Raw genomic sequence first — 72,089 nt, forward strand, 5'->3', positions numbered from 1 at the left:
GATTTTTTTTTTTTTTTTTTTTTTTTTTATCGATGTCTGATTTTATTTCAGAGTCTAAATTCCACATTTACCAACAGGTTTTTATTTTATTTATTTTTTGAACAATTTCATAAATTATCTGTCAGTAAATGTGTGATTAAGACCCTTAAACACAAAATCGATAAAAAATTTACCACACATCAACCATATATTATATTAAATATACCCCAATGTATGCATTAATGGTCAATATAAAACATTTATAGCTCGTTATCATTTGGAGCCTGCCCCCATTAATAATGATTTCATAGTTGCGCATATATATATATATATATATATATATATATATATATATATATATATATATCCAAAAAAGATACAGGCACTCACCACTTCCTTGATGATGATAACTTTATTGGTGTGTCTCACATAGAGACAGTTAACAGCATGTCAGCAAAAGGTGTCGACGTTTCGGCTCCATCTGAGCCTTTTCAAGACTAACAAGATTACAGCAGGTTCTCACCCAGCAGCCCATGGAGCCGAAACGTCGACACCTTTTGCTGACATGCTGTTAACTGTCTCTATGTGAGACACACCAATAAAGTTTTCATCATCAAGGAAGTGGTGAGTGCCTGTATCTTTTTTGGATATATTTTTGGATTTCTTGTGAATCTCTTATGGAGCACCGCCCAGGTTGCAAATTGGAGCAGTGAGTGTGGACTTTCTGGATATATATATATATATATATATATATATATATATATATATATATATCTCATTGGTAAGTTGCTGGGAGGAGCTTGCCATGGCGATCACATTGCGGAGGAAGTGATGTGATCGCAATGCAATCCTATTACTTCCTTCTTTGTCCCCTTAGCTGTGTTATTGCACTTGTGCCGACAGATGCCGATGGAGAAGGGGAAGGCACCACTGTCAATTTTGCCTCCTGGTGCCTGGTATGAACGTTTGCCCCTGGTTTAATGTAACAGCGTTATCCATTTGTCTCTGTTCTGAAAGAAGAATGTTGGACAAATAGGTTTTGTTGAATGTTCTTTCACATTCATTTGGGCTCTATACCCTGTATGCTGCACTCTTACATTGGAGATGCATGCCATGGCCTCCTGAACACCTACAGTACATATATTTTTATTTCTCAAAGTGTCTCAATTTAAATTTACTGTGCCATATATCTCTCTTCCGTTGCATGTGGATAGAAACAAGTTGTGAGAGAATTTGTAGCCTTTATGTAGAAAATTGTGGACTGGCTATTTTTTCTATATTGTAATATTCTCACTTTTTGTATATATATATATATATATATATATATATATATATATATATATATATATATATATATATATTAGTAGCTATAACATTCTATATAGGAGGATGCTCTGCTCTGGATTATATTCGTTTTAGAGAGCCAATGACATCCCTGGGCTCCGATCATGTGAGCGATCTATCCAATCAAGATTCTCATTATCTTATGGAGCTTACTGCCCCATGTGATGTCTGCTGCTGTCTTTAGTGAGTTATCAGGGTTAGTAATGTCCATCTACATAACCTTCACTAATCACTGTAGTGGATGTGTAACCTTCACTAATCACTGTAGTGGATGTGTATCCTCCTGACCAATAGATCAACTACAGTGGATGCATGTAAACAAACTTATAAGTTAAACACTTTATTGATAATCCTATATCAGGGCAGACTAAATAGATGCCGATATGTTTGATGTTTTTAATACTGTCTCAGTAGTTTACATTTTTATTTACATTCGTATTGTAAAAAGCTAAATGCTATTCTTATTAAAAAACAAAGTCTTCTCGCTATACTAAAGGGTAGTACACGCGTACAGATTTCTCCCCGAGATGTGTGCTAAGCGATCTAGCACAGATCGCTCAGCACACAGCGCGATTTGTGCTGAGCAAGGGCAAAAAAAAACTGCTCACTTCACCCAGCGGTGAAGGGAGCGATCTGAATAGATTTGGCATGCATGCATGCCAATCTAGAGTCAGCGATACAATTTAAGCACACATCTCTGTGTGTACCCCCCATAAGAGCCATATATAATTAAGATAATAACTATTAATATCCCTCCTGCATATACCAAAGTTGCCTAATTATTTTTTGCCTAATTTAGGGTGACTAAGCTTACGTATATAATCTACGGTAAATGTGATCTTGAATTTGAGCCTACTATAGATACAGTACCATAATGAATCGTGATCTGAATGTGAGGCATATGCAGTGATAAATACTTTCTCTACCTTACCAAGCTCTACTGTATGCAAAATAAACACAACAATGAACATCCTGTATACATTAAATATTATCATTTCTAAGGCTCAATACAGTCTGATGTACATACAGTGTTGGACTGGGGCATGGAGGGCCTACCAGAAGGAATTTAGTGGTAGGGGCCCACGTGTAGGGGTGTGGCCAGTCCAGTCTCCACAGCAGGTATGACCAGCCACCACAGAGGCTTGGCTAGCCACTCGAGCAGACATTCCCAACCGCGGTCCTCAAGGCACACCAACAGTGCAGGTTTTAGTGATATCCAGGCTTCAGCACAGATGGTTAAATAAAGAAAAACTGAGGTACTAATTAAGTCACCTGTTTTCAAGCCTGGAGATCACTAAAACCAAGACTGTTAGTCTGCCTTGAGGACCGAGGTTGGGAAACACTGCATTAGAGAGTGCATGGTCTGAGAACCTTGAGAGAGATATATATTATATATATATATATATATATATATATATATATATATATATATATATATATATATATATATAATAATACTGCTATTGCATGCATGATAATGTAGCAGATTAAAAGCAGCAATACACTGTAGAACACAGGTTCTCAAACTAGGTCCTCAGGACCCCACACAGTGCATGTTTTGCAGGTCTCCTCACAGAATCACAAGTGACATAATTAACTCCACCTGTGGACCTTTTAAAATGTCTGTGAGTAATTAATACACCTGTGCACCTGCTGGGTTACCTGCAAAACATGCACTGTGTGGGGTCCTGAGGACCGAGTTTGAGAACCAGAAAAAAAACAAATGAGGGAGCGCTGTTCACATCCAATGTGGATTTTATTTTTCCTTATTAATCAATATCTCCTAAAAGCACATTATTTTTATAGTGCCGGCTGGCAATACACAAATGTACTAAAATATCACAATAAAAATCAATACTTATGCTCTAAATGATTCATTTCATATATATATTTGGATTATAACCACAGCAATTCTGGCTTATAATATCTCTCTAATGAAACAGATACTTATATGCAAACCATGTAACAAACTAAATATCTCATATTCAAAAGCATTGTAACTGTTTTTTCCATATTCACAGTGGACCATGTACCTTTGTGGAAATATTATATAGTACTTATGTCCATATGTCCATTATCATAATTAGTAGAACACGTGTTAGTAGCAGCAACGAAATGGGCAGTCTTGCTATCAGCTTGTTAGTAGTATTAAGCGCAGTTCATGCAAAAGCCGATTATAAAAGAGAGTCACTGTGCCGCAGTGATATATAATGAATTTGTATACTGTAAAACCGCCTCTGTTCAGTCACAATGCATGCGACTATCCTCCTGGCTGATCTTTCACAGGTAGCCTTTTATCGGAGTAGAGCATGTGTCTGCTTTTTCCACGGTGTGTTCACTTTTTCCTCCCTTGAGTTTGAGAACCACTGCTGTAGAAAATACACCATAGCCCTGTGCAGTATAAGGCAACATATGTATAACATAATTTACAATTTATGGTTTGGTACCTGATCCCTAGTGGAGGAAGTGGGACCTACCAGGGATTTCCCCTATACGTCTGTGGGCCAGTACAACCCTGAGTATACATATGGCTATCCCTAACATGGTGCAATTTAAAGAGTAGGGATCTGTGTACAAATAATAGAACTTATTGTCTAATGAACAGATAAACCAATACTTCTAAAAGGCTGAATACAGACAGTAGGATAAACTTTTTATCTATTTTCCTTAAATTTCTCTTAGAATTGTTTTAATAATTGCAATACTTCAAACATTGATAATGAATTCACACAAATACAGCACCTATAAGGCTATAATGGATAATAATACGAAGTAGTGCCGCCTCTTTTTTGCTATACAGGGTATATACAATAAGCTACAAAGCAGAAAACAAACAAAATAAAATCATGCTTAATACGTATGATGCTTAACCTGGGAGACCTGCACAGACAGGTTTGTCTTGTGTTTTTCTGGACGATATTAATGTGTTCGCCTCCTCCCTTTCTTGCTCAACATTACACTGTCTTTTTTTAAAAGCTCACAAACTCACTAAAGTGACTGTGGACGGTACCAGTGCTGCACAGAGATTTCACAAATATCGTCAGAAATAGAGGTGAGTTCTACACAACTTAAATGAATAGGAAGAGTTCATTCTAGATATTAGATTTAGAGCTTCAATGGGTTCCAAATTTCCAAGCGTGGTCCTATGATTCCTACTGGAACACTTTGCCTGGCAGGTTCCAGTCCTCTTCCCCTAAACAAGCTGCATTATGGATCTTCCATGTCTAGGTCCCCTGCATTGCTTTTATGTGTTTTGCCCCAGTGTTGAGAATTGGGAGCAGTCCTAATCCCTATAGTCTGCAAATTTGCGTGCGGGTCCCTCTTACCCATTTGTCTGTCTGTTAAATCCGGGGCAAATACAGGATTTACTGTGGGGGTTTCCATATATTCTATCTATCTATCTATACACACATATATATCGTTTCCCTACTTGATTTGACTCACGCTGCATTGCTGTATTGGATGTTTTGTCGCTACATACCTTGAAAAAGGTCCCGGTGTGGACCGAAACGTTGGACATATCTGGAAAACTGTGAGATAAGACTTTATAATAAATATTCACCTTTGATTTTTTTGAAAATTAACCTGGAGAGTGCTGTCCAGGGCTTAAAGTGGTCCTGGTGAGGTGGTGGAACTCATGGAGGAGGACCATGGAGGCACCAGGACCTGAGGAAGGAGTAGGTGGCTGCAGCTCATCAGTAACACTAGTGCCGCCTGTATCATCGATTGACGCAGATGATGGGGTGGGCTTTTCTGTTGGAATTACTGTGCAGGGCAATGGAGATGGTGGAACTAGTTCCCCATACCATTACAGGTGGTGGAACTCAGTTCCACCTCGTTCCCACCCACTTTAACCCCTGGTGCTGTCTCTTTCCACATAGTGGAGATACTGCATGTTGTACTATGGGTCCTGTCTTCTAGGAGATTGGACTCTGATTGGCACCCCAGTAGTTGTCTGTATTATGTGAGAGTGCAGGGATTTCTATTATATATATATATTTATATATATATATATATATATAGAAAATACAATAAAGAAGGCACTCAGAGACTGTTCAAATGAAGAAAACTTTTTCAATGTATTGGAAAACAAGCATTGAAAAAGTTTTCTTCATTTGAACAGTCTCTGAGTGCCTTCTTTATTGTATTTTCTATTGGACATCTTTTGGAGTGGCACCGGAGCAGCTGATCAGTATAATTGAGTGCCGGCAGATTGGGGATTATATATATACCGTATATACTCGAGTATAAGCCGACTTTTTCAGCACATTTTTCTGTGCTGAAAAAGCCCCCCTCGGCTTATACTCGAGTCAATGGCTGCAGCAGACGCCGTGGGCTGTGTGGGCGTCCGCTGCAGCCGGCTCCAGGACAGACACTAGAGGTCATTATTGACCTCTAGTGTCTGTGCGCGTTGCTATGGGAGAGACGTCATGACGTCTCTCCCATAGAGATGATCGGGTGCCGGGGAGCGTGCGGCCGGACGGAGCGTGCGGCCGGACGGAGCGTGCGGCCGGATGGAGCGAGCGGACGGACGGAGCGGAGCAGCGCAGCAGCAGAAGAAGCGGTCGGGAAGCAGGAGCGGGGCAGTGGTAAGTATTGTTTTTGTGTGTGTTTGTGTGTTTGTAAGCGGCGACGGGGGCACTGCAACAGGGGGCAAAGAAAGAAGGGGGCACTGCAACAGGGGGCAAAGAAAGAAGGGGGCACTGCAACAGGGGGCAAAGAAAGAAGGAGGCACAACTACTGGGGGCAATGAAAGGGGGCACAACTACTGGGGGCAAAGAAAGAGAGTGCATAACTACTGGGGGCAATGAAAGAGGGGCACAACTACTGGGGGCAAAGAAGGGGCATAACTACTGGGGGCAAAGCAACGGCAGCATGTTTTTATCTGGCACTGTGGGGGGATATCTGTTACTGGGGGTATATGTGGCACTGGGGGCACAACCCTAGCAACAAGCATTACCCCCTGGCAACAAGCATAACACCTACCGCATGAAACCCCTGGCAACGAGCATGACACCCTGAGCATGAAAACCCCTGGCACCGTACATTTCCCACCCTAGGCTTATACTCGAGTCAGTCATTTTTCCCAGTTTTTTGTGGTAAAATTAGGTATCTCGGCTTATATTCGGGTCGACTTATACTCGAGTATATACGGTATATATATATATATATATATATATATATATATATATATATCTGGGGCAGACTGGCCGCACTGTGGGATGGTGGAGGCAACCGCTCCTCCCGGACATTCTGTTGCAGAGAGCTCTGCTGATCAGAGCTCTCTATAGTGGAAGCTCCACGATTGCGATTACGGAGTGTCACACTGAGATGGAGACACAGATGTCTCTGTCTCTAAAATTAAAAAAAATGGACGATCAGGGGTAGTTTCTAGGTACTCCTCTCTGCATGTGCCACTGAATACCCAGTCTTGCTTTATCACTGCTATGTTCCCAATGGTAAAACACAATGGCATATGTTGGTGCTGTGTAAGTAACTGTTAATAAACAATCTGTGTTAGTTAGAAGCCAAAACAAGTGTTTTATCACCTGGGTATAACCTGTTGCAGCACTGGCTGATGTAAGTTTGGGCAAACTGTGGAGGTTATTACCCTTGAACACCCAGCTTATTGCTAATTTGCTGAGTGGAATGTTGGACAAATATTACATTTTGGATAGTGTTAGCCTATAGTAAGGTAAGTAGGAATAAGTTGCAATGTTGTCATACATCATTTGTCAAAAAGCAAGGACTAAGTTGGCTTTTTATGGCCTAACCATACTTCCAGTATTTTGGGTGACATTGTTGTTCGTTCATTTATTTATTATTTTTTTATTTATTATCAGTTTCTTATATAGCGCAGCATATTCCGTTGCGCTTTACAATTAGAACAACAGTTACAGAACAAAACAGGGTAAAAACACAGACATAGAGGTAGGAAGGCCCTGCTCACAAGCAATAGGGAAAAGTTTGTAGTATACAGTAGGCAATATGATGGATAATTTTAAATTTTTTTGTAAAAAAAAGTTATATTTATATATAATTGTATACATCCTTTGCACCAATGTGTCTGGATTGTTTCCCTTCCTCTGTCCCCCTCCTTCTTTCCTTTTTGTCATCCCTTGTTGTATCAAATCAATGTTGATATTGGTATGATGATATATCTGATTTGTGGGGTTTTAGCTATTCTTTTTTTCTATACACTTGTAATGTTATGTTTGTTGTATTATAGCCAATTTTAACTACATTTTCAAATCTTCTAATAAAAATTTACCAGTTAAAAAGGCAAGTTAGAGTTTGGTGTCGCCCCCATTGAAAAAAAAAAAAGGGAACATATTATACATACTGTATATAAAAATTTGGTATGAGAACACACAAATGGTTAATGGACAGTCAAAAGCAGTGGTGCATGGTCCAGAAGCAATGGCTAATAGCATTTGCCTCCTCCAGTCCGACAAAGTTGAAGACCAGCACTCACATACAGCGTGTGAACAAGCCTGTGTGAAACGTATGTCATCGGTTAACCAGACGTACACTGTTTTCGGGGGCGTGGAGTTTCAACCCAACCCGGCGTCTGGACATGTGAGTGGCTCCCTGCTCAATGCTGTGGATTATTGAATGGCACAACATACATGCATCTCTTAGGTATCAGAGTGGCTCTCTCATCCACGGGACACTTCCTACCTCTTTTGCACTGTGTTAAACACAACAGAGGAGGGGGTGAGTTTCTTCAAGGACAACAGAGGCTGCTCGGACTACTTTCTTCCGTCCCGGCGCTGGCGTGACCCTGCTCTCATCGATCCCACTCACTGCCTACATGGGACGACAGTAGAAGGGGGAAGTGTCTGGACACACTTTCTCTATCAGATCATTATATACACGGTTGCTGTAACCAAATATCGGTTATGTAACAATGGTGATATTTACTATCCATCTTCCCTGTTGTTTTCCAATTCATTGAACTTGTATGAATTGACTATGCCACATCGTTTTAGAGTCTTTCGCTGGTGAGAGTTAAGGGTGTACTTACATATTGCTATACCTGGTGTCTGTGGAAGTATATCATATTAAGTTTGAAGTGTTTGCACCACAAAGCGATATCCATTAATTGGAATTGTGTTATTTAGTTGTAGCATCTTACTCATACAGTCATAATTTACTATTGTGGCATATAATCTGTGGGACTAATTATTTTTTCATAACAGGGGATCATGTGCATATGAGTATATATTTAATCAGACAAATCTTTTTTATACCTATTAATACTTGAGGCATTATACTAGTTGGAACCGCCTTATACTGCATGGCGGTTCTGTTACCACATAAATCCCTTTTAGGATCGAGTAAATATAAGATCCAACCAGGCAGGTAATCAATACTGCAGTGATTTTCAACCTTTTTTTTTACTCGCGGCACACCGAACAATATTTTAAAATTGCCTAGGTACACCATCAATTCCCCACAGAAAAAAAACAAAAAATACACATTGGCCGTCACAGTAAAAAAAAATCCACACATACATTGGCCTACACAGAAAAAACAATCACATTGCTCCCCACATAAATCATGTTGCTCCCCACATGAATTATTCACATTGTTCCCCCCATAAACCATAAATCCTTATTCTCCCCACATAAATCCTATTGTTCCCCACAGGAGAAATAAAATAACAAATATTAGCCCCTACCGATCAGCTGTCCTCCTACCTGTCCCTCAGTGGCGGGGGTTGTTCATAGTGGATTGCTGCGAATACTGAGCAGCGGGCGGTCGGGCAGGTGTGGATGTGGGTTGGCAAGGAAAGCCGTGTATACATGCGGGAATTGGAAGATGTGTATGCAGGCGGGTGGTCCAAGGCATAGGTCACGGCCGGAGCACGACTGATCCTTTAAGAAGCGCCTGGGCCAACAGTTCACTCTGAAGGTGCAGGAGTTGCTCTGGCTCAGCGGCACACCTTGCAACTGGTCGCGGCACACTAGTGTGCCACGGCACACTGGTTGAAAAAGCCTGCAATACTGCCTCTACATCAGAGGATTATTCCAACTGGTGGGATATTTAAAAGGTAAACCAATAAAGGAATAGCAGTCATACTGCATTAGACAAATTTCAAACTGTTTATATCACTGATACAGCAACAGGTTGCTGTGTAACATTGTAGCTAAAATCTTCTGTGTTGTATTGTAACAATGTATGGTAACCTTTAGGGATGCATTGAAAGAGAAGTGTTACAACAGAGCACATAGAAATGAACATAAATGTATTGGGGTCATCCCACAAATGATACTAAATCACAGTTCCATAGATTCTGATGTGCTCAGTGTCTGCCATTAACCACCTATGCCCCTTTGTTATTCAATTACTCAATATATTAAGGGTAAATTAACAGATTTTGCAGGGAGAGGCTATAATCTGGGTGTTTATCATGAGATCGAAACATGACTAAGGAAAGATCTTATTGATTGTATTATAACCCATGATTAATTTCCTATTGATTGTTTATATTTTCACCCTTGTCTGATTTTCGCAACAGTTTGTCAGAAATTCCTATTGATAGGTAGTTTGCATTTTAGTAATTATTTTTTGAGGTGTTGATACACATCTACTGTGACTATTTACAGACCTATTGCAGATCACTTTTTGTCTTGTATGTCTTATTGTCAAAACTATTTTAGAATTTCTAACAATAAATGTTTAGTTTTTCTCCAATTCTTTAATCAGTTAGCGTACATATTTATTCATATAAGAGACAGATGCATGTCATGGCTTCTGTCAGTTTTGCCTAGGGGTATGAAATTCTATATATGTATGTGTGTATATAATGTAGATGCTTAACTGCAGTGATCCACTCAGCAATCGTGCAAGGTGCTCTGTATGAAATTTTCTCTGTATATGCACTCCCTGGATTGTCAAGTGCCTCCCAACACACCTGATCCTGATTCTCCATTGGTAGAATTCCTGTGATAAAAAAGTGGCAAAAGGTGCCTCCCTAGTGCATGAAATATGATTTTTCAAGGTGACATATAAAATCCACACGTAGCCAAATTAAAGCCCATGGTATACCATTTGGGCTGAAAGCGCTTGTATGAATAATAAATCCCAGATTACACAATAAGTTTACACAATCCTTCTCAGGTTACACAATCTTGTCAATATTAATTTTGCAGTGACTAATATACAGTTGGAAAATAAAAAAATATAGTGCAATATGTTTTTTAAAAAAAATGTATTACAAAAAAAAAATAAGTTAAGTGTACAAAATAAAATATGCACAGTATTTTGGTCAGTGCAGTAAAAGCTTATCTGAGCTGGTGAAGTCCTGGTAATGAGAAGGACGAAACGCGTTGAGGCTGTGTGGTGCTCCTGCTCTGGGATCCATATGCTGTTGTCTCTCCTTGAGCTCAGATAAGCTTTTATTGTACTACCCAAAAATCTGTGCACATTTTATCTTGTACACTTCACTTTTTTTTTGTGTGTATGTATGTAATACTGTACATTTAAAAAAATAAAACAAATTGCACAAGTTTGGAATATTTGGAAAGTTTTTTTCTTCTGACTGTATATTATTCACTGCAAAATGAATCCTGAGAGGACTGTGTAAACCATAGATGAGCGGGTTCGGTTCTCAGCGAACTGAACCCTACCGGACTTCACGTCACGAGCCCGGATCCGAGTCAGGCTCGGGTTTTCCTGCTGACCTAGAAACCAGAACGAGGCAAAACTTCATCATCCCGCTGTCGGATTCTCGCTGGGTTTGGATACCATATAAACAGCCGCACGTCGCCGCCATATTCACTCCGGCATTGTAGAGTGAGGACGTGTCTCCATCCTCAGTGTCCGTGTCTTGTGCTGCACCTGTCCAGTCACAGTGGTTGTGTCCTCTGCTGCCATATGTCCAGTGCTGCTGTATAAGTACAGTCCAGTGGTGCTGTGTTGTGCTGCATCAGTCATGTGGTGCTGTGTTATGCTGCATCAGTCCAGTCACAGTGGTGGTGTCCTCTGCTGCCATATGTCCAGTGCTGCTGTATAAGTCCAGTCCAGTGGTGCTGTGTTGTGCTGCATCAGTCCAGTGGTGCTGTGTTGTGCTGCATCAGTCCAGTCAGTGTGGGGGTGTCCTCTGCTGTATATGTCCAGTCCATTGCAGTGGCACTGTGTTGTCCTACATCAGTCCAGTGGTGGTGTCCATGTGCTGCCAGCCTGCCGTATATGTCCAGTTCTACTGCTGTATATGTACAGTGATCCTGCCATATGTGTCCATTGATACTGCCGTATATGTCCAGCGGTACTGCCGTATAAATCCAGTCATCCTGCCGAATAAGTCCAGTGATCATGCTGTATAATTACAGTGGTACTGGCATTTAAGTCCAGTCCAGTGGTACAGCCATATAATTCCTGTGGTACTGGTATATAAGTCCAGTGATTCTGCCGTATAATTCCATATTAGTCCATATAATTCTGTATTAGTCCAGTGGTGCTGCCATATAAGTTCAGTGGTGCTGCCTGTGCTGTATATTATTTACTCCAAATAAAGGGGTTATTAATATTTAATCCAAATAAGTTCCACATGTGGTGTAGAGGTACGCTCTCCTGTACCGTATATTGTTATATAACTCCAGAAAAATAATGGAGAACAAAAATTTGGAGGATAAAATAGGGAAAGATCACCTATGTTCATAACTAGTGGTTCAGCTTCAAATGACGATGGAAGCGGTCATCCTCCCTGAAAAATGATAAGAGATAAGCTGGCAAAAGCACAGCAAAGAACTGTGCGTTCTAAGATGATATCACAAATCCCCAAGGAGAGACCAAGTTTGTCAGCGGTTGCGATGCCTGACCTTCCCAACACTGGACGGGAAGAGGTGTCTCCCTCCACCATTTGCACACCCTCTGCAAGTGCTGGAAGGAGCACCCACAGTCCAGTTTCTGATATTCAAATTGTAGATGTCACTGTTGAAGTACACCAGGATGAGGATATGGGTGTTGCTGACGCTGAGGAGGAAGTTGATAAGGATTCTGATGGTGATGTTGTTTGTTTAAATCAGGCACCCGGGGAGATACCTGTTGTCCATGGGATGAATAAGCCCATTGTGATGCCTGGGCAAAATACCAAAAAAGCCACATCTTCGGTGTGGAATTATTTCTCCACAAATGTAGACAACAGGTGTCAAGCCGTGTGTTGCCTCTGTCAAACTGTAATAAGTAGGGGTAAGGACATTAACCACCTAGGAACATCCTCCCTTATACGTCACCTGCAGTGCATTCAGCAGAAGTCGGTGTCAAACTGTGGGTAAGAGCGTAAGCCATCCACTGACCCCTAAATCTCTTCTTCCTCTTGTACCCAAGCTCCTGCAAGCCACACCACCAACTCCCTCAACGTCAACTTCCTCCTCAGTCAGGAACGTCATTAGTCCTGAAGCCATGTCACTGGCAAGACTGAGGAGTCCTCTCCTAACCGGGATTCCTCCGGCGGATCCTTGAGTGGTATGCCTGCTGTTGTTGCTGCTGGGAGTCGATCGTCATCCCAGAGGGGAAGTCAGAATACCGCTTGTACCACATCAACTAAGCAATTGACTGTCCAACAGTCCTTTGTGAGGAAGATGAAATATGACAGCAGTCATCCTTTTGCAAAGCGGATAACTGAGGTCGTGACAGCTATGTTGGTGTTAGATGTGCATCCGGTATCCGCCATTAGTTCAGTGGGACTTAGAGAATTGTTTGAGGTACTGTGTCCCCGGTATCAAATCCCATCTAGGTTCCACTTCACTAGGCAGGCGATACCGAGAATGTACAGAGACGTCAGAAAAAGTGTTAACCACGGACATGTGGTCAAGTGGAACAGGGCAGACTAAAGACTATATGACTGTGACAGCCCACTGGGTAGATGTATGACCTCCTGCAGCAACAACAGCAGTGGCACCAGTAACCGCATCTCGCAAATGCCAACTCGTTCCTATACAGGATACGCTATGTATCGCCGCTTTCTGTAAGAGGCACACCACTGACAACCTCTTACGGAAACTGAGGGACATCATTGCACAATGGCTTACCCCAATTTAGACTCTCCTGGGAATTTGTGATATCGGACAACGCCACCAATATTGCGCGTGCATTACATCTGGGCAAATTATAGCACATCCTATATTTTGAACATACAATTAATTTAGTGGTGCAGAATTTGTTTGAAAATGAAAGGAGCATGCAGGAGATGCTGTCGGTGGCCCGAAAAATTGCGGGCCACTTTTGGCATTCAGCCACTGTGTGCCGAAGACTAGAACCCCATAAAACACTCCTGAACCTGCCCCGCCATCACTTGAAGCAAGAGGTGGTAACGAGGTGGAATTCAGAGGATGGAGGAGCAGCAAAAGGCCATTCAATCCTATACATCCACCTACGATATAGGCAAAGGATGGGTAATCCACCTGACTCCAGCGCAGTGGAGAATTATTTCCGTCTTGTGCAAGGTTCTCCAACCCTTCGAACTTGCCACACGTGAAGTCAGTTCAGACACTGCCAGCTTGAGTCAGGTCATTGCCCTCATCAGGATTTTGCAGAAGCAGCTGGAGAAATTGAAGGAGGAGCTAAGACAGAGCAATTCTGCTAAGTATGTGGGACTTGTGGATGGAGCCCTTCATTCTCTTTGCCAGAATTCAAGGGTGGTCAATCTGTTGAAATCAGAGCACTAAATTTGGCCAACGTGCTCGATCCTAGGTTTAAAGCCTATGTTGTATCTCTCTTTCCAGCAGACACAAGTCTGCAGAGGTTCAAAGACCTGCTGGTGAGAAAATTGTCAACTCAAGTGGAACGTGACCCGTCAACAGCTCCTCCTTCACTTTCTCCCGTAACTGGGGTTGCAAGGAAAAGGATAAGACTTTCTAGCCCACCCGCTGGTGGTGATGCAGGGCAGTCAGGAGCGAGTGCTGACATCTGGTCCGGACTGAAGGACCTGACAACGATTACTGACATATCTACTGTCACTGTATATGATTCTGTCACCTTTGAAAGAATGGTGGACGACTATATGAGTGACAGCAACCAAGTAGGCATGTTGGACAGTCCGTATGTATGTATACTGGCAGGAAAAGAGGCAATTTGGAGGCCCTTGCACAAACTGGCTTTATTTTACCTAAGTTGTCCCCCCTCCAGTGTGTACTCCGAAAGAGTGTTTAGTGCAGCCGATAACCTTGTCAGGATCGGCGTAGGAGGTTACTTCCAAAAAATGTGGAGAAGATGATGTTCATCAAAATGAATTATAAATTACTTTGGGAAGACCTTGACCAGCAATTGCCTCCAGAAAGTACACACGGACCTGTGATGGTGGATTCAAGTGGGGACGAATTAATACTCTGTGAGGAGGAGGATGTACACCGTGAAAGGGGTTAGGAATCGAAGGATGAGGTCGACATCTTGCCTCTGTAGAGCCAGTTTGTGCAAGGAGAGGTTAATTGCTTCTTTTTTGGTGGGGGCCCAAAACAAACCAGTCATTTCAGCCACAGTCGTGTCACAGACCCTGTCGCTGAAATGATTGGTTTGTTAAAGTGTGCATGTCTTGTTTATACAAAATAAGGGTGGGTGGGAGGGAGGGCTCAAGGATAATTCCATCTTGCACCTCTTTTTCTTCTTTGCATCATATGCTGTTTGGGGCCTAGTTTTTTTAAGTGCCATCCTGTCTGCAACTGCAGGGCCATTCCTAGATGGGCCAGGTGTTTTGTGCCGCACACTTGTGTCGCTTAGCTTAGTCAAACAGCCACCTCGGTGCAACTTTTTGGCCTAAAAACAATATTATGAGGTGTTCAGAATAGACTGGAAATGAGTGGAAATTAATGTTATTGAGGTTAATAATACCGTAGGAGCAAAATTACCCCCAAATTCTGTGATTTTAGCTGGTTTTATGTTTTTTTTCAAAAATCATCCAGATCCAAAACCAAAACCCAAAAAGGTGGTTTTGGCAAAAAAAACAATCCCAAACCAAAACACGAGCGGGTATTAGAACCAAAACACGAAAAGTGCCCGCCGCACATCTCTAGTGTAAACTGAGAACCAGTTCCGGGATTTAGTATTCATACTGTACAAGTGCTTTCGGCCCAAATGGGCTTTAATTTGGGTACGTGTGGATGAATACCTTTTTATATATCACCTTGAAAAATCACATTTAATGCACTAGGAGGTGCCTTTGCCTTTTTTTATCTATATATATATATATATATGTGCAAAAAAGGTGTATAACGAGCGCTTAATACCTAAACGTTTACAATAAATAAATCAAACAAAATTCGTGCATAACCATTCACGACAATTCCAAACCGCACTCCCAAGTGTAGGGGCTGCAGTATAGACTTTCTTATTGACTCATATTTCGCTGAGTCATAAATACAAATGTTCAATAGGGATAAAGTCTCTGCGCCTTCAGTGCTTTGGTGTGGAAACTTCCATCTGTGTATAACAAATAATATATGCGTACCAGAAATATGATCAAGTTGTGCCTGTGGTGGAGTCTTTAATTGGTCGTCTTCCCTTGTCCTCTTACTCCATGTATGAACACCCTCAGCGAGGTGTTAAGACACAATTTACATAGGCAGAGAGGGAAGATTTGTGTCAGCAAAATGCTCTTAATATTCTAAAGTGACTTGTGACTTATTTGTGCCAATATATAAAATATTTTTTATATAAAGTGCTCTGTGCCTATAGTGTTTCAATAAACCACTATATTATATGTGATTTCTAATTAGAGATGTGCACCGGAAATTTTTCGGGTTTTGTGTTTTGGTTTTGGATTCGGTTCCGTGGCCGTGTTTTGGGTTCAAACGCGTTTTGGCAAAACCTCACCGAATTTTTTTTGTCGGATTCGGGTGTGTTTTGGATTCGGGTGTTTTTTTCAAAAAACCCTAAAAAACAGCTTAAGTCATAGAATTTGGGGGTCATTTTGATCCCAAAGTATTATTAACCTCAATAACCATAATTTCCACTTATTTTCAGTCTATTCTGAACACCTCACACCTCACAATATTATTTTTAGTCCTAAAATTTGCACCGAGGTCGCTGGATTACTAAGCTCAGCGACCCAAGTGGCCGACACAAACACCTGGCCCATCTAGCAGTGGCACTGCAGTGTCACGCAGGATGGCCCTTCCAAAAAACACTCCCCAAACAGCACATGACGCAAAGAAAAAAAGAGGCGCAATGAGGTAGCTGTGCGACTAAGCTCAGCGACCCTAGTGGCCGACACAAACACCTGGCCCATCTAGGAGTGGCACTGCAGTGTCAGGCCGGATGGCCCTTCCAAAAAATACTCCCCAAACAGCACATGACGCAAAGAAGAAAAAAAAAGAGGCGCAATGAGGTAGCTGTGTGACTAAGATAAGTGACCCTAGTGGCCGGCACAAACACCTGGCCCATCTAGGAGTGGCACTGCAGTGTCACGCAGGATGGCCCTTCCAAAAAACACTCCCCAAACAGCACATGACGCAAAGAAAAATGAAATAAAAAAGAGGTGCAAGATGGAATTGTCCTTGGGCCCTCCCACCCACCCTTATGTTGTATAAACAGGACATGCACACTTTAACCAACCCATCATTTCAGTGACAGGGTCTGCCACACGACTGTGACTGAAATGACGGGTTGGTTTGGACCCCCACCAAAAAAGAAGCAATTAATCTCTCCTTGCACAAACTGGCTCTACAGAGGCAAGATGTCCACCTCATCATCATCCTCCGATTCATCACCGTGTACATCCCCCTCCTCACAGATTATCAATTCGTCCCCACTGGAATCCACCATCACAGCTCCCTGTGTACTTTGTGGAGGCAATTGCTGCTGGTGAATGTCTCCATGGAGGAATTGATTATAATTCATTTTAATGAACATCATCTTCTCCACATTTTATGGAAGTAACCTCGTACGCCGATTGCTGACAAGGTGAGCGGCGGCACTAAACACTCTTTCGGAGTACACACTTGTGGGAGGGCAACTTAGGTAGAATAAAGCCAGTTTGTGCAAGGGCCTCCAAATTGCCTCTTTTTCCTGCCAGTATACGTACGAACTGTCTGACGTGCCTACTTGGATGCGGTCACTCATATAATCCTCCACCATTCTTTCAATGGTGAGAGAATCATATGCAGTGACAGTAGACGACATGTCCGTAATCGTTGTCAGGTCCTTCAGTCCGGACCAGATGTCCGCATCAGCAGTCGCTCCAGACTGCCCTGCATCACCGCCAGCGGGTGGGCTCGGAATTCTGAGCCTTTTCCTCGCACCCCCAGTTGCGGGAGAATGTGAAGGAGGAGATGTTGACAGGTCGCTTTCCGCTTGACTTGACAATTTTCTCACCAGCAGTTCTTTGAACCCCTGCAGACTTGTGTCTGCCGGAAAGAGAGATACAACGTAGGTTTTAAATCTAGGATCGAGCACGGTGGCCAAAATGTAGTGCTCTGATTTCAACAGATTGACCACCCGTGAATCCTTGTTAAGCGAATTAAGGGCTCCATCCACAAGTCCCACATGCCTAGCGGAATCGCTCAGTGTTAGCTCCTCCTTCAATGTCTCCAGCTTCTTCTGCAAAAGCCTGATGAGGGGAATGACCTGACTCAGGCTGGCAGTGTCTGAACTGACTTCACGTGTGGCAAGTTCAAAAGGTTGCAGAACCTTGCACAACGTTGAAATCATTCTCCACTGCGCTTGAGACAGGTGCATTCCACCTCCTATATCGTGGTCAGTTGTATAGGCTTGAATGGCCTTTTGCTGCTCCTCCAACCTCTGAAGCATATAGAGGGTTGAATTCCACCTCGTTACCACTTCTTGCTTCAGATGATGGCAGGGCAGGTTCAGGCGTTTTTGGTGTTGCTCCAGTCTTCTGTACGTGGTGCCTGTACGCCGAAAGTGTCCCGCAATTCTTCTGGCCACCGACAGCATCTCTTGCACGCCCCTCTCGTTTTTTAAATAATTCTGCACCACCAAATTCAAGGTATGTGCAAAACATGGGACGTGCTGGAATTTGCCCATATTTAATGCACACACAATATTGCTGGCGTTGTCCGATGCCACAAATCCACAGGAGAGTCCAATTGGGGTAAGCCATTCTGCGATGATCTTCCTCAGTTGCCGTAAGAGGTTTTTAGCTGTGTGCGTATTCTGGAAAGCGGTGATACAAAGCGTAGCCTGCCTAGGAAAGAGTTGGTGTTTGCGAGATGCTGCTACTGGTGCCGCCGCTGCTGTTCTTGCGGCGGGAGTCAATACATCTACCCAGTGGGCTGTCACAGTCATATAGTCCTCAGTCTGCCCTGCTCCACATGTCCGTGGTTAAGTGGACATTGGGTACAACTGCATTTTTTAGGACACTGGTGAGTCTTTTTCTGAGGTCTGTGTACATTTTCGGTATCGCCTGCCTAGAGAAATGGAACCTAGATGGTATTTGGTACCGGGGACACAGTACCTCAATCAAGTCTATAGTTGGCTCTGCAGTAATGATGGATACCGGAACCACGTTTCTCACCGCCCAGGATGCCAAGGCCTCAGTTATCCGCTTTGCAGCAGGATGACTGCTGTGATATTTCATCTTCCTCGCAAAGGACTGTTGGACAGTCAATTGCTTGGTGGAAGTAGTAAAAGTTATCTTACGACTTCTCCTCTGGGATGACCATCGACTCCCAGCAGCAACAACAGCAGCGTCAGCAGCAGTAGGCGTTACACTCAAGGATGCATCGGAGGAATCCCAGGCAGGAGAGGACTCGTCAGAATTGCCAGTGACATGGCCTGCAGGACTATTGGCATTCCTGGGGAAGGAGGAAATTGACACTGAGGGAGTTGGTGGGGTGGTTTGCGTGAGCTTGGTTACAAGAGGAAGGGATTTACTGGTCAGTGGACTGCTTCCGCTGTCGCCCAAAGTTTTTGAACTTGTCACTGACTTATGATGAATGCGCTGCAGGTGACGTATAAGGGAGGATGTTCCGAGGTGGTTAACGTCCTTACCCCTACTTATTACAGCTTGACAAAGGCAACAAACGGCTTGACACCTGTTGTCCGCATTTCTGTTGAAATACTTCCACACCGAAGAGCTGATTTTTTTGGTATTTTCACCAGGCATGTCAATGGCCATATTCCTCCCACGGACAACAGGTGTCTCCCCGGGTGCCTGACTTAAACAAACCACCTCACCATCAGAATCCTCCTGGTCAATTTCCTCCCCAGCGCCAGCAACACCCATATCCTCCTCATCCTGGTGAACTTCAACACTGACATCTTCAATCTGACTATCAGGAACTGGACTGCGGGTGCTCCTTCCAGCACTTGCAGGGGGCGTGCAAATGGTGGAAGGCGCATGCTCTTCACGTCCAGTGTTGGGAAGGTCAGGCATCGCAACCGACACAATTGGACTCTCCTTGTGGATTTGTGATTTCGAAGAACGCACAGTTCTTTGCTGTGCTTTTGCCAGCTTGAGTCTTTTCATTTTTCTAGCGAGAGGCTGAGTGCTTCCATCCTCATGTGAAGCTGAACCACTAGCCATGAACATAGGCCAGGGCCTCAGCCGTTCCTTGCCACTCCGTGTGGTAAATGGCATATTGGCAAGTTTACGCTTCTCCGACGATTTTATTTTAGATTTTTGAGTCCTTTTTTTACTGATATTTTGTGTTTTGGATTTTACATGCTCTGTACTATGACATTGGGCATCGGCCTTGGCAGACGACGTTGATGGAATTTCATCGTCTCGGCCATGACTAGTGGCAGCAGCTTCAGCACGAGGTGGAAGTGGATCTTGATCTTTCCCTATTTTTGGAACCTCAACATTTTTGTTCTCCATATTTTAATAGGCACAACTAAAAGGCACCTCAGGTAAACAATGGAGATGGATGGATACTAGTATACTTATGGATGACGAGTGACTGATGACACAGAGGTAGCTACAGCCGTGGACTACCGTACTGCGTCTGCTAGTATAGAGATAATGATATAAAAAATATATATATATATATATCACTACTGCAGGTATATATAATATAATGACGGACCTGCTGGACACTGTCAGCAGTCTCCTAAACTACTAGTATGAAGAAGATAGAAAAAAAAAAACCCCACCACAGGTAGGTATACAATTATGGACGAGCACTGACGACACAGAGGTAGCTACAGCCGTGGACTACCGTACAGCGTCTGCTAGTATAGAGATGATAATGATATAAAAAATATATATATCACTACTGCAGGTATATATAATATAATGACGGACCTGCTGGACACTGTCAGCAGACTCCTAAACTACTAGTATGAAGAAGATAGAAAAAAAAACCCCACCACAGGTAGGTATACAATTATGGACGAGCACTGACGACACAGAGGTAGCCACAGCCGTGGACTACCGTACTGCGTCTGCTAATATAGAGATGATAATGATATAAAATATATATATATATCACTACTGCAGGTATATGTAATATAATGACGGACCTGCTGGACACTGTCAGCAGACTCCTAAACTACTAGTATGAAGAAGATAGAAAAAAAAAACCCACCACAGGTAGGTATACAATTATGGACGAGCACTGACGACACAGAGGTAGCCACAGCCGTGGACTACCGTACTGCGTCTGCTAATATAGAGATGATAAAGATGATAGAGATGAACAAAAAAAAATAACACTACTGCAGGTAAATATTTATATAATATAATGAATGACGGACCTGCTGGACACTGTCAGCAGAATGCGTTTATAGAATAAAAAAAAAAAAAACACCACAGGAGTGTTTAACTTTTTCAGGCAGACAATATACTGGTGGTCACTGGTCAGTCACACTGGCAGCAAAAGTGTGCACTGTACTCCTGCTATAACTGCACCCCAGTCTCCCCCACAATTCAGCTGTGTGAGCAGTGAGCACTCAGCACAGTCAGATATACATAGATGATATTATCAATCATGCAGCACACTGAGGCTGAGCACAGATATGGTATGTGACTGTGTATCGTTTTTTTTCAGGCAGAGAACGGATTATATTAATAAGAAAGTGGTCAGTCACTAGTAACTAACTATCAGCAAAACTCTGCACTCTGAGTACTCCTAATGCTCCCCAAAATTACTAAGTAATCAACTCAAGTGTCTCTATCTATTCTAACGGAGAGGACGCCAGCCACGTCCTCTCCCTATCAATCTCAATGCACGTGTGAAAATGGCGGCGACGCGCGGCTCCTTATATAGAATCCGAGTCTCGCGATAGAATACGAGCCTCGCGAGAATCCGACAGCAGGATGATGACGTTCGGGCGCGCTCGGGTTAGCCGAGCAAGGCGGGAAGATCCGAGTCTGCCTCGGACCCGTGTAAAAAGGCTGAAGTTCGGGGGGGTTCGGATTCCGAGGAACCGAACCCGCTCATCTCTATTTCTAATATAATCAGAATCACACCCAAGTGGCTAAAATAAATAAAAAAGGAAGGTAATAACTCTCCTTTTAAGAATGCTGCTCCTATGAGGTAATCCTTGACAAAGTACAGTACCTCTAAAAAGCCTCATTTTGACTTGTTTTAAAGGACATTACATCAAAGTTGGATCAGCCTGTAGTGTGTTTTTCCACTTTAATATTGAGGGTGACTCCAAATCCAGACCTCCATGGGTTAATAAATTTGATTTCTATTGATAATTTTTGTGTGATTTTGTTGTCAGCACATTCAACTATGTAAAGAACAAAGTATTTAATAAGAATATTTCATTCATTCAGATCTAGGATGTGTTATTTTAGTGTTCCCTTTATTTTTTTGAGCAGTGTGTGTGTGTATATATATATATATATATATATATATATATATATATATATATATATATATATATACACACACACACATACATATACACACATACATATACACACTTTAGGGCAAAGACGTCTCCTAGCGCAATATTGTGTACGTAAAATCAGTATGTGCTGAACAGGCTACAAGTGAACCCATGCCGTGTGAAGAAATTCTAGCAGCTTATCTGATTTACTTGAATTGATCCATAGGAAGTCACTAGCAATGTGAGTTTCGTATTTAAACCCCTTCAGTGGTATGCCCGGAAATCTTCCGGGCATGCTACTGACGGATTCCCCGGAGACAGCCGTGCAGCGTGACGGTGCCCGGAAATCAGCATAAGCTATTATGGAGTTAAGCCCACCCCCCGGACTCCTATTGGCCAGGGGGCGGGCTTAACTGTATACTAGCTTATGCTGATTCCTGGTCACGCTGCACGGCTGTCTCCGGAGAATCACCCACTAATTAGGTTTGACGCTGGCGATGCCTGTGGGTGTTCCCCCATGAGCAATCGCCCCTCTTCACCTCCCCACCGCCACTTTAACCCCTGCATCCTGGGAATTAAAAACACACCATGGTAGGTGTGTATTTTTTTAAGATTAAAACCCTCTGTTTTATTTTTATTAATTTTTTTGCAATGAGCACTCACGCTGGAAGATGCCTGCGTGACCCTCTGGACGCCCCACCCCTTCCCCCGTACCTTAACTCCTGCACTCCCAAAATTTAAAAACACACCATGGGAGGTGTGTACTTTTAAAAAACACCCACCACTGAAGGGGTTAACATCATAAAGAACACCCACCACTGAAGGGGTAAACATCATAAAGAAACATAAACAGACATACAGTACATAGTGTAATCCAGTAGTAGGATTAGAACACTAAAATATACATGAATGCTCATAGAATATAAAAGCTTAAAACAGCTTAAATGAAGCATTCAATCAGCAGGTCTGCTCAACACGTTTTGTCAAGAAGGAGCTGTGTCTTCCACAGGGGTAATGAAAGGAGATTTTCTGAAGTGCCCCATTTTTGCTCGCAAAAGGCAGCCCGCTTAGGTTTCTATGGAGGCTGTTTTATTTCCTGAATTTTACCAAGCTTCTCTGACAGCAGCATCGCAAGTCATCACATCTCACCTGCGACATAGCTGGGGACAGAGTACATGACAGGAGCTGCTGATGGGAGCAGGGATCCTGTAGCAGTAGCCTGTCTGGATAGTCAGGTGCTGGGAAGAGGTGCCAAATGGAGGGTGGCCCTGGCAGTGCACTTAGTGGGGCGAATATTGTGGAGACTGGACAGATCTGAGAAAAGACGCACAAGGCCCTAGGCAATATATCGCCTCAGGGCCCCATAATAATGTATCTATAAATACATATACATACTACTCTCCCCCCTGACTCAGCTACCTCCCTCACACAAATACCCCCTAATACAGCTTTCCTATCCTCATACAGACCCCCACACACACAGATCTCCGCACACAGGTCTCTCCCTCACATATTGTATCTATCTATTCCTCCCACAGACTCCCACCACACACACACACCTCTCCCATATAAATCAGCTTCCCCCTAACACACATACAGTGCACTAATCGAACGGCTGAGGTAGTCACTGGGTGTGTACCCCATGATACGTGTGTGAAAGTTGTTCACAGACACATCACTTCGGCCTACAGCACAGCCGATGGCCAATATATCAACAGATGTATTGGCACATCTGGCTATGTGTACACTTGCTGAAGGGGCAGTCGGTAACTGACATCTCAACTGGGTGGGCATATTTAAATGCCCGCCCAGTTGTGACGTCAGGCACAACACATTGGGCGGTATGCACTTACCAATTTGTCAGGTCGGCAGATGCCCTGGGGCTCCTACCCATCCTCCAAAGGTAGCATACCCTCCAAATGTACCTTTTTGGCCGGTAGAGTACTGTTTTTTTATTGTCTGTACCGGCCAAAAGGGCTTTGTACCGATTTTTCTTACCAAATTTCTATGGAAAGTATAGAAAAGGGAGCATGGCCACGCCCCCTTTACCCGCAGCCACGCCCCCTTTCCTAATTTGTGCTGGTTTTTCAGTGTCAAATGTTGGAGGGTATGTGGTAGGGGTGGGGAGTTGCTATCAGCGGCAGCTGATCTTCCGCTCAGCATGTAGGACCTGGAGCAGTAATTTCTGCTAATTACTCCTTTACTTCACAAAAGGGTGAGAGATGGGGTGGGAGGGAGAACACTAAACTGTAGAAGGGGGCATTGAGCTGAATTAAGGTGCCCCGGTACATGACTTCTAGGATGGATAGTGTAGTGGGCTTCATATTCATAATTTTTCGGTGGGAGGGCAGCTTGCTTGACTGAAGATATCTCCAATTCCTGGAAATAGATTTCTTAGCTTTCAATTGGATAAACAACTAGAGAGTCCCACCTTTCAGGAGGTATTGGGGACTTGGGGATCAGAGTTCAGGAGCCAGAGCAATCTACTAACGAAAATATAAAACAGCATACCAGGGGTGTGGAGATGGAGCATGGATCAGCTGCTGGAAAGCACTTTCCAGCTTTTCAGCTGATGGATCAGCTCTTGTTCTGAGCATAGTAGAGACAAACTGCCAGTATCCACCGAAAGGGGAGAGTCCCAGCTTTTGGAGTATACCATCAGAAAACTCTTAGACAGAACCAAATATATCTGGCGGGGAACATCAATTTAATGGGGACCACTGCTTTGAAGTTGGATATCTCCAGTTCCACAGGGCTGATTTTGAAAACTCTGGTACCCCTGGGAAAAGTGGACCCTCAGTTATCATTCTACACATGCTCAGGAGCAGACTGTACGCAGCTACAGGCAATGTAGAGTTGTATGCCAACAAAACGCATCTGTGCTAGTGACGAAAAGGACCATATCTGAGCCTTAAAGCGGCATTCTCACACACACATGCAATGTTCAGGGAGGGCGTGAATTAGTTAAGAACAAGCCCTTCAGCTGTTTAATGTATATGATTCAGCTCAATAAGTATGACTTTACTTATTCTTCAATATCCGGTATATTTTGGGCATTAGCTCAAGAAGAATTAGGTGTGTCACCTATTACATTTACGTACAGTAAGACTAATTACTATTTAGATAACATGATGATACATAGCCACGTGGGCCTGGGGCACTTAAGACAGGGAGGCCCTCTCTCTCATGTCAGCACTGCAACCGTGGCTATGCCCGCTGTGTCTCTTTCCCCTGTGCAGATGATATATAGTATACATAACCGGATGGCACTCCAGAACCAGTAACAGTAATAAACACAAGTGGTCACATACTGTATACCCATGGAGGATGGAAGGGCACCCTGACACACTGATCTGTATTTAGCTGAGTGCCGGACAATTGGAATCACTATATACAGTATCTATCCAAAGAAGAGTCTGCAGCCTTGAAACATTGGTAACTAGTATGTACATGTGACTTTTTCAATATATTCACTTTAAAAAGCTGTGGAGTGCTTCTTCTTTGGATATACTTACCTATACAGAGAACACTCATGCACTAAACTATCAGTAAAGGCGAGTGGCAGTATCTTGCTTATATATATTATAAACCACGGTTTGCTTACAGGACTAAAAGCTATACTTTAAACACACTTAATACACTTTAATATTGAGGCGCTGCGGCCGCTGTAATTAACCTTTCACCCTTATTTTGTTCACAAACCTTACGTACACAAGATCGTACAGTGTACGCACTCTGCGTACGTGCGCCGAAAGGGCGTAGTGACTACACAGTTTACGTACACAGGCCTATACGCTGTTAGCACAATGCAGAAGCCCTAGTGGCTGTAAATACCTAAAAACAACAGATGTGTGCACTCCTGACTCCACCAATAGTAGGGTGAGTGTGCACACTCCCAAGCGCTGATAATTATCGAGAAATGGAGATTGAATGATGGCACAGTCTGCCGCCCCTACTTATAAGGATAATTGTATTCCTTATGCTACAAACAAAACACTGAATTGCCAGGGAGTAATCTCCCAGCAAACAAAGAGGGGCACTGTCTGTGCCAATCAATGAAAACAATATAAATTTATTAACGATAAAATTTCATATAGTTTATTTAAAAAACTCAAATGTCACACATATATGCTGCAGCATAAATATTCAATAAAAAAACCATGATTAAATAATTAATATATAATTTATCAATTCATATATTTGCATATTCCCCCAATTCATATCATACAATTTAATATGTGCCGAAAACTTATAAAACCTTTATGTAGGACTATTCCTTTATAATGTCCACTGGATTACATATAAATATATAGAGGTATGGGCTGATCTTCGAACACTATGTGTTCATGTGTCCCGGAGATTGCTTTAAGATTGTTAATGAATAATGTGTGCACACACTGATTTATGTAATAAGATGTTGTCATCAGGGCCGGTGCAAGGTTTCTCGGCACCCTAGGCAAAACTGAACCCAACCCCCCCTCCTCCTTATTCACGTTACTTTTACAGTAGTGCCTCTTATTGATGTCGCGTCACACAGTAGTGCCTCCTATTCACGTTACATCACATTAGAACCCATTTCCGTTAAACCACACAGTAGAGTCAATTCACATCCTGCCACACGGTAGTACTCCTTATACACATTATGCCACACAGTAATAGTGCCCCTTATAACACAATATGCCATAAAGTAATGCCCCCTATACATTATTCCACACAGTAATGCCCGCTATACATTATGCCACACAGTAATGCCCCTTATACATTTTGCCACACAGTAGTGCCACTTACAGATTATGACACACACAGGAATGCCCCTTATAACATTATGCCACACTATAGTAATGCCCCTTACACATTATGCCATATTATGATTGGCTACCGGTCCGGCTCGCAGATGGCTCCAGATTCAAAATAATGGTGTCATTGTCTCTCACATGGTTCTGTGCACTGTCCAGTGCACCACCTATAAACAGTTGGCACATAAAACACAAATGTGTGACTGTACTGGAGCAAAAATGCAAATATATTATATATATCCAACCTTTTTATAATACAGTATATCCATTTCATGAAAAGTGAGTGTCTGTTATGTTTCTTTCTTTAATTACAGTTGTAAATGCTAGTTACACCCCTTCGTGTATATATATACTTATTGATTTTGTGTCCTGCATCTCCTTTCCTGTTTATACAAAATGTAACAAAAAGTAAATGTATACATACAGTGTATGTGTGTATATATATATTAGTTAAAGCAGTCAATAGCCGGTGCCCTCCAATCCGAGCTGCATCAATGTGTGTAGCATAATGTAGTTTCCATATGCGGCGGTACTCAGAATAAAACAGACCAGTAAGGTTTAGTTACCAATGTCTCAATGCTCAATAGGTTGCATTTTCGTCAGGGTGCAGAACGTTCTGCACCCTGACGAAAATACAACCCATTGAGCATTGAAAGGTTGGTAACTAAACCTGCCTGGTCTGTTTTATTCTGAGTTTCGCCGCATATGGATGAGATATATATATATATATACTAGGAAGAATCAGGAGAGCGCACTAGTAAGTTAAAAGTAATCACTTTATAAAAAAACGGAATAATATCCACATACATTTAGGTTTAGAGAACATAGACACTGTCACCGTTATGCTTCATCTCTCCCCCCCCCCTCCCTGGACCCGGCGGGTGACGTCACATCGTCCACAGCAGGTAACCACGTTTATATATATATATATATATATATACATATATATATATATATATATATATATATACACATATATACATACACACATATATACACACACATATATATATACATATATATATATATATATATACACACACACACACACACACACACACACACACACATGTATATATATATATATATATATATATACACACACATATACATGTGTATATATATATATACATATACACATATACATGTGTGTTTATATATATATATATATATATATATATATACACACACATACATATATACATGTGTATGTATATATACATATACATAACCATATATATATATATATATATATACACACACACGTATATATATATATATATATATATATATATACATATACATACACACACATACATACATACATACATATATATATATATATATATATATATATATATATTAAAAATTCAATTTATAGCATAAGATAAGTTTGTGGACCCCCTTATATGTTTTCAGTTAATCATCCCCACCCCTAACATCCATTGTACCGACCTCCCCCCCCTCCAGATAAATTATACCTTTTAACCCTTATGTAGTATTAGAGTAAGATGACAAAACATGATTTCACATACATTTTTTGCTGACTGTGGCTGGGACTGTCATATATGTGCGGTTCCAGGAGGTGGAGCCGGCCGCGGTCAGGCAAATACAAGGGAGCCAACCCAGAAGCAGGAGGGCGGCATGCAGCTTGTGGCAAACGGCGTCAGTGAGGGAGCATGGAAGGCTGGGGGCAGCAATCGAACCTCCCTGCCTACGGCTGCAGGAGTTGGAGGGAGAGGACGATGCTGCTGCCTGCCCGGATTTAGGACACAGCAGCATCGCGCTGCTGCTCCTGGTTGTTGCCGGGGTCTGTCAGCAGAGTGGGCGCTGCAGCCACAGTTCACCCTGGCCGGGGGTGACTGATAGTGATGGCTGCGGCTGGTTAGACCCACACTGGGGCCGCCGCTAGCCAGTCCTGCGCAACATGATTTTTAGTTTAAACTAATTCAGGAGGGGCATGCCGCCCTCTAGTGGCCGGCGCTCATAGGCAGCTGCCTAAAGCTGCCTAATGGTAGCGCCGGCTCTGGTTGTCATGTATATAAATCATTCATATCACCTCCAGCTGATTTCCATATTAATGGTGCTCCGTAATTCCACTCCCTCTGCTGGTGCTTTTCCGTTTAGTACAGACTATCTGGAGTATTGAGTCTTTTGCAGGCATCCACAGTGCTCTGACTCCCTCTGCTGGTGATTAGCCGCTATTGCAAATGCACTGATATTTATGCCGTGAATAAGTGCTGGTTTCAAATGGTGATAAATAAAGATGATATGACCTGGCTCAGTCACCTCGAAAACGCGTTTCTCCGCCTTCTACCACATCAGCGTCTTCCTCAGTTCGAATGACTGTGCTCAGTAGACTCCGTTTATATAGTCCCTGTAATTTGTAATTCCCGCACCGATTTGCGCATGCACACTTACTCGTGCGTTCCAAGCCTCACTTTCAGTCCGTTCCTTTTATAGACTGCGGCGGCCATTTTACCAGCCCATACCAAGCCTCATTTTCATGTATGGACATCATTTCAGAGGTATTTCCTTGAAAACCAAGCCTCGTTTTGAATCCCGGTGGCCATCTTTAATTTTGAATAAAGCACTTTTGTTTGTATCCCACACCTCGTTTTCAAACCCAGTTGACATTAAAATGAACACTATTTATAAGGCACATTTAAAATACATATATATTTATCCCCTCTCACTTGCTTAATCCACATATGCAGTACCCATAACTGTACTATATAAAAAAAATATATAAAAATATATATATTCTACACATATATATATATATATATATATATATATATATGTATACACACGCACGAAAAGAGCTAATCGTGCACATGCACACACATATATGGGGGGAACTTTTTTTATCCAATTAATTACACAAATCAATTAAAATTAATCAAATAATAACGATATTTACCATGTCATACATATACGTATATTAATAATATTACTAACACTAATAATTACATAATCATCCAAAGCATACATATATGTATATATATATATATACACATTGGGGAAACATTCACTTAGTATCCAATATATCCCAATGATACATATATCTTCTTTATAAAAATCGTTTCCACCTCCATTTTTCGATAACACAAGGCAGTATACATACACCTATAACCTTTTCACATCCATTATTTCATGATCTATTATATTTTTCATATTTCATTTAACTCCCCCGAATCATTAAGTCCCTGTGGAATCAGATTTTTAAGATTAAATATCCAGAAGGCTTCCTTTTTACATAACCTTCTATATCTATCTCCTCCTCTATTGGTCACCGCCAGCTATTCAATTGCAATAATCTTGATATTTTCACTTTTTCCTTCCCCACATCCTAGAATATGACGATAAAGGTAAGTATTCCCTATCTTTTTATCTATTTGACGCGTAATGTTCCATAAATCTTACATGGAGTGCCCGAGTGGTGCGCCCCACATATTGTAGTCCACATCTGCACTGTAAAACATATATAACATATGTGGATCTACATTCGTGAAGCTTTTTATACTGTACTGCTCCTTCAAAACTGATGAAGTAAACTGTATCGTTTTCTTATTCGTATGTCTACATGTTGTGCAATTGGTTTTACCACATTTGTGGAAACCTACTGGCGGTTTAGGTAACCACGTATTCTTTTGTCCTCCTTGAACCCCAGATGATGCAGAATTTTTACCTGAGAAGAAACTAGGTGCTACCACAGATTTCAAATTGGCCGATTTTCTAAATATCACTTGGTCAGTCAATTTTACATCACAATTCAAGATTTCATCTAATCTCAATATCGACAGATTTTTTCTAATGATCTTCTTGATTTCATATGTATTAGTATTAAACTTGGTTACAAACATTGTTGTCCTATCTATCATCTTATCTTTATTCTTTTTTAGAGAGACCCTAGTGGTGTCTAATAAAGATTCCCTCTTTATGTTTTCCACCTCTCTAAGGGCTTGATCTAGTACTAATTTAGGGTATCCCTGTATCATGAATGCCTCATATAGTGATTCTATTTGTTCCCTCGCTGCTTCATTTGTGGAGCAATTCCTTTTAATACGAAGAAATTGACCCTTAGGTATATTATCTTTCCATCTTTGCAGATGGCTACTCTTATAATGTAGATACCGATTTTGATCTACCTCCTTCACAAAAGTTTTAGTTGTTATTTGATTATCTTCTATTTGTAATGCTATATCCAGAAAAGTTACTTGTGTAGAGTGACAACAACCCGTGAATTTTAATCCATATTGATTGTGATTTAGACTATTAATAAATATCTCAGCTTATTCAATACTCCCCTCCCAAATGAAAAATAAATCGTCAATGAAACGGCCATAGAGGACCAGGTCCGCCCCGAGTCCGCCACCCACCCCAAATATGTTGCTCCTCAAACCTACCCATAAAGAGGTTGGCAAAACTCGGGGCGAACCGGGTCCCCAAGGCCGTTCCCTTGATCTGTAAATAGTATTGTTTGTTAAAAATAAAATAATTATGTTTTAATATAAATCTAATACCCTCTATAATTAGCCACCTAAGTTCTTTTGTTATATTGGGATCATTGAGGAGATAAAAGTCCACAGCTTCAATTCCCAAATGATGCTCTATATTCGAATACAATGATTCTGCATCACATGTGATGAAACAATAATTAGGTTGCCATTTAATGGTTTTAATAAGATTCAAAAAAATGTGTAGTATCCTTAATGTGTGACTTTAATTCTTTAACATAACCCTGTAAAAAACTATCTACAAAATAAGATAAATTACTCGTCAATGAGTCCACTCCTGCGATAATGGGCCTCCCCGGTGGGTTGATAAGTGTTTTATGCACTTTAGGCAAACAATAATACGTCGGAATAACAGGATTCTCACAAAATAAAAAACACTGTGTTTCTCTGGATATAGCGCCCAAATCCAGTGCTTTACTTAATAGATTTTTTAGTTCCCTCTGAAATAAGGCGGTGGGATTGTGGACCATTTTGGAATACTGGCAGGCATCATTAAGCTGCCTGTCAGCTTCCTTAAGATACATTACTGTATCCATTACCACAATCCCACCGCCCTTGTCAGCTTGTTTAATAGTCAGCGTGGAATCACTCCTCAGGGTTTTCAATGCTATTCTTTCCTGGGGACTCAAATTATCTTTTAATGGTTGTTGGTCAGATTTTTTACATAACTCTCTAAATTGTTCCAATGTTGATCTATAGAAGCTCTCAATATACGGACCTCTATAATTGAGCGGATAAAACTCTGACTTATTTTTAAACTTAACCTCTTTATCTGAACCCCCTTATATGTCAAATAATTTAATCAAATCCCCATCCTTTGAATTGTTCGTTGACTCGGCCGCCAGTGATTCTAACATTCTCAAAGCTTCATTGTCATCTTGATCTAATATAATAGGGTAACCCTCATTATTTTTATTTTTCATATTTTTTAAAGCAAAATATCGTTTTCTACTTAAGGTTCTAACATAGCGGTTGAGATCAAGGAACAACTCAAATAGATTAGGCCTTTGGGCCGGTGCAAAATTTAGTCCTTTCTCCTGCAATTTTAATTGATCATTAGTAAGTTCTTTTGAAGACAAGTTCAACACCCCTTTTCCCTTTACTTTAGTTTCATACTTTTTGTTTGACTTCCTATTTCCACCTCTTTTTCCTCTAATTCTTGTTCTCTTGGCCTTTTGACTGACCACCCTATTTTTTCTTGTTTTCTGTATGGTCGATTTTGAAATCTGTGGCTTTCCTCCAAAAAATTATCCTCATCATGATTATGGGATACCTGTCTATTTCTACCCCCCTTATCCAACCACTCCTCCCTTTCAGATTCTTTTCTATTCCACCTGGGGTTTGCGGCAGGAGACTTCAGTTTGTTTTGTGTTGATAATATCTCATATCTATTTCTTAATCTAGGGGATTCATATCTCTCACCCTCCTGATTTCTATATCTCCTTGATTCTCTATAGACCACCAAATTATTTCTCTCATCATGAATTCTATATCCTCTGGGTTCCCTAGATCTTACTGAGGTCCAAGATCCTTTTTGGTTACGGGACCTATGTTGGAAATTACTAATTTCCCTTCTCATATCTCCTTCTTCTGTATACGGTCTATTAGAATACATTTCATTTGACTTCTTTCTGTTGTACGTATGTACCTCCCCTTTCTCATAGTCCAACTTATCTCTATTCATTTTATTATTTTTTCTGGAAAGGGGATAAATATATATGTATTTTAAATGTGCCCTACAATGGAGTCAGTGATGTAGTGTATGGTATCGAGGGGTCTGTAATGTATTGTAGGATACAAAGGGCATAGGCAAACGCAGGGGGGGGGGGGGTTTCTGGTTGCCTGGAAACCCCTCTCCCTCTCTGCATGTTTCTCAAAATATGACAATAATAGCAATAGTATATAATACGATTACTAGAGCTGCTGCCACATCATGCAGGTTATGGAACAGAGCGGGGCTACTGCACACGCCCAGTGGTAGAAACTTCTTTTACCAAGTTTGCTCTATGTGAGGATCTGGGTCCTCACCCCGTGCTCTGGACCAGAGAGTAGCTACCAGGAAGAAGAGACAGGAGCTTACCATGTGGTGGGAGAATGTGTGCTTAGAAAGTGCAGTATTGGTTCTACTATAGTTGTGTACTTTATTTATAGTTTGTTTAACCTTTTATAGTTTGTTTAATCTTTTCCTGACCAATTCTTTATATAATTTAAATGTTTGATACAGCCCATACTATAGACCATCTAAAGTTTTAAATATTAATACTGTATTCCATACAGTATCCAGTGTATAAAAAGACTAATGTGTACATTAATGTCCAGGGACGTTGCTAGGTTCTTCTACAGCTCCCCCAGTCTCCTGCATTTACTTTAATGTTATGCAGAGTGGGAGATTGTGGACTACATTTGGAAACCCCTCTCTGGAAATCCTGCGTTTGCCACTGAAGGGGACAGTAAGTAGTGTAGGGTATAAATAGGTCAATAGTTTAGTGCACAGTATAGAGGGTATAGAGGGGTCATTTATGTAGTTTTTTTTCCTATCAGCGTCAATGTGTTTTATTATTTTTAATTGTGGTGGCCTATGTGCTGTATTATTTTCCTGTTGGGGCCTATGTGCTGTATTCATTTCCTGCGGTGGCCTATTTGCTGTGTTATGTTCCTGCGGGTGCCTGTGTGCTGTAATATATTCCTGCGGGAACCTATGTGCTATATCACTTTCTTGCAGTGGCTTTTGTGCTGTATTATGTTCCTGCAGTGGCCTATGTGCTGTATAATGTTCTTGCAGTGGCCTATGTGCTGTACTATGCTCCAGCTGTGGCCTACAGTATGTGCTGTATTATTTTCCTGTTGAGGCCTACAGTATGTGCTTTATTATTTTTCTATCAGTGCCAATGCGTGTGTGTTTTTTCCTATCTGTGCCAATGTGTGCATATTTTTACTAGGGATAAGCCAGTTCGGTTCTCTGAGAACCGAACCTGCACAAACTTGGGGATCCAATCCCGGATCCGAGATAGGCTTGGTTTTCGCACCTGACTCGGATCCGAAAAACAAGGCAAAACATCATCATCTCGCTGTCAGATCTTGCGGGTTTTGGATTCTATATATAGTCCAGACTTCGAGAATGCACAGTAAGGACCAGAGCTGGATTAAGGAAGGGGCCCGGGGGGTACATACCCCGTGCTCCCCTTTCCAAAAGGATTCCCTGCCACACCACAGATCGGATCTCTCTTCCGATCCGATCTGCGGTGCTGTGCTTCCCGGCTCCCGTCCTCACTGCAGCGGTGGCCGCACAGACAGGACAGCTGAGCTCAGCTGTCCAATAATATATGAATGAAGCAGCCTGCGTGCCCAGCCAGTGACTGAGCGGCAGGATGCTTCATTCATACATTATTGGACAGCTGAGAAGTCACACAGCTCAGCTGTCCTGTCTGTGTGGCCGCTGCTGCAGTAGGGACGGGAGTGCAGGGCAGGAGGCCGCTGCTGCTTGGGGAGGCAAGTCTTAGTAAGCTGCTGCTGCATATATATATATATATATATATATATATATATATATAAATAACAACCACTCAACTCCGGCACTCCAGAAGTCCCACAGGACCAACTTGCTCAGGTGCCTTCCCCCGGGGGGTCACCCCAGTACACGAACAGGAACAAACGAGGCGGCACTCAAAGACTTAGAAAATGCATCAAACGTGTATTAGTGCTATCAACGTTTCGGGGACCACCTCCCCTTCGTCAGGATAACTGCACAAGTGAAAAAAACAGACTTATATAGCAATAAACTTACCCCCCTTGTAAGATTCCCCACGCTCGTTCTCCCCTGGCCACGCCATTCGGGCATCCCGTCCGGCGTCACCGCTCGCACCAGCGGAACCGGAAGTGACGTCGCGGCTCCCTCCTGTGTGGCCATGGAGACGCTACAACAAACCAGACATGACATGTATAAACCTGAGTGTCTATAGGCAAGACTGTAACATGAAATACATTACAGATATAAAGTGCATACTATAATAATAAAATAAGCTTGTCATCATGGTGAAAGATATAAAAGTGCCTAGTGCTAATGACAATCATAAAAGTACTTAGTACTTGATAGCACTAATACACGTTTGATGCATTTTCTAAGTCTTTGAGAGCCGCCTCGTTTGTTCCTGTTTGTTTGTTTATATATATATATATATATATATATATATACATACAGTATATACATATATATACACATATATATATATATATATATATACACATCTGCCTTCTCTTTATTAGGGGCCCCATTGTCTTAAGTGCCCCCCCCCCCCCCATGGTCTTAATCCGGCTCTGGTATGGACGTGTTCCTTCTGTGCTGTTAGGGAAGGAGCAAGCAATGAGAAAGCAAAGAGGGGCAGGAGAGAGCAGAGGGGTTGTTTTGCAGGAGAGTTCAGTTGGGTGCTTGGGTGTGCTGTCACTGTGTATAGGACCAGGTGTTCTCTGTCTATAAGGGGCTGTGTACTGCCATACACTACTGCTATATATCCTGTGTGTGTGATTCAGAGCAAAAATGATATTCCTATTGGTGCATCACTCTGACTACTAGTACTGCAGCTGCAGTACACTACTGCTATATGGCTGTGTGATCCAAAGCAAAAATATATTTCTATTGGTGCATCACTCTGACTACTAGTACTGCGGCTGCAATACACTACTGCTATATATCTGTGTGTGATCCAAAGCAAAAATTATATTTCTATTGGTGTGTCACTCAGTGTACTGCCGTACACTACTGCTATACATTTGTGTGTGATCCATAGCAAAAAATATATTTTTATTGGTGCGTCACTCAGTAACGTCTACCAGTACTGCCCTACACCACTGCTATATACAGAATCTGTGTGTGATCCAAAGCAAAAACATATATATCTATTGGTGCGTCACTCTGACTACCAGTACTGTGGCTGCCGTATACTACTGCTAGATATATGTGTGTGATCCAAAGCAAAAAATATATTTCTATTGGAGACTACTAATACTGCGGCTGCAAGGAAAAACTAAATTTTCTGAAGAGACTCACAGATCAGTCAGGAACAGGTTTTGACATCTGGTCCAGACTAAAAAAATCTGCCTACAATTGCTGTCATGTCTACTGTCACTGCATATGATACTGTCAACATTGAAAGAATGGTTGATGACTATTTCAGTGATAGCATCCAAATAGACATGTCAGACAGTCAGTTTCAATACTGGCAGGAAAAAAAAGGCAATTTGGAGGCCCTTGCACAAACTGGCTTTGTTTTATTTAATTTGCCTCACCTTTCACTGTGAACCTTGTCAGCAATCGGCGTTGGCGGTTACTTCCCCAAAATGTGGAAAAGATGATGTTCATCAAAATGAATTACAATTCCACGAGGAAGACCTTTACCAGTAATTGCCTCCAAGAAGTACAGAGGGATCTGTAATGGTGGATTCCAGCGGGGATAAATTAATAGTCTGTGAAGAAGAGGATGTACATACTGATGGGGGTGAGGAATCGAAGGATGATGATGACATCTTGCTTCTATAGAGCCAGTTTGTGCAGGGAGAGATCAATTGCTTCTTTTTTTGTGGGGGCCCAAACAAACTAGTCATTTCAGCCACAGGTGTGGCAGTCCCTGTCGCTGAAATGATTGGTTTGTTAAAGTGTGCTGTTTATACAACATAATAGTGGGTGGGAGGGCCCAAGGACAATTCCATCTTGCACCTCTTTTCTTTGCATAATGTGCTCCGAAACATGCGTGGATTGTGAGGAAGTAATGGCCCACTTAGATGACCCTTTGGTCCTAGCAGGGCAAGGGTTAGAGTTTTGTTTAACTAAAGACTGATTTAATTGCTGTAACTGAGTTAACAGAGTATCTGCCTATGGCGGATTAACTGCAGGGACAATATGTGGCTGCAATGGCACAGGAGGTCCCACAGGGGGCGTAAGTCTCATTACTAGCATAGCCAGCAGATTAGAAAAAGCAGCCCAAGGTGGGTCTTGTTGTGCCACCGCTGCTGCAGGCTGACTGAGGGGTACTGGACCCCCGGTACCAGGACCCTCAGCTGGAATATTTTCCTCAGGTGCATCCGTGGCGTCAGTACTGTATGACGCAGAATCAGCCACGGATCTACCGCCCTGTGTAGCAGACACTATTTGGAAACGTAGCCTTAGGGCGTACAATATAGCCAGACAAAGTACCAGACAAAAACCCCCTATGGCATGTGACTGCAGATGCAGAACACAAATAGAGGATTTAAGTGGTATATGGTGACTGAAATACACAGAGAAAAATACCAATGTATTATATCCTGTGAAACACTATACAGTATATATAGGACCCTGACGCACTTAGACCCCCCTCAGGGTACAGAATATAGGGATAGCAATATGTATGAGATACATGGAATAGGAACCACACAGCAGCTATTGGCACACACAGTCACATGTACAATGCAGAAATTATTACAATCAACAATAAAACTGCACTAAACTAGCAATAGTATACTAAGTAAAGCTTTGTATGTATACAGATATAACAATGCACAGTAAATACTGGATGTATATCACAGGATACTTGTACTAAATATCCCTGTAGTTATGCACTTTTTCTTAACTAACACTGTCTAAATCACATGTAGAATACTTAAGTGTCCTGTAAATGCACAGCGCTGATGAGGCAGGCGGCTTTACAGTGGAGACAGTGCCCAGCAGTCCCAGGATCAGCGCAGCTCTGTGTAATGGCGCCCAAACGCTGGCAGGGAGTGAGGGAGAGAGAGAGATGCAGATCCAGGGTGGGAATATCTGCTGTAGATGGCGCCTGGGTCTGGGGGAGGGGCTACAGGTCAGAACCTTATCCCCTCTGCTGGACTTCACCACCAGGTACTGCGGGGCCTATACTAAACGGATTTTATTAAATCCAACCTGTGCCCCTTGACCTGGTGGATATAGTGGGGTCACACGGCCACAGTGTCCACGGATCGCGATTTCGGCGAGTCCCGCCTGGGAAACCCCTTACGTCCTCCCGATGATGCGGCCACGTGATCCAGGAGAGCAGTGGCGGTATGTGTGCCTGAAGGGACCGGAGCGCCTTCACTGTAAGTACCAGGCAACCAGGGTGCGGGAGAATGCAGCACCGCTGGGGGAGGTGAGGGAGCCGCAGCACTATATGTCAGTATGACATATAGCAACTAGTGCCTGTGCTGCAGCCCTTGAAGTCTTCTTTCTTGTCCAAAAAGCTCTTTTCAGGGCTGCCTAGCGCAGCCCTCCCTGTTAGCTGCCTGCAGTGCAGGCACCAACTTACAAACTGAGCTCCAGTGCCTAGAGGCGTGGATATAGAGGAGGCAGTGCAAGGCATCCTGGGAATAGCCAAAGCTTTAGCCTGTTGGTGCCTCAGATCAAGATCCAGCTCTACAACTTGATGTTACTCCGTTAATACCAGTGTATTCCACTGCAGAAATGAATGTTGTTGAGGTTAATAATAGCGTAGGATCAAAATCAACCAGATCCAAAACCAAAACCAAAACACGAAAGTGTGGTTTTGGCAAAACCAATCCAGATCCAAAACACGAGCATGGAACCAGAACGAAAACACGAAAAGTGCCCGCCGCACATCTCTAATATATATATATATATATATATATATATATACACACACACACACATACTGTACATATATATATATATATATATATATATATTTATTTGTATGTGTCTCTATATATATATATATATATATATATATATATAAAATATGGGAAGCAGTTAGGATCCCGGCGGTCGATTTACTAAATGATATCCTCCATCATGGTCTTTTTTGAATTTAGACTGGACATTTTTGTTATTAATTTATGACCTTTGTGACTATGTAACTTTGAATTTCTGTTTTCGTTATATCTGTTGGTTTTGATTTTTTCTCTCTTTGATTATTACCTTGAACTCTGAGAGGATCACACCAACCCTATTGCAATTTACCTGTTCCACTGCTAATGTAGGAAGTTGTATATGATCCATCTGTAGATTCAGGGTTAAACACTTGTCTACTTAGGACCGGTCAACCTGTAGACCATAGTCTGAGACATTATTTTTGGACTTACTTTAAACATGGAACATTGTTAGGTTGGTACCTGTTATTATTAACCTGGTTTTATACCTACTCTAATCAATATATACAGTGGTGTATATGTTTCTTCAGGATTCCTTTAATTTATTGGGCATCTGATTCTGTGCCCCTGAGGAAGTCCAATAACGGATGAAACGCGTTGGATATTCCAGCCATTCTGCTTTCATCTATGCTGTATGTTGGATTTATGCTGACAAAGAAATACTTTGAAAACTAAATGTAAACCGGACAAAACCCTGAATTATACCTCTGTGAAATTGTACAGATGCCATATGTATTTTATTGTACATATTTATGTTTAAAATAAAAACACAAATAGATTTTTATTACAGTTATTTTTATGTCAGTTAATGTGTTTTAATGTGATGAACAGTACTGTAAATTAGCGTCCTCAGATCTGTATACTTATATATGTATATAAAATATGGGAAGCAGATAGGATCCCGGCGGTCGATTTACTAAATTATAACCTCCATCATGATCTTTTTTGAATCTAGACTGGACATTTCTGTTATTAATTTATGACCTTTGTGACTATGTAACACTGAATTTCTGTTTTCGTTATATCTTTTTGTTTTGATTTTTTTTTAAATAAGATTTTGATTGAAATGTCACAATAGTTATTCATCACAAAACATATACAACATAAACAGAATATAAAGTAAAACAAACAACGTAACCAAAAAAAAAGGGGGGGGGGGGGGAGGGAAAGAAATGGTCATGGTACATCTATATATATATATATATATATATATATATATACGAACATCAAAACTCTGTTAGCATACAGCAAATAGTAATATACATAGAATAACACAACAAAATAACTACTGTACTGTTATGTTTTTGACATTTACATTTTATAGCGATGGGTAATCATCATGTGGTCTCATTTTCATACATACAATTAAATATTAAGTTTCAACTATAGTAGCTCAGCTTTAGTAGTCAATATATTGGGCCAAATTTTTTAGAACTGGTGATGTTGCTCATAGCAACCAATCAGATTCTACTAAACATTTATCTAGCTGCTTCCAGAAGATAATAATTCATTCACATAATTAATTCTGAAAATCTCCCACCTTAGTAAATTTTCCTTTCTTTTTTTTCTTGCTTCACTACTATGTGATTACCAATACGGAGTCTTAATGTTCCTTGCAGAATGCTGAGATTACTGATGTCCCATTTTATCTTTTATTGAATTAAACACAGTTAATGAAAAAAACTAATGTTACAGAACAAAGATGTCATGCTTCGTCATGTGGCTCCCTGTGCTGGTGGTGTTGGTCCTCATCCTCCTGTACAGATGGTACAGGCAGAGTCAGATACTGGAGAATCTCTCAGATAAATATGTCTTCATCACCGGATGTGACACTGGATTCGGGAATCTGCTGGCGAAGCAGCTGGACAGACGTGGAATGAGGGTTCTGGCTGCCTGTCTGACAGAGAGAGGAGCTGGGAACCTGAAAAAGGAGACCTCCAGCAGACTGCAAACAGTAATACTGGATGTTACTGACAGTGAAAGTGTGAGCTCTGCTGCCAAGTGGGTATCAAATGCTGTTGGAAATACAGGTGATTTATTTTTGTTTTATTTTCCATTTATCTTATTATCATCATTATGGAATTTTAGGGTAGAGCGTGAAAGTGTGTAATGCAATATTTTGCCAGTTTGCATTTTCCTGTGTGCTTATATGTTGTAGATGTCTGAACTACTCTAATCCTCTCTAATGTGAAACTGTTTTAGAACATTATATTAATACTTGAGGCTTAAAAATTATTGATTTAAAGATAATATATTGCATGTTATCACCCTATGTCCACTTTAATCACCCCTTCCCTGCTGAGGGCACCGGTGGCAGACGCTTCCAAAACACTTCCAAACTCCTCAAATGGAATGTTGACCTTGACATGGCCTTATGTTTTATTTCCACCCACTCTCCTCTGTAATTGGGCTTTCTTCATATACCCTCAGTAATGTGACCAATGATCTACTCTCGACTAAGCCAAAGGTCACTTTTTTTATACCTACTCGTATATCTGGGCCATTTTGCTGTTATCAATACTGTTAACCATCTTCTATTCCGAGACACCCTTCACTCCATTCGTCTTCACAGCTCTGTCCTATCCTGATTGGGCTCCTACTTATCTGATCATCCCTTTAGACTCTTTTAGAGTATCAACTTCTGACTCATGTTCCCCTCCTCTTAACCTAATGCCTGTCACCCACAGGTTTATGCTCTGGGCTCTCCTCCGTGCACTCACATGCTTGTTTAGCCTTCACTACCCACTATATGCAGATGATACTCAACTTTATTCTGCTCCCATGACCTCTTTTCCATTCTATTAACATGTGTGTCCAACAGCCTCACTGTCATCTCCAAGAGATTGTCCCAATGCTACCCTAAGCTCCATATGTCCAAAACTATGCTCATCATTCTTCATCCTAGTGTAACTACTCCTGCCCTTTGAAACTGTACAAGTCATTGGTATGACCACATTTAGATTACTGTGTTCAGTTCTGTAGGCCGTATCTTCAGAAGGATATTAATACATTAGAGACTGTACAAAGAAGGGCAACTAAAATGGTGCATGGCCTACATCATAAAAACGTACAGCACCTGGAAAGACTAAAGGATCTTAACATATATAGGGCATAATTCAGACCTCATCGCTGCTGTGCGTTTTCGCACAGCAGCCGCTCTGGTCTGAACTGCGCATGCGACGGCGCCACAGTGCACCGGTGCATGCCATACAGCTGACGGTCATCTCAGCCCTGCGATTGCCCCTGCCTAATTGACAGGCAGAGGCGTTTGCTGGGTGGGAGGGGGCGGGCCAGTGGCGTTTGGCCGTTGTTCTAGGGGCGCGGTCCGGGCAACGCAGGCGTGCCCGGACCATGCGAGGGGTGGGCCGCCGCGGCTGCGTGATGTCACATGCAGCCGCTGCGATCCGGACAGCGACGACTAGTTCCCTGCCAGCACGCAGGAGCTGCGCTGGCTGGGAGCTACTCTTCAAGTACAAAAGCATCGTCGCTGTGCAATGCTTTTGTACTTGTGCGGCGGGGTAGGGCCTGACATGCGGAGTGGACTAGCCCTGTGCTGGACGTCCCCCTGCATGTCAGGAAAGCTTACAAGGAAATAAGGAGCAAATAGGGTTTGAGGTAACAATATGGTTAAAAAAGGGACAGACTAGATGGGCCAAGTGGTTCTTATCTGCTGTCAAATTCTGTGTTTCTACTGTATGTTTCTCTCATAGCTGACAAAATCATGATTTCCCATGTAGCTTTATTTGTATCAAGGTCACTTTATCTTCAGGCCACACATTGAGGGTGGGATGTATCATGTATCACAAATACATTGCAATACATCCTGCCCCTTATTGCATGGACACCAGCATTTTTTTATTGCTGGTATGCATGAATACTTACCTTCCAGTGCCAGGACAACTCTTCAGATAAAGAGCCGATGAGAAGACCTCCTGGTTTATGACTCTGCTGCAGACCTTTGTAATATGGGGATCCACATGTATTGCAATAAACCACTGAAAATAGTGGTTTTCAGTCCTTTACACAGTCTTGTTTTCACCTCTTCGAAATATTGCCAGAATACACCTTCTATTCTCTCTTTATTTTGCATAGATTAATGCTACCTCCTGTCTTGACTTCCCCTCCCATATGTTTTGCAATCCGATTACCTGCTAAGACATAGCGGGTGCGACTACAAGTACAGTAAGTGCATCTGCATGCCGCACTTAAGATACTGCTAACGCACACATTTTTGTCTGGCACGAAGAACCAGCAAGCAATCCCACTGCACCCTTTTGAATTTCTGTTTTGTAATTAGTACTATCGCGCGCCGGGTTCGGGGCCTGACAGTTTACTTCCTGGGAGGGAGGTGGGGTGCAGGGTGCAGAGCTACCCTCAATGTGTGAACAGAGCCGCAGCTTGTTGGGGGGAATCAGGAAACATATCTTTATTAGCAGCGGTGCTTTGCGGCTGACGGACAGATTGTGCTTGGACAGTGCCACACTGTCCCACTGACGGAGAGCCCCTTTCTTCCCTACCATTCGTCTGTCTGTCTGTCCATCCATCCGTCTACCTTGTCTGTCTGTCCGTCCGTCTACACCCCCTCCCCGTCCGTCTATGCCCTACCTGGCCCCCGTCCATCTATCCATCTACAGTATGCCCCGATATGGTGTTCTGCCTGTCTATGCCCCCCCACGTCCATCTATCCATTTATGCCCCCATGCGGTGATGTGTCCATTACTGCCTGTCCGTCTTTATGTCTATGCCCGCCCCACGTCCATCTGTCCATATATCCATCTATGTCCCCATATGGTGCGCTGTCCCTCTGTCTATGCCTCCCACGTTCATCTATCTGTCTGTCTATGCCCCATATGGTGCTCTGTCCATTTGTCTATGCTCCACGTCCATATGTCTATTCCTGCCCCCCATCTGTCTATACATCTAAGCCCCCATATGGTGCTCTGTCTGTCCGTCTTGGCCCCCCACCCATCTGTCCATCTATGCTCCCATATGGTGCTCTGCCCATCCATCTATGCCCCCCAAGTCCATCTGCCTGTCTGTCAATGCCCCATAGAGTGCTCTGTTAGTCTGTCTATGAACCCCTGTCCATCATCTATGTCCACCCTCATCTGTCTGTCCATCTATTCAACTATACCCCCATATGGTGCTCTGTCTGTCCGTCTAGGCCCCCCTGTCCATCTGGCCATTTACGCACCTGTATGGGGCTTTGTCTGTCCATGCCCCATCCGTCCATCCTTGTCCACGATCTATCTCTCCATCTGTGCACCCCCTCCTGTGCTGTAGTTAGGTAGTGTCTCTTGCTCGCTCCTCCATATCTCCCTCTCCCCCCTCTCCCTATCACTTTCTCCCTTGTAGTGTCTCTCCTGCTCGCTCATCCTCCCTCTCTCTCCCTGACACTCTCTGTCCCTCACTCTCTTCCTGACTTTCTCTTCCTCTTTCCCTGACGCTCTCTTTCTCTCTGACACTGTCTTTCTCTCTCCCTGTCACTCTTTCTCTCTCTGACACTGTCTCTCTCTCTCTCTGACACTGTCTCTCTCACTCTCTCTCTCTGGCCCTGATACTCTCTCATTGATACCCTCTCTTTTCCTGCCTCTCCCTCTTTCTTTTCCCAAAACTCTTTCTCCCCCCTTTCCCTCTCCCTTGCTTCCTGACACTCTATCACTCCCGCTCGCACCCCTCCCTCTCTCTTGCTCCTCCTCCCTTTCTCTCTCTGATACCCTCTCTCTCCCCTCTCATTCCTTCTCTTTCTCCCTGTAACCCTCTTTCTCTCGCTACACTCTCTCCTTCTCTCATTCCCTCTTTTTTTCATGAAACCCTCTCTCCTCCCTCTTTCTCTCTCCTCCTGACACCCTCCTTGTCTCTCATTTCCAGCTCTCTCCTGCCCCCCTAGGGGGCGTCTTCATGACAATGGCAGGGGGGGCATTCAAGATTTTATTGTGGGGCCCACAAAGTTCTAGTTACACCAATGCTTGCCACGACTATAGCTAGTTTTGTGGTTTCACATTTTAGTTTCTTCTCCTATAGCATTTTTTCACACCTCATCAGGATAAAAAAACAACAACTTTTAGTGTACTGGGGACTTAGCCACACACTCCAAATGGGCTATTTTGGTGCAATTTGAGAATAGGTGTACTGTATGTGGACAGATCTGTAGCCAAGCAGCCAAAGAGCATAAGACACTAGTAGCAACAGCAACAAGAGCACGAGAGGTGGAGGGTGTTGGGACAAACATGATAAGGGGTGTGTTGGCGGAGCATACAGTATACAACATTTTTTTCTCCACCATTCACTTCTTGATGTATATTGGTGGGGGCAGTTGAGCACTTTTCTTGCACACAGGTCCACAAAATGAATAGATGGCTAACCCTTTGTGCTTGCATTGGCCTCTGTGGCCAGAAAACACTTCAACAATATCACAGACATAACCTCTACTTATCATTTCAATGACTAAGCTACTTTATGCAAAAAAAATTCTTTGGGAACTAGTTGAGTATTTTTTTCTGTTCCCCTATAAGGAAATGTAGCTTTAAAATAGACTTGTTGACTTTTCTTATTGGTGAGATTATTTTCTAACTCTGACTTTATGCATTGCAGGGCTCTGGGGCTTGGTGAATAATGCTGGTTTTGGTTTTTGCTTTGCTCCTAATGAGTGGCAAACAGTTGAGGATTTCTCCAAAGTTCTGAATGTGAATTTGCTCGGTATGATCAACGTGACGCTGCACCTGCTGCATCTTGTCCGAAAGGCCCGGGGGCGCATTGTAAATGTATCCAGTTCTATGGGAAGACTTTCTATGGTTGGAGGAGGTTATTGCATATCTAAGTATGGTGTGCAGGCCTTCTCAGACAGCCTAAGGTGAGTTGCCATAAGTGGAACTCTGAAGGCTACTTGCTAGGGACTGATAACACAGAAAACCATATACTCCAGGAAATTATGAAATTATAAATATGAAAGTGACATTTCTCATGCCAGGATCATCTTTAAACATTGTTCCCTAATGAGAAGAGCACTGACTAAGTGTTCCAGCCTTCCTTTACTGTATGTATGCACACTTACATATTTGGAAATTGTGAAATGCCATCACCAGTCTCCACCCCAGTTAGAGGGCATCTAGGAAGTCATACTGGTCCTCCTTAGAGAGGCTTACAGATAGATCCACGGTTATCTTGGCTTCTTTGCTGCGCCTAGGCACACCATGGTTTGTTTACATAAACCCTTCATCTCTTGTTCTCAGCTGCAATACAATACAGAGAACAATACAGCAGGGGATTAAGGGGCCAATTCAGTAAGGATAGCAAATTCTGCTAATCAGCAGAATATGCTATCCTTTTGCACGCATGCTGGGGGCCGCCCAGTGCTGGGCAAGGCTGCCCAGAATGCTGACCAGCGCCTCTGCCCCTGCTACAACCAGAAATTGCGATCGCCCCGCAATTTCTGCTTGTCAGCAGAAACTAAGGTTGACTCCTGCTGGTGCAGGTTAACTGCAGGGAGTCCCAGCACCATCTTACCTGTTGCGGCGGCTGCATGTGACGTCACGCAGCCACCATGACCACGCCCCAACACCCCTCCGTTCACGCCGCACAGCCCACCGTTTGTGGTTTTCCCTGAAAACGGAGCGCTGCCGCTCCCCTCCCGCCCTGCGACCATCTCTGCCTTATTGACAGGCAGAGGCAACCGCATTTTCTGCGGCCCCCTCACAGAAAATGCGGACGCATGCGCAGTAGGGCCCGCGGCACCCCCGCAAAAATTACGGGTGGATCGCAATTTGCGATCCAACCTGAATTAGCCCCTAAATCATCACAGCAGGGGATTAAGTCCGACTACCCAGACTCAGTTAATCCTATTAAAGCACAAGATAAACGTGGACCCATCTATATGTGTGTAGTGGGTGTAGTATGTTATGCCGGCGGTCGGGCTCCCAGCGGCCAGCATACTGGCGCCGGAATCCCGACCGCCGGCATACCGACAGCTGGGCGGGCGCCCACGCTATCTATTCTCCCTCCAGGGTGGTCGTGGACCCCCAATAGGGAGAAAAGCTGTCGGTATGCAGGCAGTCGGGATTCTGGCACCGGTATTCTGGTCGTCGCGAGCCTGGCTGCCGGCAAACTGAAGACCACCTGTGTCTAGTGTAGGATAAGTGTGTGTGTGTCTGCAGTATAGTTTGAGTGTGCAAAGTACATACACATACATACTATATGTTATGCTGGGCATGACAATGCCCAGCATTTTCTGGCTGTAACTGGGAATCCTCACATACTGTACCTGTTATTAACCCTGTATTACCTGTTCCTTTTTCTACATGTACTGTAGGCACATTTCATCTACAAGCCTAGCAAATTATATTAAAGTATTTTTTTAAGTGACAGCTGCTAATCTCAAACTACACAGTAACTTACAGTTCAAGTCAACTAAGCAATTACAAAATATATACCATGGCAGTATTTGAGGTCTTAAAGCTATGCCAATTAATTTGCAATTTGAACTGGATCGATTATATTGAGATGAGAAATAGATTAATTATTAATATTAAACCTTTCAAATAAACAGTCACTGTTATCCACTTTTCTTCTTAACATTCCCCAAAGCATTACAGTAGCTGCACAACAGAGAATAGGAATCTGTATCAGCTACTGTATCATACAGCTAGCATTCATAGTTTATGTTTTTCCCCTGCAGGAGAGAACTGCGTGACTTTGGGGTAAAAGTCTCTATCATAGAACCAGGAGCGTTTGCAACATTGATGACTCTCTCATTTGATCGTCATGAAAATAACTTGAGTCATCTGTGGGACAATCTCCCTACAGAGTTGAAGAAAAGTTATGGCGAGCAATACTATGAGCAATGTAAGTTGTTATAAGTAAATCTTAGTTTAGTTACTCAATACAAAGAGGATTGGCAAATATTGTCAGAAAAGACACATTAGAGAGACAAGTCCTCTTTTAATTATTCCTAGGTTGCCTCTACTGTTTTAGCTGACATTGTTGAAGCCATGCAGCATGAAACATATAGACATTCTGTAAAGAAGAAATCTAGGAGAGGCAGCAAACAAACCTCTGTTGTATTGTGCTGATAAAGATCATATTGTCTAGGAGATATAGGAGACGTCCACCAAGGTTTGCTATTAAGGTTTAAAAAAAAAACCTCCCTACTAATACCTGCTCGGATCTCCTTTAGAAGTAATGCTATGGACATTTTGACCTGTGATGACAATGGAGTTGTGGGAAACTTTTTGGACATTGACCTACAGTATTAGCAAGTCTTATAATTGCACTTCTCAGGTGTCACCATATGTGGCTTGGATGACAATCCAGTAGTTGGTGGACAGGTTCTCAGCAAAACTCCCCTTCTGACCTTATCTAGTGGGAACATGCATTTTGAAAAATCCTTGTCCCTGGCTACTTAAACATTACCCACATATTGATTGGTCTTAAAGCAAGTACACACTAGCCAATTTTGAGCTCAAAGTAGCTCACTTTTGGCGTTTTGAGCTACTTTGAGCTCAAACTCAGCCAGTGTGTTTGGCCGGGCGATGAGCGCATCATCGCCAGCCGCCACCATCCGTCGGGCTGTTTGAACAGCCGAGTGAACCACTTTCCACCCAACTCCTACTGAGGTAAGTGGTTCACCCGTTATGATTGTGTAGTTAATTTGCCCAAAGGTAAAGCTTTTTTCTTTCCTGAATCAAATGCCATGCTCAATTACAATCACAATGCAAGTAACAGCTGGAGCTGGGGTTTTCTTAGTTTTATTAACAACTGGTAGTCTGCAGCCTTGCGCAAACTAGATGGGCCTAAATGAAGTCACAAAGACAGATACATTTCCCTTACACTTTACTTATGAATATATTAAATAACTGAAGGGAGCTTCTTCTTTTTTTGCCAAATTCAGTGTGGGCCTCATAATTCAATCTGTATATTACCGTAAGTGGTGTTGAGTGGAAAAGAGTTTTTACATACCGTAACTCGTCATTATGAATATCATGTTATGAAATTTGGCTTATGTAAATCCCCTGCAGTATTCCAGGTCTTAATAAAAAAAGACATTCTTTGTGATTTCCTGGACTAGTTGATATAATTTATCTTGACAATATTCTTGTGTATTCCTGCTCACTGGAACCACACTGTTTTCAGGGTCTATTCGCAGAATCGTAATTAATATTATCTGTGGCTCTTTCAAAATGTGTGAGTAATGAATTCACCTGTGCTCCTGGATGGACAGGGCTGCTCTGTGTGTGTGTGTGTGTGTGTGTGTGTGTGTGTGGGGGGGGGGGGGGGGGAGGGGGGGGGTTGAGTACTAAATACCCAAGCCTCGGCTTGTTGGGAGGGGCCCAGCCAATGCCCTTTTCCCCCTTACAGGTCAGCTGCGGCAGCCCAACACATGCTACTGTATGGACAGCTGCAGTGTGGCCAGAGACAGCAGCAGTGGTCTCCTCTGCCCCCTGGATTTACCCCTGGCTCTGGTGCCCACAGCACCCACCATTTTAGCGTGCAGCACCACAATGCAAATACTTTTTATTACTCTTTCCTAAGGGGGAGCGACCACACATCCCATAATTAAGCCATGCCTCACACAGTACCAGGGCTCTAGCACAAAACATATTTTTAGGGTTTCCTAAGGACTGAAGATGATAAACACTGGGTTATATAATTCAGTGTTAAGGATAAGGATCTAACACATTCACCAGTTTCTGCATAATGACGCAATCATACATACAGGGGCATAAGTTCATCCCAGTCGCCTGGCGGCAAATTGGAGTTTGGTACCCCCTTAAAATAAGGGAAAACATATACGGTGTGTGTGAATATGTGTGTGTGTGTGTGTGTGTGTGTGTGTGTGTGTGTGTGTGTGTGTGTGTGTGTGTGTGTGAAGCACATGACTTACAGAACTATATATAAATAGTGCTCTCAGCCATTCTACAGGGGCCGTAGCCTGCAGTGAATTGGCAGGGCTCCAGATACGCTGTGTGACAAGGGCCAGTGGGTCAGGGTCAGGCTCACTAGATTCAGCCATCTGCAGCATGCAGAATAAGTGTTCACCGCCGGGTCCCATCTCACAGTCCAGCAGCAGCAGCGGGTGCACCATTGCTTGCTTGCAGGGCAGGCTGAGCGGTATTAGGCGGAAGCCCTCCTGTCTCCTATTGCAGGTATTAGCAGGGCTCCTGAGACAGAGCCAATTAACTATGCAGCTGCAGCAAGTGCTCCGCAGAGCTCTGTTGGAAGAGCAGCGGTCACATTTGGATCCTGCTGTGAACCACACAGGTGCTGCTGTACATGCAGGTGCCCCATCAGGGCTTGGAGCCCGGAGTCAGGCGCCTCCACTGCTTCTGGAAGGTACACCCCTGCATACATACAGTATGGCATAATCACACAAAGTCATTGTAATATAAAGCAATTTTAAGTCGTTCAACATATGGCTCAGTTTCCTAAAATGTATATTTCCTTGAAAATGTCTTATTTTGCCTGGAAAGTAATACCCTCCTGTCTTGTAAATGCAGGACAGTGCTGATGCTGAGGGACATCCAGACTGCTATGCCATTTGCCCCGCCCCCAACTGCTGGGGATGTTGGGAAAGATGTCCTATTTTATGCAGAGATATCATGAGCTGGTGCTACACGCGCACTTGCCACTGTTGTGTATGGGGGTTGGGTTTGGGTGACCGGCAGTTGGGAGACCACCGGTCACCATACAGATGCCGGGATCCTGGATTTTAGATGGCCGGCAGGGGAGGGCTAGCGCAATGAAGACCCTTGCGAGCTCGCTGTGCTCACCACGAAGTGGGCTCGGTGGCTTGCTGTGGACACCCAGGAGTGGGAATAGTCCCTCATGGTCATCATGCCGACCGTCGGGCTATTCAGCGTTCTGGATTCTGGCAACGGTAATGTGACCAGTGGTCTCCCAACCGCCGGTCACATAACAGCATCCCGTGTATGACAGTGCATGGTTGTTTGAAGCGGAAGGATTGGGGAGCTAGTGCCTCAAAACAGCCACCATTACAATTTCAAATATTTTATCTGTAATATCAACTATGACCTGGACCGATATTACATTATTTAGAAAACTGGTAGTATCTCCCTTCACTTCATCTTAATGGGTCAATTCAATTAGAAGGAAGTTTGGCTCCCAGGGACAGAAGGAGAGTGGAGCTGCAGAGTGGGAGGGAGGAAGTGAGTCCTCGTAGTAAGAAGGGGAAACCCGGCGGAAGGTTTCACAAGAGCCAAACCCGGGACATCCCCTCCCCAGGCTGAGCCCTGTTGCACAGGTGTTACAGGCCTCAGGTATGTCTTGCAAGAAAAATCCCCGAGGGCCATCACCAGTGCAGCTGAGAACAAGTTCGGTGCTACAACTCTCCCCACCCAGGCCTACACCCACTCACCTTATTACCTGGCTAGCTCACGCAACCCATTGGTACCCGAGGACAAATATATTTGGAGAAGTGGGACGCTGCACTCAGGGCCAGATTAACAATGGTGCGGATGGAGCTACAGCTGCAGGCCTCCACATAAAAATAGGCCCATCATCATGACAGTATGATGATAAGAAGCCGTTTAGCTGGCCACAATGTTGGCCATAAAACATAAGTATTAAAATTGTATTTCTAGTTTTCCCATAAAATTCTGCAATTTTTCTATTTTTACGTATTTTGTGAGACAGTGGGTCTGATCATATAGTGGGAGTACACACCCACATGGCACTGGCCACACCCACATGGCATTTACCACACCCACACACTACTGGTCACAGCTCCTGCCCTTTTCTTATAGGCCCATAAAACATTTTCAGCACAATGCCCATGTGTCCCTTCATCTGGCCCTGGGTGCAATCCAACATTTGCACAAACCAAACGGAATATTCCAAATACTCTAACATCAAGGAACAGAAACTTTCCCTATATTCATGGACTGAAACTACTGCACCGAAACTGCATTATGGGGGCATTCCGAGTTGTTCGCTCGCAAGCTGCTTTTTTGCGTTGCCTACTGGGAGTGAATCTTAGCTTATCAAAATTGCGAACGAAAGATTCGCAATATTACGAAAAGACTTCTCTGTGCAGTTTCTGAGTAGCTCGAGACTTACTCTGCCACTGCGATCAGTTCAGTGCTTGTCGTTCCTGGTTTGACGTCACAAACACACCCAGCGTTCGCCCAGACACTCCTCCGTTTCTCCAGCCACTCCCGTGTTTTTCCCAGAAACGGTAGCGTTTTTTCACACACACCCATAAAACGGACAGTTTCCGCCCAGAAACACCCACTTCCTGTCAATCACATTACGATCACCAGAACGAAGAAAAAACCTTGTAATGCCGTGAGTAAAATTCCTAACTGCATAGCAAATTTACTTGGCGCAGTCGCACTGCGGACATTGCGCATGCGCATTAGCGACTAATCACTCCGTTGCGAGAAAAAAATAACGAGCGAATAACTCGGAATGACCCCCTATGTACGGTCAAGTATAATTTCAGCAATACTGCAAAATCTGTAATACTGTCAATATTGTTATTATTGCCATTACCACCAGTATTATTGCTTTGCATTTACGTTCATGCTTCATGCACCATGCGGGTGATTCAGAGATTGATGCAGATTGCTGCATCCGCAGCAAGATCTGCGTCCATCTCCTGACATGCTGGGGGCCGCCGAGCACAGGGCAAGGCCACCCAGCATGTGTGGCGCCACCTCATGATGCGCCCGAAATTAAATTAAATTGTGGACGCATATATTTAAGTTCAACCCTTCTTTGCGCAGCCTGGCTGCACTGGCAGGCGGTACTCCACTATTTTTTTATCGGAACGGCTGCATGTGACATCACAGAGCTGCCCCGAAAATGCTTGCGACATGCCCTTGTTTCAGCAGACACGTCCCCGCAACGCCATGTCGACGCCTTACCCCCTTCCGATGGCCGCCGATGTCAATCAACTTACGGCTGCATTCCCCCAGGATGCAGCCACAAGGAGAAGAATCACGCATGCGCACTGCGGCCAGTGAGCATGTGCAGACCAGATGGAGGTGGTCACTGTGTCCATCTCAGCATCACCCCCCATATCTGTTATTGTACTCCATGCCTATAACTTTGTCAGCTCTGCTAGTGCTTATATACGTATGCACCATTCTGACACTAAGGGTCTGAATCATGTTGCATTGCAAACCGATGCGACCACAATTAAAGCAACGGGAATCCTGTGCGCGCAGGTCCCATCCTGCACATGTGCGTACAGTTAATGTGGTTGGCCCGCTTGTACTGCGAGCACTGGAAAAGCGGGGGGGCATCAGTGGCGTTTTCAGAGCGGCTGCATGTTGTCACATGCAGCCGGTCCGAACAAAAGAATGTTGATGGGACTCCGCCGCCGCAGCTGGGCTGCGCCAGCAGGAGGCTTCCTTAGTTTTTGTGAACGCACACTAATTTCAGCGCGATCGCATTTGCTGCATGGTCACAGTTGGTGGGCGGCCTTGCCCTGCGATGGGCGGCCCCCAGTATGCGATTGAAAGAGTAGCGGATTCGGCTTAACAGCAGAATCTGCAGCTCTTACTGAATGAGGGCCTAAGTAAGGATACTTCTGCACTTTACCTTTGTTGACACATAAATTACAAAATCACAACATCTGCCAAGATACCAGCATATTAGGTTGAGCGCAGTTTTTCTTCTAAATATACTGTCAATTCAATTCGCTGCACTTATGGTACCTCTGGACTTGCAGATTTTTTATTGCAGTCACATAGGGCTGTGCACAGAAATCACGTCCCGGGCAAGATTGGGCCTTGTGGGGGGCAGGTTGCCGTGCCATTGGCGGCCTTTCCACATCACTACAAGGGAAACTCTCCCCCCTTGTGGCTATTTGAATTGACCCCTAAGTTTTATCCTCTACCACATTGAAAAACAATCATTCTGTTATCCCAGATTAATATGGGTGTAGTATAGAAGATCTACACTGTCTAGATAGACCATCATTAGGTCATCCCCATGTGGTTGACAAGGTCAAATGGTTGACATAATCAAAAGATCAACATGACAATGGTCGACACAAAAAAGGTTGACACAAGTTGATTTAGTTTTTTGGGTTTCATCATATGTGAGAACAATTAATGTAAATGTGTACCCTCGCAGGTTCATTCGCCCGCCACGCTTCGGGCAAGGTTACTATTCCACTATTCCCAATCATTGCCTACATGGAAAGTTAAATGAAGCAAAAGTTTAAAAAACATGAAAACCCCATGAAAACGTGTGTCGACCATTGTCATGTCGAGCTTTTGGCCATGTCAACATTTTGTTCCTGTCGACCTTAAGCACTGTCTACCTTTCAACCCTTTGACCATGTCAACCTTTTGACCCTGTCGACCTAATGCATGTTGGCCATATGGGGTTGACCTATTGGCTGTCGACCTATACTTTGGAACCTGCTTAATATTGCTCCATCCTAAGTGAGCATTCCTTCCCTCTGTGTTTTGTAAGTCAATGAAACTTGGATTTCACAGATAGAATAGTTATGAGTTGACAAGAATGGCAGAATATACCCCAAGGTAATAAGGTAGTGCACAATGGGGGTAATTCTGAGTTGATCGCAGCAGGAACCTTGGGGGTAATTCCAAGTTGATCGCAGCAGGAAATTTTTTAGCAGTTGGGCAAAACCATGTGCACTGCAGGGGAGGTAGATATAACATGTGCAGAGAGAGTTAGATTTGGGTGTGGTGTGTTCAATCTGCAATCTAAATTGCAGTGTAAAAATAAAGCAGCCAGTATTTACCCTGCACAGAAACAAAATAACCCACCCAAATCTAACTCTCTCTGCAAATGTTCTATCTGCCCCCCCCCCCCCCCCCCCCCTGCAGTGCACATGGTTTTGCCCAACTGCTAACAAAGGGGGTAATTCCAAGTTGATCGCAGCAGGAATTTTTGATAGCAACTGGGCAAAACCATGTGCACTGCAGGGGAGGCAGATATAACATGTGCAGAGAGAGTTAGATTTGGGTGGGTTATTTTATTTCTGTGCAGGGTAAATACTGGCTGCTTTATTTTTACACTGCAAATTAGATTGCAGATTGAACACACCCCACCCAAATCTAACTCTCTCTGCACATATTATATCTGCCTTCCCTGCAGTGCACATGGTTTTGCCCAGTTGCTATCAAAAATCCTGCTGCGATCAACTTGGAATTACCCCCAAAATTCCTGCTGCGATCAACTCAGAATAACCCCCAATATCTACCTTTCTCCTTATTTATTACACAGTTCTACCATAACATTGCTGTAAGCTCCTAGATCCATCTGGTGTCCGGACTCTATGTCGACACTGGCTAGGTCGATACACATTAGGTTGACACCTATTCGTCAACATTGAGTAAGTCGACACCGGAAATATGTCGACACTGCAATTAGGTCGGCATGAACAAGGTCGACATGAGTTTTTCACATTTTTTTCTCTTCATTTTTTGAACTTTTTCATACTTTAGGATCCACGTGGACTACAATTGGGAACAGTAACCTTTCCTGAAGCATGGCGAGCGAAGCGGTGCACTAATTGGGGTTCCCAATCACTTTACGAAGAAAACAACACCAAAAAAACCCATTAAAAACTCATGTCGACCTTTTCCATGTCGACCTAATGGCCATGTCAATCAATTTCCTGTGTCAACCTAGTCACTGTTGGCATATAGGTGTCGACCTAATGTGTGTCGACCTAGACACTGTCGACCCTGAGTCCCATATTCATCTATACATAAACCATTAGTCAAATAGTATATACTATACAGTAATTCTTTGGTTTGGTGTACTTTCAGATAAGACAGGACTGAAACATTTAACAGAATCAGCCAGCCCAAGAATTCATATGGTCCCAGACTGCATGGAACATGCCGTGACTGCTGTCTACCCGTGGACGAGATACTCTCCTGGCTGGGACTGCAAGCTCTTCTACCTCCCTCTGTCCTACCTCCCTACTGTCATATCGGACTATGTGCTGTGTCGCTCAGCACCCAAACCAGCTTCTATGTGATTGTCATCAGAACACAATGCAGCAGCATGATACTGCATAACCTCATATATAAATAGCATTTGTACCACCAATTTTATAATTTCAGAAAGAATCTCTCCAACAGTCTATACCAGGCATGTCTAAACTGCGCCCCTCTAGCTGTTTAGAAACAACTAGAGATGTGCAGCGGGCATTTTTCGTGTTTTTTGTTTTTGTTTTGGATTCGGGTTCGCGGTCGTGTTTTGGATTCGGACGCATTTTGACAAAACCACCCTTTCGGGTTTTGGATTCAGATGTGTTTTGGATTTGGGTGATTTTTGAAAAAAACACAAAAACAGCTAAAATCATAGAATTTGGGGGGTAATTTTGATCCTATAGTATTATTAACCTCAATAACAATAATTTTCACTCATTTCCAGTCTATTCTGAACACCTCACACCTCACAATATTATTTTTAGTCCTAAAATTTGCACCAAGGTCGCTGGATGACTAAGCTAAGTGACCCAAGTGGCCGGCACAAACACCTGGCCCATCTAGGAGTGGCACTGCAATGTCAGACAGGATGGCACTTAACAAAATAGTCCCCAAACAACACATAATGCAAAGAAAAAAAGAGGTGCACCAAGGTCGCTGGATGGCGGTTGCTGGATGGCTTAGCTAAGCGACACAAACACCTGGCCCATCTAGAATTAGACTCCAGTATCACGTGAATTATAAGGCAATATCACTCATGATAATCAATGGTATTATTGGTCCAAATCACTGGAAGAAAATGACAAAATCACTGGAATTAAATGGCAGGAATTATATCAAATGGCAGTACCACTGGACATATATGGAAGTGTCAGACAGGATGGCACTTTTAAACAAATATTCCCCAAACAGCACATGATGCAAAGAAAAGAGAAAAAGAGGTGCACTGTGGTCGCTGGATGGCTAAGCTAAGCGACACAAACACCTCAATATCACAGGAATTAGTCGTTCTAATCAATGGTATTATTTCTTGGTCCAAATCACTGGAAGAAAATGACAAAATCACTAGAATTACAAGCCAGTATCACGGGAATTATATCAAATGGCAGTACCGCTGGACATACATGGTAGTGTCAGACAGGATGGTACTTTTAAAAAAATAGTCCCCAAACAGCACATCATGCCAAGAAGTAGCTGTCCCATATGTACCAAGAAGTAAGAGGACAATGAGGTAGCTCTGTGACTAAGCTAAGCGACACAAGTGGGCGGCACAAAACATCTGGCCCATCTAGGAGTGGCACTGCAGTGTCTGATAGGATGGCACTTTTAAAAAACTAGGCCCCATACACATACCTCCCAACTTTTCTTTCCGCGCGTGCTCCCGAAAAAGGGGTGTGGCCTAAGAAAGGGGGCGTGGATTCGCGGGAGGACCCGCGATCGCGAGCCACGCCCCCGTTTTTCATCACTGAGGAGGCTGGCATGCCCCCTCTCCCTCTGACTCAAGTGAATAGACGCTGTCTATTCACCGCTGCTCTGCTAAGCAGAGCCGCGAGCGGCAGAGCCTCCCAACTGCACCCCCTCCCCCCCCCCCACCGCGGGACACTGCAGCCTGCGGGTGGGACAGCGGGACAGTCCCCAAAAAACGGGACTGTCCCGCGAAAATCGGGACAGTTGGGAGGTATGCCATACAGCACATGATGCAAATAATAAATAAAAAGAGGTGCAAGATGGAATTTTCCTGTACTAGTATTAGTATTAGTGAGCAGCATAAAAGCACTCTGGAATTGTCACCCCCCAGATACCACTGTGACTGGAATGATGATGACTGATGCACAGTCACAGGACACTACTACCACAGCACCCTACAGCAGCAAGATGCAGCACAAGACACTGTACTAGTATTAGTATTACTGAGCAGCACGATGCAACACAAGACATTGAGCACTGATACTGAGAACTGACACTGAGAGTCCTTTCTGTACTCTCTACAATGCCCAAGTGAAAATGGCGGCAATGCGCAGCTCTTTATATGGAATCTGAATCTCGCGAGAATCCGACAGCGGGATGATGACGTTTTGCCTCGTTCGGGTTTTCCAAGTCAGGCGGGAATAACCGAGCCGGGCTTGGAACCGTGTTTGACACGTGGAGTTTGGTAGGGTTCGGTTCTCGGCGAACCGGGTAGGGTTCGGTTCTCGGCGAACCGAACCCGCTCATCTCTAGAAACTACACATCCCAGCATGCCCTGACACAGCTTCAGCATTCTCTGACAGCAAAACTGTGTCAGGGCATGCTGGGATATGTAGTTTCACAACAGCTGGAGGACCACAGTTTGGACATGCCTGGTCTATTCCATGCTTTTCCTTTTTAATGCTGAAAGTTATTTTGCTAGGAAAAAAGTAAATACAATTAACAATGACTTTTATGTCCTCAAAATATTTAGCTGTTATGCCATTTTGCAAATTTATATTTGTAAATATGGGACTGGCATCATCTATGTTTCTTTCTATATTATATTATATATGTAATAAATATTTTGATGGATCTAGAAAGCTCAGCAGTGCTCAGTGGCCCAAAGGTCTTCAATATTGGCACTCATTCCGAGTTGATCGCTCGCTAGCTACGTTTAGCAGCCATGCAAACGCATAGTCGCCGCCCACGGGGGAGTGTATTTTTGCTTTGCAGGTGTGCGATCGCATGTGCAGCCGAGCAGTACAAAAACATTTTGTTCAAAACAAGACCAGCCCTGTAGTTACTTATCCTGTGCGATGATTCCAGCGACGGAGGTCCCGGAATTTACGTCAGATACCCGCCCTGCAAACACCTGGTCACGCCTGCGTTTTCCCTACCATTACCAGAAAACGGTCAGTTGACACCTATAAACGCCCTCTCCCTGTCAATCTCCTTGCGATCGGCTGTGCGAACGGAATCGTCGCTAGAAGTAGTGCACAGCAACGATGCTGTTTGTACCCGTACGACGCGCGTGCGCATTGAGGTGCATGCGCAGTTTTGCCATTTTTTTACCTGATCGCTGTGCTGCGAAAATCGGCAGCGTACGATCAACTCGGAATGACCCCCATTGTCTTGTTGCTATTTACACTCAGACTTATTAAGCAATAATATAAGCAAGTTCAAAGAATTAAGGTTAAAGACTGTACTGTAAAAGAGACATACAGTAAGCTGTATCAGATCAGCAGGACAGACATCACAGGGGGTCATTCCGAGTTGATCGCTCGCTAGCAGTTTTTAGCAGCCGTGCAAACGCCATGCTGCCTCCCACTGGGAGTGTATTTTAGCTTAGCAGAAGTGCAAACGAAAGGTTCGCAGAACGGCTACAAAATCATTTTGTGCAGTTTCAGAGTAGCTTCAGACTTACTCAGCGCTTGCGATCACTTCAGACTATTCAGTTCCTGTTTTGACGTCACGAACCCGCCCTGTGTTCGCCCAGCCACGCCTGCGTTTTTCCTGGCACACCTGCATTTTTCTGAACACTCCCTGAAAACGGTCAGTTGACACCCAGAAACACCCACTTCCTGTCAATCACTCTGCGGTCAGCAGTGCGACTGAAAAGCTTCGGTAGACCTTGTGTGAAGCTACATCGTTCGTTGTAATAGTACGACGCGCGTGTGCATTGCGCCGCATGCGCAGAAGTGTCGATTTTTTGCCTGATCGCTCTCAGCGAACGAAAGCAGCTAGCGATCAACTCGGAATGACCCCCCATAGTCAGGAAACAAGCAAAGGTCACAAGGCAGTGTTACCAGTTATAGTAAGAAATTGTTTTTGTCTGCGGCAGTGAAATAGGGACCTAAATAGTAAGGAGAGTATAAGTAAATAACTATATAACCTCAAAACGTATAGGCCCCCTATTATGCTTAAGGGCTCTATGTAACAATATTCTATTCTAGAGATTGAACAAATACGGATATCTAGTGGATTATGTAATAGGTTCTGAGTTAAGAAATTGCCATTTTTTCAGCAAGTTCATCACTTAATTTAAAGATGCAATTTGTTAGAAGGCAAAACCAACCAGCTATTAAACTTCTAACGTATTTCATAACTTCCTAGTCTTTACTGACTTTATAATGAGAGATAAACAATAAAGAGATCATCCAATATTAATCATGTGACTATTTTAGTTAAAGAAATATTTCCATAATAACTAGGATGTCTAATCCATCACTCCCAGGGCATAAAATCAGTATCCACTACCTTTTTCCTCTATTATCTCTGTCGTGCCTTATGCCAACTGTTTTTTTTTTAATGCATTTTGATCAAGCTGTATCCTTTCATCTTATTCTTATTATGGGTGGGATGATATATCAGACCCGGGGGTAAATTTACTAAGATGGGAGTTCTATTTAAGATGGGATGTGCCAATAGCAACCAATCAGATTTCAGGTATTATCTTCTAGAAGGTGCTAGATAAATGAGAAGTAGAATCTGATTGGTTACCATGAGCAACATCCCATCTTAAACAGAACTCCCATCTTAGTAAATTTACCCCCCAATCTCCTTTCTAAAGTGATCCCCGTTATTGTGCATATCGCGCCCATAGTATTCAGGTTTAGCTGCGTACAGGGTTGGGCGCCATCGCTACACCAGGGGTAGCGAGCTGAAATGATTATACCACGCCCATCAGCAGAAACAGAATGGGTGTGGAAGGGGGTGAAATGAATTGAATACCGCCCTATATGTGTTCAAACCTCCGAAAACTACAGTTCTCGGTTGTTTGAGTGTATTCCCCATAACAAGTATAGGAGCCCATTAATCTACAATAAAACTTGTTGTGAATAATAAAACTTCTTGCGTATGATAAATGGTGCTCCAGCCAATTAGTTCCTAACTGTCATGTGTTCAGGTCCTAACTGTCATGTGTTTGAAAAATGACAGTTGGGAGCTGATTGTCTGGAACATCATTTATCATACGCAACAAGTCTCATTACGTATGATAAAACTCATTGATTAATGTTCCCCACAGTTTATACCTGATATACAAGGGTGGTCTTCAGGTTGCCGACTGTCGGGATCCCAGCGCACAGTATACCAGCGCCGGAGTCCCGACAGCCGGCATACCGACAGTTTTTCTCCCTCGTGGGGGTCCACAACCCCCCTGGAGGGAGAATAAATAGCGTGGCGTAGCGTAGCGCGCCACCATGCCCGCAGCATGGTGAGCGCAGCGAGCCCGCAAGGGGCTCATTTGCGCTCGCCACGCTGTCGGTATGCCGGCGGTCGGGCTTCCGGCGCCGGTATGCTGGTCGCCGGGAGCCCTGCCGCCGGCATACCATAGCACACCCGATATACAATGCTACTGTATCAATAGCTGGCGTTGCCTATAGAAGCCTCTGGACATCTCTGTGCATTAATTCCTGATAGGGATTCAGTAAAATCTCTCCCAGTGTCCCTGACAGCTGCACATGCACTGTAAAACTCAAAGTCATAAATCAGGGAGTCAGCATTCTGATTGTTAACAAGATGTACTGTACCATTGTGAGAGGTGAGGTGCGGTGTCTGCTGCCTTGCAGGTGTTATCTCCCTGCACACCTGACGTCACACCCTCTTACCTTCAGGCAGTATGAAATCCGACGGTCCTGGAACTCCAACTGGACCCAGACATGGTGATTTCCTTCCGGAAAGCAGACGATGGATGAGCTAGGCAGAAAGACAACAAATTAAGGATACGTCAGGGGTGGCGGTGACCTTCATCGGTTGGGTGAAGCGTCATCACAGATGTAAAGCCTCAGCTACCCAATTTTAACCTAACAGCGCTCTCACGCTGAGGTGCACTCCGGACCTCGCACGGCCATGCAAGGTCTGCCAAACTGACGCTCAAGGGACAGACAAACACAGAGACAAACGGACACAGATGGTTCTCACCATTGCCAATCTTGTACTCTGATCTTCTTCTCCACTTACAGGTCCCTGTCAGGAGGGAAAAGAAAACAATAGCCATGCAGGGCCAAAACCTACCCTAATGTATGACAGCTACACTAGCTTCAAGTACAGAGTCCTCAATTATCTCTGTGTGTATAGTGCGGTACAAACTAGAGATGAGCGCCGGAAATTTTTCGGGTTTTGTGTTTTGGTTTTGGGTTCGGTTCCGCGGCCGTGTTTTGGGTTCGACCGCGTTTTGGCAAAACCTCACCGAATTTTTTTTGTCGGATTCGGGTGTGTTTTGGATTCGGGTGTTTTTATCAAAAAACACTAAAAAACAGCTTAAATCATAGAATTTGGGGGTCTTTTTGATCCCAAAGTATTATTAACCTCAAAAACCATAATTTACACTCATTTTCAGTCTATTCTGAATACCTCACACCTCACAATATTATTTTTAGTCCTAAAATTTGCACCTAGGTCGCTGGATGACTAAGCTAAGCGACTCTAGTGGCCGACACAAACACCGGGCCCATCTAGGAGTGTCACTGCAGTGTCACGCTGGATGTCCCTTCCAAAAAACCCTCCCCAAACAGCACATGACGCAAAGAAAAAAAGAGGCGCAATGAGGTAGCTGTGTGAGTAAGATAAGCGACCCTAGTGGCCGACACAAACACCGGGCCCATCTAGGAGTGTCACTGCAGTGTCACGCAGGATGTCCCTTCCAAAAAACCCTCCCCAAACAGCACATGACGCAAAGAAAAAAAGAGGCGCAATGAGGTAGCTGTGTGAGTAAGATAAGCGACCCTAGTGGCCGACACAAACACCGGGCCCATCTAGGAGTGTCACTGCAGTGTCACGCAGGATGTCCCTTCCAAAAAACCCTCCCCAAACAGCACATGACGCAAAGAAAAAAAGAGGCGCAATGAGGTAGCTGTGTGAGTAAGATAAGCGACCCTAGTGGCCGACACAAACACCGGGCCCATCTAGGAGTGGCACTGCAGTGTCACGCAGGATGTCCCTTCCAAAAAACCCTCCCCAAACAGCACATGACGCAAAGAAAAAAAGAGGCGCAATGAGGTAGCTGTGTGAGTAAGATAAGCGACCCTAGTGGCCGACACAAACACCGGGCCCATCTAGGAGTGGCACTGCAGTGTCACGCAGGATGTCCCTTCCAAAAAACCCTCCCCAAACAGCACATGACGCAAAGAAAAAAAGAGGCGCAATGAGGTAGCTGTGTGAGTAAGATAAGCGACCCTAGTGGCCGACACAAACACCGGGCCCATCTAGGAGTGTCACTGCAGTGTCACGCAGGATGTCCCTTCCAAAAAACCCTCCCCAAACAGCACATGACGCAAAGAAAAAAAGAGGCGCAATGAGGTAGCTGTGTGAGTAAGATAAGCGACCCTAGTGGCCGACACAAACACCGGGCCCATCTTGGAGTGTCACTGCAGTGTCACGCAGGATGTCCCTTCCAAAAAACCCTCCCCAAACAGCACATGACGCAAAGAAAAAAAGAGGCGCAATGAGGTAGCTGTGTGAGTAAGATAAGCGACCCTAGTGGCCGACACAAACACCGGGCCCATCTAGGAGTGTCACTGCAGTGTCACGCAGGATGTCCCTTCCAAAAAACCCTCCCCAAACAGCACATGACGCAAAGAAAAAAAGAGGCGCAATGAGGTAGCTGTGTGAGTAAGATAAGCGACCCTAGTGGCCGACACAAACACCGGGCCCATCTAGGAGTGGCACTGCAGTGTCACGCAGGATGTCCCTTCCAAAAAACCCTCCCCAAACAGCACATGACGCAAAGAAAAAAAGAGGCGCAATGAGGCAGCTGTGTGAGTAAGATAAGCGACCCTAGTGGCCGACACAAACACCGGGCCCATCTAGGAGTGGCACTGCAGTGTCACGCAGGATGTCCCTTCCAAAAAACCCTCCCCAAACAGCACATGACGCAAAGAAAAAAAGAGGCGCAATGAGGTAGCTGTGTGAGTAAGATAAGCGACCCTAGTGGCCGACACAAACACCGGGCCCATCTAGGAGTGGCACTGCAGTGTCACGCAGGATGTCCCTTCCAAAAAACCCTCCCCAAACAGCACATGACGCAAAGAAAAATTAAAGAAAAAAGAGGTGCAAGATGGAATTGTCCTTGGGCCCTCCCACCCACCCTTATGTTGTATAAACAGGACATGCACACTTTAACCAACCCATCATTTCAGTGACAGGGTCTGCCACACGACTGTGACTGAAATGACGGGTTGGTTTGGACCGCCACCAAAAAAGAAGCAATTAATCTCTCCTTGCACAAACTGGCTCTACAGAGGCAAGATGTCCACCTCATCATCATCCTCCGATATATCACCGTGTACATCCCCCTCCTCACAGATTATCAATTTGTCCCCACTGGAATCCACCATCTCAGCTCCCTGTGTACTTTGTGGAGGCAATTGCTGCTGGTCAATGTCTCCACGGAGGAATTGATTATAATTCATTTTAATGAACATCATCTTCTCCACATTTTCTGGATGTAACCTCGTACGCCGATTGCTGACAAGGTGAGCGGCGGCACTAAACACTCTTTCGGAGTACACACTTGTGGGAGGGCAACTTAGGTAGAATAAAGCCAGTTTGTGCAAGGGCCTCCAAATTGCCTCTTTTTCCTGCCAGTATAAGTACGGACTGTCTGACGTGCCTACTTGGATGCGGTCACTCATATAATCCTCCACCATTCTTTCAATGGTGAGAGAATCATATGCAGTGACAGTAGACGACATGTCCGTAATCGTTGTCAGGTCCTTCAGTCCGGACCAGATGTCAGCATCAGCAGTCGCTCCAGACTGCCCTGCATCACCGCCAGCAGGTGGGCTCGGAATTCTGAGCCTTTTCCTCGCACCCCCAGTTGCGGGAGAATGTGAAGGAGGAGATGTTGACAGGTCGCGTTCCGCTTGACTTGACAATTTTCTCACCAGCAGGTCTTTCAACCCCTGCAGACTTGTGTCTGCCGGAAAGAGAGATCCAAGGTAGGCTTTAAATCTAGGATCGAGCACGGTGGCCAAAATGTAGTGCTCTGATTTCAACAGATTGACCACCCGTGAATCCTTGTTAAGCGAATTAAGGGCTCCATCCACAAGTCCCACATGCCTAGCGGAATCGCTCCGTGTTAGCTCCTCCTTCAATGTCTCCAGCTTCTTCTGCAAAAGCCTGATGAGGGGAATGACCTGACTCAGGCTGGCAGTGTCTGAACTGACTTCACGTGTGGCAAGTTCAAAGGGCATCAGAACCTTGCACAACGTTGAAATCATTCTCCACTGCGCTTGAGACAGGTGCATTCCACCTCCTATATCGTGCTCAATTGTATAGGCTTGAATGGCCTTTTGCTGCTCCTCCAACCTCTGAAGCATATAGAGGGTTGAATTCCACCTCGTTACCACTTCTTGCTTCAGATGATGGCAGGGCAGGTTCAGTAGTTTTTGGTGGTGCTCCAGTCTTCTGTACGTGGTGCCTGTACGCCGAAAGTGTCCCGCAATTCTTCTGGCCACCGACAGCATCTCTTGCACGCCCCTGTCGTTTTTTAAAAAATTCTGCACCACCAAATTCAAGGTATGTGCAAAACATGGGACGTGCTGGAATTTGCCCATATTTAATGCACACACAATATTGCTGGCGTTGTCCGATGCCACAAATCCACAGGAGAGTCCAATTGGGGTAAGCCATTCCGCGATGATCTTCCTCAGTTGCCGTAAGAGGTTTTCAGCTGTGTGCGTATTCTGGAAACCGGTGATACAAAGCGTAGCCTGCCTAGGAAAGAGTTGGCGTTTGCGAGATGCTGCTACTGGTGCCGCCGCTGCTGTTCTTGCGGCGGGAGTCCATACATCTACCCAGTGGGCTGTCACAGTCATATAGTCCTGACCCTGCCCTGCTCCACTTGTCCACATGTCCGTGGTTAAGTGGACATTGGGTACAACTGCATTTTTTAGGACACTGGTGAGTCTTTTTCTGACGTCCGTGTACATTCTCGGTATCGCCTGCCTAGAGAAGTGGAACCTAGATGGTATTTGGTAACGGGGGCACACTGCCTCAATAAATTGTCTAGTTCCCTGTGAACTAACGGCGGATACCGGACGCACGTCTAACACCAACATAGTTGTCAAGGCCTCAGTTATCCGCTTTGCAGCAGGATGACTGCTGTGATATTTCATCTTCCTCGCAAAGGACTGTTTGACAGTCAATTGCTTACTGGAAGTAGTACAAGTGGGCTTACGACTTCCCCTCTGGGATGACCATCGACTCCCAGCAGCAACAACAGCAGCGCCAGCAGCAGTAGGCGTTACACGCAAGGATGCATCGGAGGAATCCCAGGCAGGAGAGGACTCGTCAGAATTGCCAGTGACATGGCCTGCAGGACTATTGGCATTCCTGGGGAAGGAGGAAATTGACACTGAGGATGTTGGTGGGGTGGTTTGCGTGAGCTTGGTTACAAGAGGAAGGGATTTACTGGTCAGTGGACTGCTTCCGCTGTCGCCCAAAGTTTTTGAACTTGTCACTGACTTATTATGAATGCGCTGCAGGTGACGTATAAGGGAGGATGTTCCGAGGTGGTTAACGTCCTTACCCCTACTTATTACAGCTTGACAAAGGCAACACACGGCTTGACACCTGTTGTCCGCTTTTCTGTTGAAATACCTCCACACTGAAGAGCTGATTTTTTTGGTATTTTCACCAGGCATGTCAACGGCCATATTCCTCCCACGGACAACAGGTGTCTCCCCGGGTGCCTGACTTAAACAAACCACCTCACCATCAGAATCCTCCTGGTCAATTTCCTCCCCAGCGCCAGCAACACCCATATCCTCCTCATCCTGGTGTACTTCAACACTGACATCTTCAATCTGACTATCAGGAACTGGACTGCGGGTGCTCCTTCCAGCACTTGCAGGGGGCGTGCAAATGGTGGAAGGCGCATGCTCTTCACGTCCAGTGTTGGGAAGGTCAGGCATCGCAACCGACACAATTGGACTCTCCTTGTGGATTTGGGATTTCGAAGAACGCACAGTTCTTTGCGGTGCTTTTGCCAGCTTGAGTCTTTTCAGTTTTCTAGCGAGAGGCTGAGTGCTTCCATCCTCATGTGAAGCTGAACCACTAGCCATGAACATAGGCCAGGGCCTCAGCCGTTCCTTGCCACTCCGTGTGGTAAATGGCATATTGGCAAGTTTACGCTTCTCCTCCGACAATTTTATTTTAGGTTTTGGAGTCCTTTTTTTACTGATATTTTGTGTTTTGGATTTGACATGCTCTGTACTATGACATTGGGCATCGGCCTTGGCAGACGACGTTGCTGGCATTTCATCGTCTCGGCCATGACTAGTGGCAGCAGCTTCAGCACGAGGTGGAAGTGGATCTTGATCTTTCCCTAATTTTGGAACCTCAACATTTTTGTTCTCCATATTTTAATAGGCACAACTAAAAGGCACCTCAGGTAAACAATGGAGATGGATGGATACTAGTATACTTATGGATGGAGTGCCGACACAGAGGTAGCTACAGCCGTGGACTAACGTACTGTGTCTGCTGCTAATATAGACTGGATGATTGATAATGAGATGAAATCAATATATATATGTATGTATATATAATATCACTAGTACTGCAGCCGGACAGGTAGATAATATATTTATTAGGTAATGATGACTGATGACGGACCTGCTGGACACTGTCAGCTCAGCAGCACCGCAGACTGCTACAGTAAGCTACTATACTATAGTAGTATGTACAAAGAAGAAAGAAAAAAAAAACCACGGGTAGGTGGTATACAATTATGGATGGACTGCCGAGTGCCGACACAGAGGTAGCTACAGCCGTGGACTAACGTACTGTGTCTGCTGCTAATATAGACTGGATGATTGATAATGAGATGAAATCAATATATATATGTATGTATATATAATATCACTAGTACTGCAGCCGGACAGGTAGATAATATATTTATTAGGTAATGATGACTGATGACGGACCTGCTGGACACTGTCAGCTCAGCAGCACCGCAGACTGCTACAGTAAGCTACTATACTCTATAGTAGTATGTACAAAGAAGAAAGAAAAGAAAAAAACCACGGGTAGGTGGTATACAATTATGGATGGACTGCCGAGTGCCGACACAGAGGTAGCTACAGCCGTGGACTAACGTACTGTGTCTGCTGCTAATATAGACTGGATGATTGATAATGAGATGAAATCAAAATATATTTGTATGTATATATAATATCACTAGTACTGCAGCCGGACAGGTAGATAATATATTTATTAGGTAATGATGACTGATGACGGACCTGCTGGACACTGTCAGCTCAGCAGCACCGCAGACTGCTACAGTAAGCTACTATACTATAGTAGTATGTACAAAGAAGAAAGAAAAAAAAAAAACCACGGGTAGGTGGTATACAATTATGGATGGACTGCTGAGTGCCGACACAGAGGTAGCTACAGCCGTGGACTAACGTACTGTGTCTGCTGCTAATATAGACTGGATGATTGATAATGAGATGAAATCAATATATATATGTATGTATATATAATATCACTAGTACTGCAGCCGGACAGGTAGATAATATATTTATTAGGTAATGATGACTGATGACGGACCTGCTGGACACTGTCAGCTCAGCAGCACCGCAGACTGCTACAGTAAGCTACTATACTCTATAGTAGTATGTACAAAGAAGAAAGAAAAAAAAAAACACGGGTAGGTGGTATACAATTATGGATGGACTGCCGAGTGCCGACACAGAGGTAGCTACAGCCGTGGACTAACGTACTGTGTCTGCTGCTAATATAGAGTCTAGACTGGATGATAAATTATTGATAATGAGATGAAATCAATATAATATCACTAGTACTGCAGCCGGACAGGTACTATATATATTTATTATGTAATGACTGATGACGGACCTGCTGGACACTGTCAGGTCAGCACTGCTACAGTAAGCTACTATAGTAGTATGTATAAAGAAGAATGAAAAAAAAAAACCACGGGTAGGTGGTATACAATATTATATATATATATATATATATATTATATACAATTATATATATATATATATATATATTAAACTGGTGGTGATTGATTATTAAACTGGTGGTCACTTCAGGACAGGTCACGTTGCAACTTGCAACTAGTACTCCGAGGCCTAAGCAGACAATCACAAAATATATTATTATACTGGTGGTCAGTGTGGTCACAACAATGGCAGTGTGGCACTGACTCTGGCAGCAAAAGTGTGCACTGTACGTTATATGTACTCCTGAGTCCTGCTCTCAGACTCTAACTGCTCCCCACTGTCAGTGTCTCCCCCACAAGTCAGATAATACACTTACAGTCACACTATCTAATCTATAAATATCACTTCAGCAAGTAGTATAGTAGTATACAGTAGTACTCCTCCTAATAATGCTCCCCGAAAATACTGTGTCTCTCTCTTCTCTAAACGGAGAGGACGCCAGCCACGTCCTCTCCCTATGACTCTCAATGCACGTGTGAAAATGGCGGCGACGCGCGGCTCCTTATATAGAATCCGAGTCTCGCGATAGAATCCGAGCCTCGCGAGAATCCGACAGCGTGATGATGACGTTCTGGCGCGCTTGGGTTAGCCGAGCAAGGCGGGAAGATCCGAGCCTGCTCGGACCCGTGTAAAAAACCTGAAGTTCGGGTGGGTTCGGATTCAGAGGAACCGAACCCGCTCATCTCTAGTACAAACCTCTACACACAAACATTAAACAAACTATTTGCCCTGCATGCAAACAGCATTTGCCTTAAGATAGTACAAGACTAGGCAACGTCCGGTCTATTTACATCTCTGCCTTCAAGCTGCTACAACACCCCTACCACTGGCGTATCTATAATGGGTGCAGTGCACACAGGGCCCCTGGGCCAGAGGGGGCCCACACCACACATACTGCACCCATTTCTTTTATATACTTACCTCTCTGGTGTCCGGGTGTGGGTCCCTTCTTCTCCCAAGTCCCGTTGCCGGCAGCCGCAGCAACACTGTTAGGGCTCTGGGGGTGATTCCGAGTTGTTCGCTCGCTAGCAGATTTTAGCAGCATTGCACACGCTAAGCCGACGCCCTCTGGGAGTGTATCTTAGCATAGCAGAATTGCGAACGAAAGATTAGCAGAATTGCGAATAGAAATTTCTTAGCAGTTTCTGAGTATCTCCAGTCTTACTCAGCCATTGCGATCAGCTCAGTCCTTTTCGTTCCTGGTTTGACGTCACAAACACACCCAGCGTTTGCCCAGACACTCCCCCGTTTCTCCAGACACTCCTGCGTTTTGCAACCCGAACGCCTGCCTTTTTCCACACACTCCCATAAAATGGCCAGTTTCCGCCCAGAAACACCCACTTCCTGTCAATCACACTACGATCAGCAAAGCGATGAAAAAGCTTCGTTATGCCGTGAGTAAAATACCTAAATTTTGTGTAAAATAACTAAGCGCATGCGCTCTGCGAACCTTGCGCATGCGCTGTAAGCGACTAATCGCAGTATAGCGGAAATCAGCAACGAGCAAACAACTCGGAATGACCTCCTCTGTCTGAGCACTAGAGACTCTGGAACAGTGCTAGAGTCTACAGCGCATGCACAGGTCTCTGAATAAATGGTCGCCACGAGACTTCCGCATGCGCTGTAGACTCTGGCACTGTGCCAGAGTCTCTAGCACTCAGAAAGAGCGTTAACAGCGCTGTTCACGGCTACGGAATGGGAGAGGAGGGGCTCCACACCCGGAGACTGAACATGGGTCTCTTTCTCTCTAGATATACCCCTGACCCCTGCCTTTCTGGAGCTGGCCAGCCCCTGTCCTATCCCTGGCTGCCCTGACTAGGGGCCTAATTCAGATCTGATCGCAGCGGCACATTTGCTAGCAAATGGGCAAAACCATGTGCAGTGCAGGTGGAGCAGCAGATGTAACATGTGCAGAGAGAGTTAGTTTTGGGTGTGGTGTGTTCAAACTGAAATTTAAATTGCAGTGTAAAAATAAAGCAGCCAGTATTTACCCTGCACAGAAACAATATAACCCACCCAAATCTAACTCTCTCTGCACATGTAATAATAATGCAGCTCAGGCTTTCAAGCCTGCCTACAGTGGGCTATTTCTTGGTAACGTGGGCCTTGTGCCCAGCGTCACCTTATTCACCTGAGGGGGGGGCACTCTATTTATACTGGGCCTAGTGCTCCCGAATTAACCACAAGCCAGTGGCCTGACAATTAGCCACAGGCCTAATGCCCAACTTCCGCGCCCTGGGCTGGGGGCCCGCCTAAAGTGCCACAGTCCTGATGCCTGGATGTTCCGACGGGCCTAATGCCTGACTGCCTTGATGGTGTATTGAGGAATGCAGTGACAGGAAGGCCTCAGTGAGGGCCTACCTGTCCGTTGGGAGAGGCTGTAGTGGGGTATTTCACTGCGCTCTTTGCATCCTACCACTACAGCCTTCTCCGGTCCTCCATTTTGTTCTTCGGCCGCTGGCCAACGGCTCCGTCTCCTCTACGCTGTGTCCAGCCGCCGCTGGACATATTCTTTGTTGATGGCCGCATCTTCAGCAGCCTCAGGAACTCTTCCGGCTTCTACTTCTGCCTTCTTTCCACTAGAGATGAGCGGGTTCGGTTCCTCTGAACCTGAACCCGCCCGAACTTCATGTTTTTTTACACGGGTCCAAGCGACTCGGATCTTCCCGCCTTGCTCGGTTAACCCGAGCGCGCCCGAACGTCATCATCACGCTGTCGGATTCTCGCGAGGCTCGGATTCTATCGCGAGACTCGGATTCTATATAAGGAGCCGCGCGTCGCCGCCATTTTCACACGTGCATTGAGATTGATAGGGAGAGGACGTGGCTGGCGTCCTCTCCGTTTAGAAATAGATAGGAGAGTGAGAGTGAGACACTTCATTTACTGGAGCTTAGGAGGAGTACTCAGAGAGTGCAGAATTTTGCTGATAGTAGTTAGTTAGTTATACTAGTGACTGACCAGTGAGACCACCAGTGCAGTTTTATTATTATTTAATATAATCCGTTCTCTGCCTGAAAAAAACGATACACAGTGACTGAGTCACATACCATATCTGTGCTCAGCCCAGTGTGCTGCATCATCTATGTATAATATCTGACTGTGCTCACACAGCTTAATTGTGGGGGAGACTGGGGAGCAGTTATAGGTTATAGCAGGAGCCAGGAGTACATATTAAACAGTGCACACTTTTGCTGCCAGAGT

At 44.0% G+C, this 72,089-nt stretch overlaps 1 protein-coding gene across 1 annotated transcript; it reads left to right on the forward strand.

Annotated features, from left to right (window-relative positions):
- The first annotated feature begins 4,041 nt into the window (after positions 1–4,041).
- Positions 4,042–60,061, forward strand: LOC135011382 (retinol dehydrogenase 7-like). The gene is made up of 5 exons (XM_063952454.1): positions 4,042–4,375; positions 40,727–41,061; positions 45,626–45,884; positions 47,706–47,872; positions 55,798–60,061. Exons 2-5 carry the CDS (start codon positions 40,734–40,736, stop codon positions 56,010–56,012), a joined length of 969 nt encoding a protein of 322 aa, XP_063808524.1. The 5' UTR covers positions 4,042–4,375; positions 40,727–40,733; the 3' UTR covers positions 56,013–60,061.
- Positions 60,062–72,089: the final 12,028 nt, after the last annotated feature.

The sequence above is a fragment of the Pseudophryne corroboree genome, chromosome 2 (assembly GCF_028390025.1).
Source record: "Pseudophryne corroboree isolate aPseCor3 chromosome 2, aPseCor3.hap2, whole genome shotgun sequence".
Lineage (NCBI taxonomy): Eukaryota > Metazoa > Chordata > Amphibia > Anura > Myobatrachidae > Pseudophryne > Pseudophryne corroboree.

What these genes read in the sequence shown, in the direction of transcription:
- LOC135011382 (XM_063952454.1), top strand. Translation starts at nt 40,734, where the DNA reads ATGTCATGCTTCGTCATGTGGCTCCCTGTGCTGGTGGTGTTGGTCCTC. An exon ending in AAATGCTGTTGGAAATACAG is followed by an intron (nt 41,062 to 45,625) that starts GTGATTTATTTT and finishes TATGCATTGCAG; the next exon opens with GGCTCTGGGGCTTGGTGAAT. An exon ending in CGAGCAATACTATGAGCAAT is followed by an intron (nt 47,873 to 55,797) that starts GTAAGTTGTTAT and finishes GTGTACTTTCAG; the next exon opens with ATAAGACAGGACTGAAACAT.